The 68925-nt window shown below is 55.9% G+C and overlaps 3 protein-coding genes across 17 annotated transcripts; all 3 read right to left on the bottom strand.

Annotated features, from left to right (window-relative positions):
• Positions 1–5128: 5128 nt before the first annotated feature.
• IFI30 (IFI30 lysosomal thiol reductase) lies at positions 5129–8636 on the bottom strand. The gene is made up of 7 exons (XM_043467378.1): positions 8369–8636; positions 7180–7362; positions 7015–7089; positions 6678–6770; positions 5705–5857; positions 5525–5578; positions 5129–5435 (listed from the first exon to the last, which is right to left on the bottom strand). Exons 1-7 carry the CDS (start codon positions 8486–8488, stop codon positions 5373–5375), a joined length of 741 nt encoding a protein of 246 aa, XP_043323313.1. The 5' UTR covers positions 8489–8636; the 3' UTR covers positions 5129–5372.
• A 2393-nt stretch (positions 8637–11029) lies between these two features.
• Positions 11030–23691, bottom strand: PIK3R2 (phosphoinositide-3-kinase regulatory subunit 2). Its single transcript, XM_043467356.1, is given in 17 exon segments — positions 11030–12226; positions 12556–12726; positions 12898–12969; positions 13907–14083; positions 14317–14459; positions 15723–15848; positions 15953–16133; positions 16277–16375; positions 16456–16480; positions 16483–16563; positions 16712–16797; positions 17295–17508; positions 17600–17731; positions 17839–17880; positions 18202–18294; positions 20999–21743; positions 23555–23691. Coding segments are annotated over 16 exon segments (2172 nt in total). The 5' UTR covers positions 21321–21743; positions 23555–23691; the 3' UTR covers positions 11030–12018.
• Positions 23692–24783: 1092 nt separating this feature from the next.
• MAST3 (microtubule associated serine/threonine kinase 3) lies at positions 24784–66525 on the bottom strand. Of its 15 annotated transcripts, none has more exons than XM_043467334.1 (29): positions 66431–66484; positions 59913–59944; positions 56686–56775; positions 48427–48515; positions 48271–48343; positions 48064–48084; positions 47467–47545; positions 46845–47005; positions 46591–46666; positions 46092–46301; positions 45871–45972; positions 45462–45594; positions 43877–43944; positions 43375–43460; positions 42403–42611; positions 41602–41740; positions 36750–36882; positions 36429–36594; positions 35470–35571; positions 34661–34783; positions 33477–33586; positions 31570–31709; positions 30840–31084; positions 30186–30392; positions 29467–29693; positions 29120–29242; positions 28212–28348; positions 27871–28052; positions 24784–26853 (listed from the first exon to the last, which is right to left on the bottom strand). In XM_043467334.1, the coding sequence occupies exons 1-29, from the start codon at positions 66467–66469 to the stop codon at positions 26321–26323; spliced, it is 4035 nt and encodes a 1344-aa protein (XP_043323269.1). In that variant the 5' UTR covers positions 66470–66484; the 3' UTR covers positions 24784–26320. The 15 variants fall into 15 exon arrangements, with proteins under 15 accessions (XP_043323269.1, XP_043323270.1, XP_043323279.1 ...); XM_043467335.1 differs by having other exon boundaries at positions 48271–48340; XM_043467344.1 differs by lacking the exon at positions 56686–56775 and having other exon boundaries at positions 66431–66525.
• Between the last annotated feature and the right edge of the window lie 2400 nt (positions 66526–68925).

Genomic DNA, 68925 nt, shown 5'->3' with positions numbered 1-68925 from the left:
CCCGGTGATGGTTTAGTCACTCAGTCCTTATCTGACTCTTTCAGATTCCATGGACTGTTGCCCGCCAGGCTCCTCTGTCCATGGGATTCTCCAGGCAAGAATACTGGAGTGGGTTGCCAGGCCTGCCTCCAGGGGATCTTCTCCACCCATGGATTGAACTTTCATCTGCTTCCATCTCCTGCACTGCAGGCAGATTCTCTACCCACTGAGCCACCAGGGAAGCCCCTTTGTAGCACATTTTATACCTGAGAGTCTGTACCTCTTAATTCCTTACCTCTATATTGCCCCTCCACCCCTCTCCACTGGTAGTCACTATTTTGTTCTCTATATCTGGGAGTCTGCCTCTTTTTTGTTATATTCAGTAGCAGATTGTAGTTTTTAGCTCTGTGAAACATTTCTATGTGGCAGATTCCTGAAGGGGCATTTACTGATATTAGGGAACCACAGCACAGACTTCAGTCCAAATTCCAGTTATTTGTTCAAATGTAAACTTGGCCATGATCTCACCACATTGCGTTTAGCTATCCCTCTCCTTAGGCTCCTCTGGTCTGCGATCTTTCTGGTTTTTTTCCTTGTCTTTCAGGGTTTTTTCTTGTTTTTTATGACCATGACACCGGTGGGGCATTTGATAGAATGTCCCTCCATCTGGGTTCAGCTGTTGTTTTCTCGTGGTTAGATTGGGGTTCACAAAGGTGGTGTCCTTGTGAAAGCGCCTGATGCCGCACGGCTTACTCCTGAAGCACGTGGCCCTCACCTGGACCAGCGGCTCAGGGGCTGCCTGCTAGCTGCTTCCGCTTCACTGTTGAGTCACCATTTCTCACCTTCCTTTCCTTGGAATTGAATCCCCAGATCCAGCCCACTCTCAGGGTGGAATTAAGCTCCACTTTCTGGAAAAGAGACCATCCCCAGATAGGATTTCACCGACCAGTGTCAAGAGACCAAGTCGGACTTTGGGGAGCGAGCGCTACAAAACCCTCTCAGGAAAGTCCCTAGCTTGCAGGGTAAGCCTTACAGATCCAGCCAGGCCAACCAAGATCCTTGGCATGTTTCGGGGACGTCAGAGGAGAGCCAAATTCACCAAAAGGCATAGATACAGCTGGTGAAGCTCGGGCTCTTATCTTCAGTTAGCAAAGGATAGAGGCTTTTGGAAGTCCACTTTGAGATTCCTCACGGAAACTTCCAGTAAAGCAAGCTGAACTCTTGTTGTACCTCTGTAAAATAATCAGGGCAAATTCAATGAGACCTGGCAAGGAAGGTCTTTCTTTGAGATTATTCTTAACAAAAGGGACAGCTCAAATATTATGTAGTCATAAAAAAACAGAAGGAAATCCTGCTATTTGTGGCTCCGTGGATGAAGCTGGTAGGTGTTACACTAAGAGAAATTAGCCAGACAGAGAATGGTTAAAATCTGCATGATTTCACTTATGTGTGAAAGTTAAAAGAGCCAAATTCACAGAAACAGAAGAAGGTCAGTTTTCAGGAGATAGGGGATGGGGTGAGGAATGGGGCGATGTTGGTCAAATGGTACAAACTTTTACCAAAAGTCCTGAGGATCTAAGGTACAGCAAGGTGACTATAGTTAAGAATGCTGTATTGTTACGTATGAAAGTTGCTAAGCAGGTAAATTTTAACCATTCTAATCACACACACCAACTGCAGATCATGTCAGTTCAGTCAGTTCGGTTCAGTCGCTCAGTTGTGTCCGACTTTTTGTGACCCCATGAATCACAGCACGCCAGGCCTCCCTGTCCATGACCAATTCCTGGAGTTTACTCAAACCCATGTCCATCGAGTCGGTGATGCCACCCAGCCATCTGATCCTCTGTCGACCCTTTCTCCTCCTGCCCCAATCCTTCCCAGCATTAGGGTCTTCTCCAATGAGTCAACTCTTTGCATGAGGTGGCCAAAGTATTGGAGTTTCAGCTTCAGCATCACTCCTTCCAATGAATACTCAGGACTCATCTCCTTTGGGATGGACTGGTTGATCTCCTTGCAGTCCAAGGGACTCTCAAGAGTCTTCTCCAACACCACAGTTCAAAAGCATCAATTCTTCGGCACTCAGCTTTCTTCACTGTACAACTCTCACATTCATACATGACTACTGGAAAAACCATAGCCTTGACTAGACGGACTTTTGTTGGCAAAGTAATGTCTCGGCTTTTTAATATGCTGTCTAGATTGGTCATAACTTTCCTTCCAAGGAGCAAGCGTCTTTTAATGTCATGGCTGCAATCACCATCTGCAGTGATTTTGGACCCCCAAAAAATAAAGTCATCCACTGTTTCCACTGTTCTCCCATGAGGTGATGGGACCAGATGCCATGATCTTAGTTTTCTGAATGTTGAACTTTAAGCCAACTTTTTCACTCTCCTCTTTCACTTTCATCAAGAGGCTCTTTAGTTCCTCTTCACTTTCTGCCATAAGGGTGGTGTCATCTGCATATCCGAGGTTATTGATATTTCTCCCGGCAATCTTTATTCCAGCTTGTGCTTCGTCCAGCCCAGCATTTCTCATGATGTACTCTGCATCATGCACCCTGAAGTTAAATAAGCAGGGTGACAATATACAGCCTTGATGTACTCCTTTTCCTATTTGGAACCAGTCTGTTGTTCCATGTCCAGTTCTAACTGTTGCTTCCTGACCTGCATACAGGTTTCTCAAGAGGCAGGTCAGATGGTCTGGTATTCCCATCTCTTTAAGAATTTTCTGCAGTTTATTGTGATCCACACAGTCAAAGGCTTTGGCATAGTCAATAAAGCAGAAATAGATGTTTTTCTGGAACTCTCTTGCTTTTTCGATGGTCCAATGGATGTTGACAATTTGATCTCTGGTTCCTCTGCCTTTTCTAAAACCAGCTTGAACATCTAGAAGTTCACGGTTCACATATTGCTGAAGCCTGGCTTGGAGAATTTTGAGCATTACTTTACTAGCGTGTGAGATGAGTGCAATTGTGCAGTAGTTTGAGCATTTTTTGGGATTGCCTTTCTTTGGGATTGGAATGAAAACTGACCTTTTCCAGTCCTGTGGCCACTGCTGAGTTTTCCAAATTTGCTGGCATATTGAGTGCAGCACTTTCACAGCATCAGCTTTCAGGATTTGAAATAGCTCAACTGGAATTCCATCACCTCCACTAGCTTTGTTCGTAGTGGTGCTTCCTAAAGCCCACCTGACTTCACATTCCAGGATGCCTGGCTCTAGGTGAGTGATCACAACATCGTGATTATCTGGGTCATGAAGATCTTTGTTGTATCGTTCTTCTGTGTATTCTTACCACCCACTTCTTCTTAATATCTTCTGCTTCTCTTAGGTCCATACCATTTCTGTCCTTTATAGAACCCATCTTTGCATGATATGTTCCCTTGGTATCTCTAATTTTCTTGTAGAGATCTCTAGTCTTTCCCATTCTGTTGTTTCCCTCTATTTCTTGGCATTGATCGCTGAGGAAGGCTTTCTTATCTCTCCTTGCTATTCTTTGGAACTCGGCATTCAAATGGGAATATCTTTCCTTTTCTCCTTTGCTTTTTGCTTCTCTTCTTTTCACAGCTATTTGTAAGGCCTCCTCAGACAACCATTTTGCCTTTTGCATTTCTTTTCTATGGGGATGGTCTTGATCCCTGTCTCCTGTAAAATGTCACAAACCTCCATCCATAGTTCTTCAGGCACTCTCTCTATCAGACCTTGTCCCTTAAATCTATTTCTCACTTCCACTGTATAATCATAAAGGATTTGATTTAGGTCATACTTGAATGGTCTAGCGGTTTTCCTTGCTTCCTTCAATTTGTCTGAATTTGCCAACAAGGAGTTCATGATCTGAGCCACAGTCAGCTCCCGGTCTTGTTTTTCCTGACTGTATAGAGCTTCTTCATCTTTGGCTGCAAAGAATATAATCAATCTGATTTCAATGTTGACCATCTGGTGATGTCTACGTGTAGAGTCTTCTCTTGTATTGTTGGAAGAGGAAGCAGATCATGTAGGACTATATTTATTGGGGGGGGGGGAAATCTGTGTAGGGTGTTTCCCTGGTGGTCCAGTGGTTAAGAGTCCGCCTTGCAATGTATGGACACCGATTCCATCTCTGGCCTATAAGATCCCACATGCTGAGCAGCAGCTAAGCCCGTGCGCCACAGCGACAAGCCTGTGCTCTAGAGTCTGTGAGCCGTAATGAAGCCCAAACCCCTTCAAGCCTGTGCGTGGCAACAGGAGAAGCCACTGCAATGAGAGGCCCATGTACTGCAGTGAAGAGTAGACCCCAGCTCACCGCAACTAGAGAAAGCCTGCATGCAGCAATGAAGATCCAGCTCAGCCAAAAGTAAATAAAATTATTTTACAAAATCTGTGTAGAAGTGGACCCACGCAGTTCAATCCTGTGTTGTTCAAGGGTCAACTGTATTAAAATTATAAAAACATCATAAAACTGGGTGCAAAAAAAGGGAAAGCTGATTATTTCTCTGCCCCTGTGAGTCAGGTTTGCCCAATCATTTCAATATTCCTGATCTATAAACCTGTTGTTCTTTGAATATCTGACCAGTTGCCCCTTATAAATCATGAAATAAATAAAATCGTTAACATGTATTCATTTTACACCACCATGAGAGTTATGACTTTTTCCCCTTCTTTGAAACTTTTCCTATAACATGCCCTGTTGTTCTTAGATGCCTCAGCCTGGCACTCTAACTCCAGATCTTGTTGCTGTCTGGGTCTTTTCACACTTGTTCCCCTTCCCTGGAACTCCATGACTTCTCCCCAGTGAACATATTCTTTCAAACTCCCCAGGCAAGGTCACTGCCCCACCTCTGGCCTTGCATGACTCCAATTACCACCTTTTGGCTTAACCCATAACACCTAGTGTGGGGCAGCGAAAAAGAGTAGCTAGGGATGTGTGTTGATGTAACAGATATAGTTTCTGCCTAATGAACTCCTAGTCACCCTTCAAAACCCCAGCCCTAATGTCCCTCCTTCCTATGAAGAACCTTCACTTCTCCTGTGGGCTCCTCTAGTACTGGTGCCTCCCTCTCTGGCCCATCCCTGCCCCCATGGGACTAGGGATATCTGTCTGGCTCTTCATCCCCGGGACAGGGAGGTTCTCAGGGGTCCCAGCATTGTGCAGATCTGAAAAAAGGAGATTTGCTGAATCACAAAATCCAGAAGTGTTTATTAAGTGAGTTTTGATGTAGCACCATTCACAGTGAGGCAAGATTCTTTTTTTTTTTTTTTTTTTGAGGCAAGATTCTTGATCCTGGGGCAGAATTTTGAGTCTGGGCTTCATAGAATAGGTAGAAGTAGTGGCTTTAATGAGTCAGGGATCAAAAAACAAGGACAGGTGTGATTTCGTTCTTCTTGCACCAGCTCCCTCCCAGGACACTGACTGTCAGTCACTTGAAGTGGACTTGCTTGGACAGGTCAGCTGTGGTTTGGCAGACATCTGGCTTCTGGCCCTGGAGAAGGTGGCCGTGAGTTAGGGTGCTGAAAGGAGACCCTACCCTACCCCCACCAGCCAGATCCCTCCATTCCCTGCCTGGCTTACCTGGTATAACCGGCAGACAAGGTGTAGGAGATGTTCCTCTTCTTTCATATGTTCCTGAACAAGCAAGACAGGGGGTTAAAAGTTCCACTGGCTCCCAGTCTGGCCCTTGCTTCCTGCCTCCCAGATCAATGTACACGCCCATCAGCCTGGTTCCTGCCTGGGGGCCCCAAGAGTTCTTACCCCATTGACAACGACCCAGGGCACGTATGTGTGGGGTGGCCGCAGAGCATCCGTGAGCTGAGCATTGATGTGCAAGAGCTGCATGCCACGGTCCCCCAGAGCACACTCCATGATGGAATCCGGGGACACCTTTGGCGCATAGATCTGCAGGCACTGACGGCAGATGGGAGCTGGTCAGCAGGGGCATTGCCTCAGCTTCCTCCCTGTTATCTCCCCAACAGTCATCCTTCTAGCAACCCCCACTCCCCCAAGCCCAGTTTCTGCTTCCTCACTGACAGCAGGAGACAGTCTGGTTTCCAGGGATGCAGCAAGTGCTTAATACATGTCTGCGTGGAGGCCCCCAGGGCAGGGACTCAGGCTGCTTCTGCTCAGGCTGTCTCCCATAAGACCAGACCTGCAGCTCCAGCTCTGCAGGGTCTTATTTTCCCCAGAGCATCCGTACTTGCTGTTCCCTCTGCCGGGAACACTTTTCCTCCTCCTTCCTCTGAGTCTCCTGAGTGTTCCCTCCTCCTTTGCACACCCCCAGCCACACTATGACTCTGCAGGGCTTGGAGGTGTCTCAGGGAGGCTTCAGGTCTCTTGGGTGGCTCAGATGCTTGATGAATAAATAAACAATCAGGGTAGATGAGTCACCCTTTTGGGAGTTCTTTTTCATAATCCTCCAGGGAGGGAGGTGGGCCAGGTGTGTCATTTCCATACCCCAGAGAAGGATCACTGTCTGTGTCCCTGTATATTCCTGTTCAACCAAGCCCAACCCAGAGGCACCTCGTCCAGGAAGCCCTCCCTGATTTACCAGGCAGGCCCGCAGAAGATCTTGGTTCTCTCCATTCAGAGACTGAATCTTTGAGAAAGGACACTGTATTCCTGGGACTGCACAGAGAGTGGCAGCGGGGCCAGGACTTGAGCCTGGGTCTGTCTGGATGCAGGGAGGCCAAGGCCCCCCAACCCAGGCTGAATGAGGGGTGTTACTCACTGGCTTCAGATTTTGCTCCATGTCAGTCATTTCCTCTAGGCAGACAATGGTCAGGAAGGCTGTTTTCGGCTCCAGCTGGTCCAGCAGGCAGGCCTGGGGGTGGGGGCAGGCAGGCAAGGATGTGAGTGGCTCAGAGGACCCTCCACCCCAAGGACCACCCCAGGAATAACCACGAGGTGTCCACCAATCAAGTGGAGAACAAAAACATGATTAAAAGGAGGCTCACAGGCAAGGGGCAGAGCTGTTTGCAATCCCTTCTGAGTCATGATCTATCAGGGCAGTGGCCCCAGCCTCTGTGCCCCTCCCTTGGGAACTGGGGGAGAGGGGAGCTGCTCACCTCCACTTTGTTAAGCTTGCACTCCCGCTCACCATGCTGGCACGAGAACTCCCACTTGCCACTGACGTTTCTTTCCTGAAAAGCAACGAGGTAAGTGTTGGCTGCCCCCTCCCCCAGACCTCCTTCCCGTGGCCACGTGACTCCGTTTCCCCGGTCCCCAGGCACCTGAGCGTTCCCATAGGGCACCAAGGTGACGTTGAGGATTTCCCACACCATCAGCCACGTCGGGAAGAGCTCTCGGATCAGGAACATCTGGCAGCCAGGGCACAGCGCCTCATAGTAGAGGCTCACGTTGACCAGGGGAACTTCAGGTTTCTGGGGCGATGCCTGCAGGCACAGCTCACCGACCTGCACGGGAGGAAGGGGTGTGAGTCAAGTTAAACTGTCTCGCAGGAAGGAAGCTGCAGATAGCAGGTGCCCCATCTCACACTCTTTCCCCTCCTTGTCAGGTGGGAGTCTGATGCTGAGGCTTCACCCAAAGCCTAAATCTTCCTAAATATCAGGTTGCAAGATTGACGTGACACAGATTTGCAAACAGTAGGCAGTTAATGGAGGCACAGTTTGCTTTCCTCCAGGAGAAGTGAAACTTCTCACCCAGGGGGCGACAGGGTGGAAGAATTCCTGGCCTTCACCAGTCTGGGTCTCCGCGGCCAGCCCTGCCTTCCGGCGGTGCGCATCACCCCTGCGTGCTCCTCTGTGGTCCCTTCATCCCCTGGAGCTGTGGCCCCGGGCTGAGCAAGGCCGCACACCGCACTGACTCCTTATTTACTCTTCCTATCCACCAGTCCACTGAACTCCTCCCAAGGCTACTGCGGAGGCGGCGCCTAATAGGTGCTGACTTCCGTCTCCAGCTGAGGGGTGGCGGGCGCTCGTGTCTGTGAGCAAGTGGTTTAGCCTCCGGGGCATCTGCTTACTCCGGACCAGAAAAACGCGCGCTCTTCCCGGAACGAAACGCACCCTCGATGAGTGCCCGTGGCCAGGGGCCGGCAGCTCAGCTGGTCTGGGCTTCCTTCCCCTGGCCTAAAAGAGGAGACTCTGATTCTCGCTCCAGATGTACACAGCTGGTGCTCAATGCACCGAGAGGGGAGGAGGGGGTTGCGGGAGGATGGGGTGGGGGACAGCTGAGGGACTCGGACTCCAGATAGGAAAGCGAAAGGGAAAAGAAAGTATGGCCAAAGTGCCGGATTGAAGGGTGGGGTTGGGGAGGGGGTCGCCACCCCCTCCCCCCGGGTAAGATCCTCTCCGGACCCCGGTGGTCTCCGTCGAGGTGGAGGGCGGTGGGAGGAGAGGAGCGGCCGGCCCCCGCCCGGGGCGCGGGTCCCAGCTGGCCCGCCCGCTGCGCCGCCGACGCTACCTGGCAGGGGGCCGCCCCCTCGGGGAGTGCTTCCAGCGAGGACCACCGCGTTGCGGCGGGGACCTCCGGCGGCAACAGCAGCAGCAAGAGCGGCAGGAGCAGGAGCGGCGACGAGGCCATCACAGCGGCGGCGAAGGCGCGACGGCGGGGAGCAGTGGCCCCGGGAAGAAGCCGCCTTTAACTCGGCGGTGGCCCGGCCCCCAGACGGGACCCGCCTCCCGGTGCCCACGCCCCTCGGGGGCCCGGGCTGGCGCCTCTAGGTATCTCTACTTTTCTCTCCGGGCCTTTCTTCCCATCCCAGCCCCCCCCCCCCCCCCCCCCCCCCCCCCCCCCCCCCCCCCCCCGCCAGGCGCTGGGCCCCCAGTCACCTGAACAACGTGCTGCCCTTCCGTCTCCCCCAGGCCTTCCCCGCAACCAGCCCGGCCCAGTCCTGTGAAGCTGAGGCTGAGCACTTTGAGCAGAGGTGAGGTCGGGGCTTAGAGACAGAGAAACAGAGAGATCGAGAGATAGGAGGTCTCTAAGCGCCCACGGAGCCCTCTGGGGGCCGTTGGAGCAGTCCCGCCCCGCCCCCACCCCCTGGACCCGACTCTCCGACCTCCCTACCCTGTGTTCCCATGGGAGGTGACCCCTTGCCCCATGTGGGCAGCCAGGCCCCTCTCATTCCCAAGCTTCCCCCCTCCCCCTGTCAGGCTCCCCAACCCTGACGGCGTCCCGTGGAGCTGACTCAGGCTTGACCGCAGCAGGGCCAGAAAGCAGAAGCCAGTGCAGGGAGGGGCACCCCCATCCCTGGCTGGGGGGTGGGAAGAGAAAGCTGGTGTCCCTTCTTGCTGCTCCCCCGGGCTTGCGGAGGGGTGCACCCCTGCCCTCTGCCAGCCCCTTTGGTAGAAGAGAAGCCTGGGTTGGAGCAGTCATTACCTGGAGCCAGTACAATATATTGATACATGGGATGCGGGACTAGCCCTGTAGACCCCAAATCCAGGGGAATCAGGCAGACCCAGGTTTGCTCCAGGCCTGTGCTGGACACCTCAGGTGATGAAGCCCCAACTTCTTCTTCTATAAAGTAGGAGAAGCGAGGTTTAAGGACTAAAGCTATCATGAAGGGCTCAGAACGAAGGGAGCATTGCCCCAGGCTGGGGGCAGGGTGGAAGGTGTTCGCAGGACAGCTAGAATGGGCAGAGAGAATAACCCAGATAAAGGCTTGGAGGGTGGGAGTGTTGGGGAAGTAACCGACACATTCAGACCTTGCAAGGCAAAGATTTGGGCCCCACGGAAGGAAACGCTCCCCACTCTTGCCTGGAAATCAGTCCAGCCCCCAGCTCTACAGCCCATGTGCCCCTCCAGTTCTGGGGAAACCCCAGTCCACATAGCCACATTCAAATAGCAGCAGGTTCCGGAGCTGGGATTCCCCTGAAGTCCCCATAGCTGGACGATCCCACCTCATTCTTTTGAACCCTTCACAGAACCCCTTTCCTTTGTGAAACCTCTGCAAGGCTAAGCCACACGGCTTTGGGGAACTTAGTCTGTACTCCATCCTGTACTGGGCTGAAAAAATAGCAATAAATATAATTGCTACAATTTTTCCAGTGGGTGTTAAGCACCAGCCTTACTTGGAGAAATTCCTAAAGGTAACCTCACCCATTTGACCATGAAATCCTCAGAGATGCCCAGTGGCGGCAGCAGTAGAGACTGTTGGCCCTACTTCTAAGAGAAAATGGGATTGGAGACGGGAGGTGATGTTCCCAAGGAGACACAGTTGAGTGTGGAGACCAGCTAGAGGCTATGTGGGACGTTCTCTTCTGTGCTCAGGCTCCACCCGGTGGGGCTCACGGGACTGAGAAGGTGAGCTTTAACCTGCTTCGACTCGCGCCGTGGGTGCAGACCTCAGTGGGGGCAGAGTCTGGGCTGGAGTTATTTAGAGGGTGCTGCCTGACTGGTCAGTCACTCAGGTGGGGACAGTGCTTGGGGAGGGTGGCAGCTTTGAGGCCGAGGAAGCAACTCCTGTCCCTCTGAGGGCCCAGGGGAGAGATGGACCAGACAGCGGCTTCTTCATCCCCTGGGGGCTGTCTTAGCCACTTGGATCCTGACAGGTGTGGTGGGCTGGGGAGGAGAGAAGGTTCCAGCCCTGGGGGTGTGTGAGGGGAGGGTTGAGATACGGGGACCCTGAGGAGGGTGGCAGGGAATGGTGAATGTGAGTCCTGGTCAGTGACACCATGAGGACCCAGCTCTGTGTCTCTAGAGCCATGGCAGGCTTCACCGGGCAGGCGTGGAGAGAGGGGGTCAGTGGAAGAACAGCAGAGGGGCTGACACGGGGGATCCAGGACACGGGAGACCCCTCTGGGTGGCATGGGAGGGGGTATGACAGTCTTTTCTGCCTGGCTGTGAGGAAGCTGCACATTAGAGGGGTGGCGATTTTCTGGGGCCAGGGATGGTGGCTGAGAGTCAGAAGTCAAAATCAAACGCCATGGTCAAACCTGGCGTCCCTGCAGCAGAGGTTGGGGTATGAGCCTCTGCTGGGTAACCTCAGGCAGGTCTCTAAATTTCTCTGGATGTGAGCAATCTAAACTGCGATGGGGAGGGAGCTGGGGGAGGAGGCAGGGGTTGGCAGCCTTTATTTGGCAGCCCAGAGCTAAAGAAGCCTGTCACTGAAAACAGAAGCATCCATCGAGTTCAATGTTTTATATCCGTATCAGTATCAACGTACCATACAAAACCCGCCTGCCAGCCTAGCCAGACAGGCAGGAAAAGGGGGGGTGGGGTCCGTGGGTGGCATAGAAAATCAGGGCTCTTGTCCCAAAAGAGGAGAGAAAAGAGGGCTTTAGGTATACTTAAGGAAAAATAAAATCAGAGCCCAACATGATGGAGAAGAAGCCTTGAGTCTGTGTTGACTAGGGTGCTGTGGGCAGCGTTATGTGCTGGCTGCCCCAGAGGTGCTGGTGGCCTCAGTTCCTGGGAGGCCTGGGGTCAGCCTGTGAGTTTATTTTTAATTACTTTCTTTTTCAGGGGTACTTCTTGGCAGCAGCCCCATGGTGGGGACAACCCAGGGCCGGGTTTCACTTCAGGGTCTGAAGGGGAAGTTGGGGTCTATGGGGCAGGTCCCGCCTGGCCCCAGACGTCACGGCTGAGGTTTTTGGAAGTGGCCAAGCGAAGTTCCTTCCTGCCCTGACCCCAGGTCTATGGCTTAAAAATCGGGGCACCTGGCGGGGGCCACGCAGCCCAGGGGCCTCTGTAAACACGGCAGGTGCAGCCAGCTGGGGCTCTGGGGACCCCCAGAGGCCGGTGGGGGACAGGGCACAAGGCTGTGGGTGCCAGAGCCGTTGGAGGGCAGTGATTGTGGGGGCAGGGGGTGTGGAGGTGGGGAGGCGGGACCCCCAGCACGGATACACAGAGACGGGGAGGGGGAGAGAGAGCGAGGACGGACAGATGGAGCCAGAAAGAGACAGTGACGGGGAGACAGAAAGATGGAGAGAGAAGCAGACCCAGAGGAAGACAGAGACAGCACTGCAGAAAGAGAGAAACAGATACACCTGGAGAGATTCACAAAGGAGAGAGACGGATCAGAAAGACAGACTCGGACGCGGTGCCAGCCCAGCCTCCGGCCGGGTGGCGGCGTGGGGCGCGGCTCCGCTCCGGCCGGCGCTCCTGCTCCGCACTCAGCGCGCCGCGGGCGGCGGCCCAGGGCCGGGGGCTCGCACGGGATGAGCGAGCGTGACGGTGAGCGCGTCGTTGTGCTGCACCAGGGAGGCATGCTGGTAGTGCAGCACCAGCTCCTTCAGGGACCCGTACAGGTTGTAGGGCTCCGCGAAGCCGAAGCCCGTGGCCGTGCGGTAGATGACGCAGTGCTTCGTATCGCCGTCCACCCTGCGAGGCCGGGCCACAGGCTGGGTCAGAAGGGCTCCCGCCCTTGCAGGCTTTCCCAACTTCGCCCCAGGCTCCTCTCAGGGGACCCCGCCTGGAGCCCCTACTTCCCCATCTCCTGGGTGCTGGCTGCCGTCCTGGCCCCGGCCTTGCCGTCTCCTGCTTTGATCCGGCCCCAGCTTCCTCCCCTGTCCCCGAGAACCCAGGGCTTCTCCCTGGCTGTCTCCCAAGGCCGAACATACAGGTGGTGCTCAATGAGAGCCCTCAGAAGGAATGGGTAGATTCCCCCTCCCAACACTCAGCCGTTCTCGGTTCCCTGGCCAGGCACTCACACCACAGAACAGGCGTAGCAACCCCGCTGGCTGCTCTCACGGATGAGGAAGGTACCGTCCCGCTTGCCACTCAGCATTTCCTCAGCTTGGGTGCGGTTGATCTTGCCTACATACCATGTGCGTTCCTCGTGGTGGGGGAGGTCATCCTCGTCCTCCATCAGTGAGTACTGGCTGTGGGGGAGGCAGGGAGGAGCCCTGGTCACTTACTCACCAGCCTCCAAGGCCCCCGTCACCTGACAACGCTCCTTCCCTGGTGAACTCCTACTCACCCTGCAAAACCCACACAAAACGGCCCCTCCTCTAAGAACACCCCTCCACCCCCGGCCCGAAGCGGTCACTCACTCCTCAGTCTCGTTCTTGATCCCCAACCATTCGTTGATTTTCTTCTGCCGGGCACCTTTCTGAGTGAGCCACCTGGAGGGAAGAGGAAAAGGTGGGCTCCTGCTGCTTGGCTGGAAGGGGAACAGACGCTGCAGCGTAGGAAAGGCAAGCCCTCCGTGGTCCTGGGCAGCCAGGCTGGAGGAAACGGCTGACCAGAGTAGGTTCTGGGTGCAGTACCCCCGGCTGCCACAAGGGGTCAGCCTCGGCCAGGGCAAGGACAGCTTCAACCCAGGTGGACTCCCCAGGCTCTGCCAGGGGACCACCCCACCCATTTATGTTTGTTCACTTTTTGAGACCCCAGACTGCCAGGGTACAAGGTGTTATCAGCATCGCAGGCTCAGTCCAGGGGGCTGCACACTAGTGTGCCTTTGCACACGGCAGCTGTCCTGAACCTCAGTTTCCCCCACCTGCAAAAGGGAAAGGACGGTATTTCAGAGGACCAAGTGAGCTAATGAATGCACGGTGCTCAGCACACACGAGGTGCACGTAAGCGTCAGAGGCCCAGGTGGGAGGGGGAAGCCTCCGTAGGTCAGCAGGCAGAAGCGGGACCTTGGGCTCAGGCTGGGCACTGCATGCCGGGTCACGGAGTTGGCATTCATGGAGTGGATCCTGGCGGGGGCTCCCAGTGACTCAGCCGTGTAACAGCAATGCTCCCGTCCCACAGCTGAGGCTGAATGAAGCTGCTGCTCGGGAGCCCTTTTTTTGGCAGCACCAGGCTTAGTTCCTCGACCAGGGATCAAACCCGTGCCCCCTGCCATGGAAGCACAGGGTCTTAACCACTGGATCACCAGGGTAGTCCAAGAGCCCTTCTGAGTGGGCCAGGAGGGGCCTGATCGAGAGGGAAGGGGGCTGGTGGACAGATGAGGGGGTAGGGAGATAGATGGGATTACATGCAAAGGTCACCGCTCCAGAGGCCCCCGAATTAACAGGGCAGGGGGCCCCACAGGCACGCGCAGAGCCGGGCACTCACACCAGGTACTGGTCTCGGATCTTGCGCAGCTGCATGAGGTCTGGCTTGAGGCTGTTCATGCGCTTGTCGATCTCCCGGTTGTCAGAGGCCTGTGCTCGCAGCTCCTGCTCCAGCTTTGTGCGGCTCTCATGGATCTCGGCAATGCGGGACTTGAGCCGCTCTGAGTTTAGCAGGATCCTGTGGGGGGAGTGGCTCAGAGGCCTCAGACTGGCTCCCAGTCTCTAGGCCTCTGGACAGGCTGCTTCCCTTAGTTCTCTTTCTGGCAAACTCCTATTCATCCTTCAAACTCCATTTCAACTGACCCTCTCTGCCCCCTGGAACCCAGGCTGCCCACTCTGTTTCCTTTCTTTCCCCAGTTGTGCTGTGTTGGACCAGGGTGCAGTAGGGCAGAGAAGAGGAACTGGACTCACCTCTGCATTTCTTTCTCATTGCCCTCACGTCGGAAGCGCTCCAGATATTCCTTGCTGCACTTCTCCTGCGTCTGGCCCTGCTCTTCAAAGATCTTGATGGTCTCATTGAAGGCTTCGATGGCTGTGCGCTTCATCTGCAGTTCCTGGAAGAGGGGGTAAGTCTGAGCACCTCCTGGGACTCCCGGCAAGTCCCTCATGAGAGGTAAAGGCAGATCCCAACTCTGATATGGAGACATTGCTCAAGCTGGTCCCTCCACCAGGTGCACTGTTCCTCCAGCTCCAGCTGCACCAAACGAACTCCTATTCAGACTTCAAAGCCCACATACCCCAACCCACTCTTCTTTTAGATTCTCCTTTGGGCATCTTACAAAACAATGGGGTGCGTGAGCACTGCTGAGAATTAATGATAAATCTGGTTGCTACAATTTGTGTGGCTCCTTCTCAGGGTAGATGCTGCGCCAAGCCCCTTTCATGCATCCTCTCATCAAACCTCCCAACAGCCTATGTAAAGTCAGAATTGTTAATGGGGAAACTGAGGCTCAGGAGGCCTAAGCCATTTCCAAGGTCATGATGCTCCTAACTGATCCCAGACAGTTGTCCTGTCCACTCAGAACCTCAGGTGACCCATCTCTAGAAAGGAGACAAGAGAGATTGCTCAGAGACTACAGGGGAGACAGAGAAACTCCCTGATGGAGATGGGATTTCAGTCTGAATAAGTCGCATCTCAACTTACCAAAGAAGTTTAACATAGTCCTGGAGTGATAAAACCTTTCCCCACTTGCCGGTCTTTAAAAGATACTGCTCTTTTCCATGACCTCCTGACCCTCTGTCTTAGGCAACTCTTGGTGAGGCGGTTAACCACCATTTTGATAACATCCAGGTTGAAGGGGATGGGGAAGGAAAGGAACTGAAACTCATGGTTCCAGTTTCCAGGTGGGGAGACTGACCCAGAGACTCAACCAAGACTTCTCCTGTGGCTGAGCCACTCGCGAGGCTGCGTGGTACCTCCTCATCTGTGTTTTTGTTTGTTTTTTTAGAATCACATATATTGATTTCTGGGCTTCCCTCATAGCTCAGTTGGTAAAGAATCTGTCTGCAATGCAGGAGTCACAGATTCAATTCCTGGGTCAGGAAGATCTTCTGGAGAAGGAAATGGCAACCCATTCCAGTATTCTTGCCTGAAGAATCCCATGGACAGAGGAGCCTGGCAGACTATACAGTCCATGGGATCACAAGAGTCGGACACGACTTTGCAACTAAACCACCACCGTGTTGACTTCTATGTTTTCATGGCAGTGCCTGGTGCTAAGAGCCTGCTCTGTGACCTAGAAGTGGACGTCTGGCACTGTGACCTTAGCACTGCCCTCCGTGCCTAGGCCTCCTTGGGGCGTGTTTGCCCGTGGTACCTGGGAGGTGCGCGTATACTCCTCATAGAGTTGGTCATACTCGCGGCTCTTGTCCTGGTACTGCTGGTGGTAGACCTTGAGCTGGGCACCCACCGCCTCCACGCTATCCTCCTTGACGATCTGGTCCTGGGAATACCCGGGGCCGTCAGGCAAGCTACCTGGGAAACTGAGGCCCAGTGCCAGCCGGGCACCACCAACCCCCACCCCTAGCGCCCACCCCAGCCCCCGACCTGTTGGTACTTGGACACTGGGTAGAGAAGCCGTGTGTCCAGCTTGGCATTGTACTGGGCCAGGGACTCATGGCGGTAGTGGGTGATGAGGTCCACGACGGAGCAGAAGGTGAGCGGCTCTGAGAAGCCATAGTGCCCGTCTCGGTGGAAGACCTTGATCAGCTTATTGTTTCCGCCTTTCCTAGGGGTGGGTGAGAGAGGGTGTCAGTGCCCAGCAGCAGATCCAATATGTGTCCCACTGCCTGTGCGACCCCCAGTCCTCTGACCTGAGTGTCCTCCCTCCCACCCCTCACCCCTGGTCTCCCTGAAGGGACAGGCCCCCACCTGAGGGTCAGCGTGTACTCTCCCTGGATCTTGCTGGAGGCATCTCGAACCAGGAAGGTGCCATCAGGTGTGTCCCGCAGTTTTTCGTTTACCTCCTCCCTGTGGAGACAGCCGGGATGGGGGTGGCCCACTGGGAGACCCGGCCCCTGGGGTTCTGTGGCCCTGCCAAACAGTCCTACCTGGAGATGTCACCCCAGTACCATCGGCATCCTGCAGGGAGGGTGGGCTGCCCCCATTGGCCAGGCCTGTGGGGGCTGGCTTTGTCTTGGGGGGTTTTGGTGGCAGTGCTGGGGGACAGGAAAACAAATACGCATTGAGCACCAACTGTATACCAGGGTGAGCTCCCCTGTCAACCGAGCCTGCTGATACTGGCAGGGCCCCAAGTCGGCATTCTCATCCCCAACAATAAGAGCTAATCCAAGGGGGTGGGGTCACCTGGGGGGGCCACCTCCTGCTCCTCCAGATGTTCCTGAAGCAGCTTCTCCACCAGCAGCGCGGGAAAGTCGGGGGTGGGCTCGGTCCTGGGGGGAGGGGAGTGTGGTGAATGCTGGTGTGCACAGGGCCTGGTGTGTGCTTGCACACCTGGCAGGGGGTACGTGTAAAAGCACGCGAGTGGGAGAAGAGTAAATGCTGCGGGCAGGCATGGGAGACCCACCACTGTTTCTGTATATGCAGCAAGCGATGGGTAAGTGCTCATACAACAAACACCAGGAGTCCAGCACGTGCGGTGGGGACGCAGAGAGGTACAGACACAATCCACTTGATTGCTCTCTGGTCCAAGCCCCTTTGCCTTGTCCCAAGCCCTGATGGAGTCTTCTTGGAGCTCAAGTCTCACCCCCAGTTATCTTTCCTAGCCCGCCCATCACGACAGCTCTGGCCTCTTCCCCATGGGGCCCTCATCCACACTCCCCTCTCCTTTCTAGACCCCACCCTGGCTACGTCTCCAGCCACACCTTCCTTTGGAGCCCCACCCCTTTCTGCTCCGACTCAGCCCCGCCCCCCAGCATCGGCCTCTCACCCGTCGGGCGCGCCCCCTGGCGGCGGAGAGGGCGGCGGCGGCGCGCGCAGCAGCAGCGGCCCGAAGGTGGCGCCCAGGGCACGGACCGCGGGGCCCGGGGCTGGGGCGCGCCCGGCCACCCGGCCCAGGTGCTGGAGCAGGAAGCGCAGCGTGAGCGCATGGTGCAGTGGCAGCGTCGGGGGCTCCAGCGCCGGCCCCACGGGCCCCGCAGCCTCTGCGGACAGATGGCCAGGGGGAGGGTGAGCCAGGGCCTGCGCCCGCCTGCCCCAATGCCTTCCCCAGCCCGGGCTTCCCGCCAGATTTACCCCGCAGGGCTCGGTGTGCCTCGGCCGCGGCCTCGGGTGTCACGAGGGGCGCCGGCAGCGCCAGCAGGAAGCCTTTCACAGCATCTGACAGGGCTGCTGCATCCCACTGCTCCACATCACTCAGGGACCAGTCTGCAGGTGCAAGGGGAATACCTCGGTCCAAGGCGGGCGCAGAGAGGGGACACATCCGTCCAGGGCAGGCTCCTTTCCCACTCTCACCCACTGAAGCTTGCCCTCACCTGTGCGCACGGCGGGTGGCTCAGGCCTGTAGCTGTCCAGCCCTGGGAGGAAGGGATGGGGTAGGTCAGGGCCACCCTAGGTGCCAAGGCCAGCTCTTAAATGCTGCCTCAACCCCATGTGGGGTCTGGGGTGGCTACTCAACCTCCCAGAGGTAAGGGAGGGAAATGGTAGCAGGGGCATGGCACATGCTATGAAGGGGTCCACGTCCCCTAGGGAGTTACTCCTTCCCCAACTCAACATGGAGACCCAGAGCATCCAGACTCAGCCTCTCCATGCAACCTGAGCCCAGGGAAGAGGAGGAGTTGCCCATCCCCAGAGGTAAGCAAGCAGAATCCAGGGGCTGCAGCCAGGTCAAGGCTCACCTGTCCGTTCAATGGCCTCCACCAGCTTCACCAGGATAGGGGGAGCCACATCAGGGGGGGAGAACTGCTCGGGCAGGTCAGGGAGTGTAAGGCCTGGCAGGAGGGGACACAGTGTTGGCAGGGTCCCTAGAAGGACCCCAGCCCCATCTTTGCCTGCTGCATCTCAGCCCAAGGGCCTGGCATCTGGACCACCACCCTGGGGGAGACAGAAGGCCCAGCTGGTGGAGCTGGGAGGGCTGAGTTGGTGGGAAACAATGTTCTGGGTTAAAATATCAGTTCACACAACTTCAGACATGAGGTGGAGTGGGTTGACCAGTGTCAACCAAATGGGATGTCCACTTCCTAATCTCTCAGGTATAATTAAGATAAGGGTTTCACAATGAGACCATCTTGGATTAAGGGTCCTAAACCCAAGGACTGGTGTCTTTATAAGAGAAGGCCATCTGAAGAGAGAGGCAGAGATTGGGGTGATGTAGCAATAAACCAAGGTATGCCTGGAACCCCTAAAAGCTGGAAGAAGCAAGGAAAGCTGCTCCCTTAAGGTCTCTGGAGAGAGCGCAGTCCTGCCCACACCTTGGTCTTAGACTTCTGGTCTCTAGAACCATGAGAGAACACGCTCCCGTCGTTTGAACTACCACTGGTGTGTGGTAGTTCATCCCAGCAGCCACAGGAACTCATGCGGCAGGGTTAGGACTCTGCCATTGCCTGCTGGGCAACCTCCGGCACAGGACCTACCCTCTCTGTGCCTCAGATCCTGCAACTGAGCAACTGGTCAATGGCATCATCCCTCCTTTCTTAGCGGGAACAACAAAGCAGTTGAAAAGAATAAAAGGAAAATATCTCATGGGGGTCAGGACATCTCATCCCAAGAAAATTTCTCCTTTTTCTAAGTCATTTTGTTTTAAAAAAAAAAATGTCCCCCCTTTTAGAAATGCTCACCCCCTTCCCTGTCCCAGCCCCCTCCTGGCCCCACGTCTCACCCCACCCAACCTTTTGTGTTCAGGCGCTCTCTGCCGGCACAGCCACCATTTAATGCAGCTTTGGCCCTTGGCGGGGACGCCCTGGCACACAGCAGGGGCAAGCCAGGGCCTGTGGGGCCTCCCTGAGTGATGGGCCAGGTGGTGCTTGAGCTGCAGAAAGGCCCAGCTGTGTCAAAAATGCAAAAAAAAAAAAAAAAGAGCAAACAAGGGGAGGTGGGTGACATCCAGCTGGTAAGGGGGCCACAGTTCCGAAACGCCACTCTGAAATTTGCCTGTCTGCAACGCAGGGAGGGAGGTCCCATTAGAATAGGCATCACCCCCCATTTTACAGATGAGAAGCCGAGGTTCAGGAAAAGAGCAACCTCCCCTAGATGCACAGGCCGGCGGGGGCCCCAGTGACACTAAGGCTCAGCACACGGCTCCCCGTGCGGAGCCGCATGGAGGGAAGGCAGGCAGCTACAGCGTGGTGCCTAGTGGTCCTCGGAGGGTCTGGGCTTGAACAAAAGGACCAATGCCCCCCATTTCCAGATGAGGAGACCGAGGCCTGGAGAGGGCTGGCCCTAGCCCATGTCACGTGGCCCTGGGAGATTGGGAGGGCGGAGCTGGGTGGCCGCCTGGGAGTGGGGATGTGTGTGGTGGCTGGACCCAGGCCAAGCAGAGGAGGGAGGCGGCTGTTACCAGGGGGAGAGGCAGACTCTGGCGGGGAGCCCGGATGGGGCCGCCTCCTGCTCCTCCAGGCTGAGGCGGGACGCAGGCACAGGCCCTGGAGACACCAGATGCTGCAAAGCCCAAGCCTGCAGCATGCCACCCCGGCACCCCGGCATCCCACTCCACGCTGTGGGGGCTCTGGGCTGACCCTCTTTGGGCCTCAGAGTCCCTTGGGCACAGACCCGGGCGGGCCCGCGGTGCCCCTCAAGGCTTTGGCCTTCACTGGGCGACTCCCTGAGCGAGTGGTCTGACTCGCTGGCACCTTGCTCTCCCCATGTGTACACGGGGCCACGCTGGGCCACCGAGTGTCAAAGCAGACCATGCTGGGTGCTTAGCACTGGTCAGCCTCCTTCCTACAACTTGTGCCTCAGTTTCCCTGCCCAGCATATAGCCCGGCGTGCAGTCACAGCGTGTGTTCAGTGCCCTGGTTCTCCACTCCCAGCATGCTCTTTGGAGTGAGGGGTGGCCGAGGGTCTCTGAAAGGGATGGCGCATCCTCACATGCCACTGTGCCTCGACTGAGTAGCCCACCTTTGGGTTGTTTGGCTCCCATCATTCTGGAAATCAGAAAACCAGGGTTACAACAAAGGGGGGGGGCGGGTTTCTCAAGGGATTCCGTCTGCAAACCACAAAATGAAGTTACATTGAGCCTCTGAATCTTACTGGACACTCCCTATTGTCTTAAAAATCAATCCATGAAATCCAACCCGGCCCCTTCCTCACTCTGCTCCACTTGTCAGGGCTGGTTCCCTGAACCTGCTGTGACATTCCCTCAGGGCCTTTGTCTTTGCTCTGCCTGCTGCCTTCTCCCCCTACTCTCCGAGAGGCTTCTTTCTCTCGGCATCTGTCATCACTTAATCACCTTCTTCACACCTCTTGAACCAGAAGCCCCGTGAGAGCAGGGCGGGGCCAGTGTGTCCGCCTCTGGGTGCCCAGCCACGAACTGCACCCAGCCCTCCCTTGCAGTGTGATTGATACCTGCCAACCAATCAGATAGCCTTATTCCTCCTCTCCGGGGAGATGCACCTCACGGGAAGGAAGAGGAAGCTGAGGGTCTGAGGGCACTCCCGCTTTCCCTCGTCCCTGCCTGGGGCCCAATCTGTTGCTCACCTGGCTCAGGGGGCCCGTCTCGGGGTCTGGCGGGCAGTGGGCGGGGGCCTCGTGGGCGAGGGCCAGGCCGGGCCAGGGCCACAGGCCCCAGGAACTCCACATAGGTGCCAGGGAAGTCGCCGCGTTGCCGGGTACGCTCGTTGAGGCCAGGCATCCAGCCGACGCTCTGCGGGCAGCGCTCGTTGCCCTCGGCCACGCCCAGCGCCTGCAGGGCGGCCCTGCTCACCACCAGCACATCACCCGGAAGCAGCTCCAGGTCCTCCGGCCGCTCCCGGCGGAACGGGTACAACGCACGGTATTGGAAGCCCTCAGGGCCAGCCATGGCTGGCAGGGTGGGGTCTGGATGGTCAGGTGGCTGCTTGGGGCCCCAGTGGCCCCATCAGCCCGAGGTGGGGGGCCGGGAGGGTCCGCGGGGTGGGCTTGGGGACTCAGGCTTCGATTTCCGCCAAGGAGTTACAGGTGACCACTGGGGATGCTCACGCTTTGCTTCCCACCATTATTTCACGACCCTAACAAGGGTCCCTCGTTGCTTGTTCCACCATTCGTCAACTGGTGGGAGGGGGTCGGCAGCCTGATCTCAGGTCACTCAGCTGCTGCGTCCCCCCTCAATCCGTAGGGCGGGGCCAGGTCGCTCACTCCCTCACGTGGGGGGCCATTGGCTCCCGAGGCTGGCGGCTCTTCCAGCTGCGCCAGGCGAGGGGGCCGAGGGCACAGGCTGTCACCATGCTCGGCTCGGGACACCGACCTAGGGGGAGAGGGGCAGGGCAGCATGAGTCGGTTTGAACTCCTGCCACCCTCAACTCAGAGCTGAACCCAAATCCCAGGGTGGAATCCCCTGACTAACTGGGTACCCTTGGGTCAGTCCCTGCACCTCTCTGGGCCTCCGTTTCCCCAGCTGTAAAATGGGTGAATAGCCCTCCCTTGGGGCTGTTGGGGGCAGAGCTCCCAAGAATCTGCCCTGGGCATACTGCAAGTTCAGTAAACAAGCTCTTCTTCGCCGCTGTTAGAGATGGGGAAACTAAGGCTCAGAGTAGGCAGGTCTTTGTTGGACCATTCAATGGGCCAGGAAGCCAGGACTGAAAAGCTCAGAGCTGCCCAGTTTCACAAGGCCAAGGATGCATCCATCCTAAATGGCCAGTTAAACCCTGAATGCTCAGGGCGTAATGTGCAGGGTGTAATGGGTGATGATGCTCAGTGTGCTGTGGAGCCCTGAGCAGGGGCTGGGATGGCTGAGCACAGTAAGAGGCAGTAGGGGGCCAAAAGGGATAGGGAATGAAGTCCAAGCAGATGTCATAATCTGTGAGTCCAAGCAAATGGATCTCTGATCTCTGCAGGGGGAGGAGAGAACGGGGCAGGGGCGTCCCTGACATGTCTCAGCTTCAGGCCCACAGTAGGTACTTAAAACAGAAGAGGGTTGGTGGGAGGCCAAGAGGACCTTAGCCCCAGAATAGACATGGAGCTGGGAAAGGGTAGAAGGAAGGAGGGCACGGCAGCTGCCAAGGGGGTGGCTGCTCTATGCAGGGGCAATGATCACCCCCAAGGATCACCAATCTCGCGAGACACAGCCCAGCACAGACACATTCTCAATCATGGCCCTGCAGGCTGGATCTTCCTGAGAGACTTGGGGTGGGGTGGGGTGGGGGGACGGAGCTTTTCCAAAAGGCGGGTCCTCACAGAGGACAGGAGGGACACTGGTCAGAAGGACTAATACAGGCAAAGGCTTGACAGCAAGAAATGCTTGTCAAGAGTTCAGGGTGGCCTTAAGAAAGCCACAGGCCATGCAGGGCCTTGGGTGCCAGGTAGAGGATCAGGCTTTATCCGTTGACCACGGGGAACCGCAAGAGGTGTCCAAGTACTGGGCACAAGCTCCACATTACAGGACGCCCCAACTTGTCCGCTCCCTGGCCCCTGGGCCCCCATTCTACAGGTGGGGAAACTGAGGCCCAGCGACAGAGACGTCCAGAAAACCACCTGAATCCGCCTGCCTGCCCGCCTCCGCGCCCCGCCGTGCACACGTTTGCACACGCCCCGGTGTGAGCGCCTGGGAACCAGCGCTCCCCGAATCCAAGAGGCGGGGTGGAGGGGCCAGGCCTGGCTGGGGGCTTGGCGGGGGACGCAGGGCCTGCGCGCTCACGCGTGTGCAGACGCGCACTCGGGCCTGTGTGGACCCCGAAGCCCAGCTCGGGGGCTGGAAGCGCAGTCTACCCTCCACCGTCTTGCACCCCACCACCCCACTATGCCCCACACAATGCCTGGGCGCCCCCTCTTTACTGCTCGACGCCCCACTCCCGGCAGGGCCTCCCTCAATTCAGGGCCGCGGCTCCAACCCCTTATTTCTGCCTACAGTTCGCTGTTCCACCCTCATCTTCCAGGGCAGGCTGCACCAGAGCCAGGTCGAGCCCGAGGCCTCCCGCTCCCTGCGGCCCCCAGTTCCCGCGGGGCCCGATGCAGCCCTGCTCGCGTTCCGGCTTCCACCGCGGCCCCACACTCTGCCTGGGCGCCCCGCATCTGAGCGCACCCCCAACCTGGCCTGCCACGCGGACAGCTCGCACTTACCTGGTCGTGGCCGCCACCGCTGCCGCCGCGGCCACCGTCACGCCGAACCGAGCCAGACCCGTGGCTTCACCGCGGCCGCCGTCGCCGCAGCCGCGGGATCCCCGCCTCCGCCGCTGCCGCCGCGGTTCCGAATGGTCGGGCCCGCCCCCCGGCGGAAACGGCCGAGTGCATTCGGGTCGGGCGGGTGAACTGGAGCCGAGGTTGGGCTAGAGGACGCCCGAGTGCTTCCGGGAAGAGCCGAACGTACTCCCGCGGGACTGGAGGTTAACGTTGGGGGAACGTGCCCCGAGACAGCCGATCATTTCCGGAAACAGCCGAGCACATTCGGGTCAGATGAGTCAGTCGGAGGCTGGACTCGGCTAAGCTCGGCTGTACTGAGATGCCCGAGATTCCGGAAAAGGCCGAACGCTCTCCAGCCGGACCCGCAAAACAGGCTGGGCCCCGAAACTTCGGAAACTTACTGGAAAGAACCAAGTGTGCTTGGCCCCAAATGAGGCCCTGAGAACTTAGATCCAGAGGCGACTACCCAACTTCCGAAAACTGCCGAGGCAGGGACGGCTCCCGAGAGCAAGTGAGGTGGCCCTGAGCTCAAGGAACTGAAGGTGGCATTTAGGGGGCAGGGGCTCGCCACAGAAAGCTGAGCTTTTCAGGAAACAAGCTGAGGGCCGAGAAGGGATCAGGCTTCAAAGCCGGGGTTTCCATGGTAGCCCAGAGCGTCTAGAAACCACTGAACTAACTCAAGGGCGGGGAGAACAACCGGAATGCCGGCCCACAGGTGTACGACTGCTTCCGGAAATAGCCGAAGACACTCGGAAGCAAGGAGCGTGGCCAAAGCTTTCCGACCCTTCCGAATACTTTAGAAGTAACCCGAACGCGCTCAGGCTGGGTTCCGACGCGGTGCAGGGAGTTTTAGGGCACAGCCCAAGCGAAGACCAGTATAAAAAGGTCACAAAGATGGTTGGTTTGTTTATTATCACAGCTTCAAGGCCCAGACGGTGTCTGTATGAAGCTTTTAGGGACAGAGCCCATGACAGGTACTCAATCGGGAGAGGGTAGCAGGAGCTCTGGATCAGAGAAGGCATCAAGAAGGATCTCAATGGTGAACTCCCAGCTGCCTTCAAAACCCACTTCGGGCGACTTTGAGCCAAGGGTCTATTTTCATCCCACCCCCACCCCACTCTTCCCTTACCCTCTTCTCGGCCCCTCAGAAATCCAGACATCGGACCTCCTCTTTGTAAATGTGAGCTTTTATTCACTGTCAGCTCCAGGATGGAAGGCGGGAGCAAAAGTCATGCACAGCCTTGATCTAGCTCCAACACCAGACAGTGCTGTGTGGGTGTCTCCGGAAGGAACGCAGAGTGGGCTGCAGAGCCTGCAAAGTGCCCTCATCATGTGGGACACAGCCATCATGTCAGCCATCTCCCAATGAAAATGGAGGCTCTGAGATGCCCGGTGGACCACTCAGCATTTCAGGGGAGAGGGTTGGAGTTGGAGTCTGCTGTATCTGACAACAGATTCTCCACAGCTCCCTTGACAATGCCCAGGACAGGGGCTGGCTGCATGACTCTTACCAGAAAAAGCGTGGGGCATGTCTCCACCCCTTGCCAGGCCTTAGTTATGGGGAGGACAACACTACCTCCAGCCTTCTCAAGGCTGACTGAGGGAGAAGCCACAAGTAAAAGCGCTTGGCATACAGTAGGTGCTTAATAGTCATTAGTATTAGTTTTGTAAACACAAGGAAACTGAGGCACAGAGTGGGGAAGCCATTTTCCCAGAGCCAGTGAAGCCAAGATTTCAACTGGGGCCTCACTGCCCCCCAGTTGGATTTTCTTATTCAGATTTCATCCCAGCAAGGCTCTGACATATCGAGGGCACTTCCCAGGGGTGTTTCAGACACATCATGGTCAAGTTCTCACCCTGGCAGGCATCAGATACAAAAAGCCTTGTGTCCAGGGTGGACATTCTTCCCCTACTGGCACTGCCCTTTGAGGCCTCTGCCTCCCGGGGCACAGTGTCTGCCTGTGAGGTGGATGACTCCTCTGTCTATATTTGGTGAACTTCTACTCATACATCGAAGCCCCAGTTCCCACAACCCCTAAGCCTATAGGACTGGAGGCAGACTCTAGCAAGGCTGGCCGAGAGATGGAGGCCATGATGGTGGGAAGTAGCCTGCAGAATCCAGTCCATCATCAGAACTACTTTGTTTTGTGGTGGAGGGGAATTGTTTACAGACTCTCCAAGTCATCCAAACTGGGCCTGGACTGATAAGCTAGGCTGCATCCCTTCAAATGTATGGGTCTTGAGTCAGGGATGGGATCGAGTAACACACACACACAAAACTTTAAAAGAACAGAAAAACCATAAAACACGAACACGTGTTGACTTGTCCAAAGTGCTTCCTTCTCAGCCCAGGTGGGCAGGGTTTACAAATGGGTCCCAGGTGCCTGGGGCAAGACCCGGGCAGCCGCCTTAAGGCTGGCGACTCAGTCTGACTATCGCTTATAAAAAGTAATAAATTAGTTGCAGGGATTTGCCGCTATTTACAACGCTACCCTAGTCTCCCATTCCTGCCCCTACGGGCCCCTGATTGACCAGCTCCAAAACACGAAGGAGGCACTGTCTAGGCCTTCCGGCAAGAACCGCGATGGCTTCTCTTCTTTCAGGTGTCAAAGGCTGGTGGCTCACTCTCCATCCGGGTGTCAGTTTATGGAAAACACATTCCACAGAAAATGCATTGACTGCCAGGCCAGGGGGAGGCCAGGTAGATTAGTCTCTCCCAGAGGGTCCAGGGGCTCCGGACACAGCCTCAGCGCCCTCCACGGCAATTTGCGGCACCAAGGTGGGTGGCCCAGTGGCTTCTTCCAGTGGCTCGTCAAAGCTCACCTCCTGCACGGCCTCCTGCTTCTTGAAGGAGTCTCGGCGCTCAGACAGATGCAGCCGTCGCATGATCACCAGCTCAGAGTCCGGCCCGCGGCTGCGGCGCCCCAGATCCCCGTCCAGTCGCTCACCTGTACCCAGCTTGTCAGCTGACTGGCCTCGGCGCAGCCTTGGGGATCGGGCAGGCACGGGTGGGTGCCCTGGCAGGGGTGAGGGTGAGCGGGGTGGGGGCGCGGACACAGGTGGGCAGGCCAGCGGGGAGGGCGGGATGCTGCTGGTGGACTTGCGGCGGCCGGCTTTGGGGCGAGGTGGCCCGAGCTTGGCGGCCAGGCCGTGCAGGGAGCTGGGGCGGGTGTGGCCAGCGGCAGCTGGAGATGCAGGGCTGCTGGAGCTTGGGGATATGTTGGGTGGAGACGCTGTGTCTGTGGGTGACAGGGGAGGGTTAGGCCACCAGTCTCAATGTCCCAGCCTTGAGGTGGGGCCCTGGGACTGACTGCAAAGCCCATATCACTTCCAGGCATGTGGTCACCTATCAGGCCTGGTCTTCCCTTTGTTTGCACAGGTTCTGCCTTTGGCTTAGATCTGGTAAACTCCTATTCATTCATCAAAGCCCTAGCACCTTTTCACCTACTTCTTATCTAAATGTTCCACCAAATCATTTGGCCAAAGGTACCTGTCCACTGTCCATCCGTCCATCCCATGAGCCATCCACCCACTGGTTCAGGAAGTTATCCAATAAGGGCCCTGCCTCTGCCTGTACCCACTCTCCACCCCTAGGCCTCAGCCTCAGAGGATGTCTGGTCTAAGGAGGGCAAAGATGGCCCAGATACCCCCAGCCCCTTGAGGTCAGGGTAGGCTAGAGAGATAGCAGTGGGTTCCTCAGAAGGCAGGGCGGGCTTCCTGGGAGAGCAGCTCTGTGGCTCTCCTCTAGGATGCCTTCCTTCTCTGTGGATTGCCCCAGCCTGTCTCTCTCTCCCTCTAGACTGATGTTAACCCAGTGGAAATAGGGGTGTCCATCTCCGGCTGTCTCTCACAGACTGGGGAACCTCAGGGTTGGACGAAGTCACCATCCTTTCCTGCTCTAGAACTATCCTTCCATATCCTCTCTGGCTCACTCTCTGTGGCTCCCTATTCCACACCCCCACCCCCCACCAATTTAAGCCCAGCTCTTTGGCTTGATCCATCCCCCAATCCCCTCTCCCTAGCCTCCCTCTAGCTTTCACATCCCTCTTGTCTAGATCTCCTTTGCTTATGACGTTCCCTTCTGCCGGACACACCCTTCCCTGCCCTCACACCTGCCCGGCCCACCCCAGGCTGCCTTTGAGGCTGTCATTCATCATGTCACTCCATCCTTCCAACTCTGTTCGCCCCCCTCCCTGGGCCAACCACTGCAGCCCTGTGTGGCCTTCTTCCCAGGGTGGTCCTGGGGGTGCACCCACCTGCTGGGGCATCGGGAGCTGGGCTGCGGCAGGGTGTGGTGGGGCTGGGGGACAGGCTGTGGGTGGGAGAGCCTGGGAGGCTTTCGCTGGACGACAGGGACTGGTGGAGGCCGGAGGAGAAGCTGCGGCTGGTGTGCAGCACGGACGACTGTTTTGAGATCTTCTTGAAGAGCGATTTCCGCCTAGGGGTTAGAAACCCAGATTCTTCACAAGTCCCACCCCTGTGGCCAGGACTGCCCAAGCACGCGGTGCATCCCACGTCAGCCCCCCGCGGGGGCCGGCCCCTGCTCACCGGTCCTGCGTCCCGCATCAGCCCCCGCGGGGGCCGGCCCACTGCTCACCGGTCCTGCGTCTCCCGCCGGCGGCTCCGCTTGCTCCTGCGCGCCATGCGGCCCTTGGTCACGTTCTTCCGGGCGGGGCCCACCTTGATGGACGTGTTCTCCAGCGCTGTGGTCCGAAGGGCGATCTTGTTGCCGCTCTGCAGGAAGGATGGCGAAGGGTCGCCAGTGTGCCTCCTAGCCAGTGAGCCCTCCACCCACCTACTCGTCCATCAAAAGCCCTGGATCCTAACCACCCATTTTTCAACTAATGGCCTCCCCACTCACTGGGCCAAAGATGGATGTGTGCCATCTGTCGATCCATCCAGTGAGCCATCGACTCACCCACTGGTCCCAGGAGCTATCCAACCAGTGGCCTGCCTCCTCGCTTGTGCCTCACTCTGGGCCTCAGCCTTTGAGGAGGCCAGAGGCAAATATGGCACAGATACCACCCCCCCCCCCCCAGGGTCAAGTGGGCCAGAGGGAAGGTCAGGAGTGGGGCCCCCGGGGGGCTTCCTGGAGGAGTGGCTATGAGGGGTGATATAAGGGGGCTGAAGAAGGAAGCCGGGACTCTCCTGGCTGTCCAGTGATTAGGACTTGCAATTCCACTGCAGGGGGTGCGGGTGTGATCCCTGTTCAGGGAACTAAGATCCCGCATGCCACTTGGCCAAAAAAACATAAAAAAGAAGAAAGAAAAAGAGAAGGAAGCAGAAGGGAGGAGGAATGCAGGGCCCAAGTGGAATGCTGTGGTTGGAGCGGGAGAACCACACAGAATCTGCAGCTGAGACAAAGGGGAGGGGACGGGGGTTACAGGATCAGGGCAGGGAGATCAGGGTGCTCTGAGGATGGACCAGGGGTGGGGGCTCGGAGCCCCATGGGGAGGCCGGGGCGGGGGGCGGGGGGTGGGAGTGGTGGGGGGGAAAGGGTTGCACCTTCAGCAACAGCTCCACGACATCCATGTGCACCAATCCCAGGACGGACTCCCCGTTGATGTGGGTGATCAGGTCCCCAGCTCGCAGGCCTGCCTCCTGGGCGGGGCTTCCTTCCTCCACACTCTGGGGTGGGGGTAGCGGAAGGGGGTCAGTGGTCCGGGCCCCACAGAGACCCCAGCCCAGCTGAGTCAGCCTTGGGCCCCCAGCAAGCTGATGCTTCCACACTGCCTGGCTTCCCCGCTTTCCCAGACTAACAAACGCAGCTCCGCAAGGGAAGCCCCCGCACCAGGGCAGCGCCGGACTCCAACCAGGTCCGGCTGTCCCCGCCCATCCCAGGGCCAACTCACCCACACCACGTGGTGCACAGTGTAGACGTCACTGTCGCCCATGTAGACGCGGATCGCCCGCAGGTTGAAGCCGTACTTTTTGCCTGAGCTGTGGATGACGATGGGGGGCCGCAGGCTGCCACACACGGGGGAAGGGTCTCGGCTTGGAGAGGAGTCGCGGGACGATGGGTTAGAGGACAGTGAGCGTGGGGACAGGGGGCTCATGAGGGGGCCACCGCTGCCATCATCTGCAGGGACAAGGTTCAGGGAGGGGGGTCACTGCCTTGGGGGGCCCCTCACAAGGCCCCTTCCCCTCCCCCTCCACACTGATCGCTGTTTAATGTTTTTGGTTTTTGACCACACCACGTGGCCTGTAGGATCTTAGTTCCCTGACCTGACCAAGGATGGAACCATGCCCCCTCTAGTGGGAGCACAGAGTCTTAATCACCGGACCATCAGGGAAATTCCCATCCTGATCACTCCGGCAGCTTTGCTGCTGCTGCAATGCCCCCAGACACCTTCTCCCACCCCTTCGAGTCTTGGCACATGCAGTGCCCACTGCCGCGAATGCCAGCCCCTCCCCTGCTGCTTCCCCTCTCCTGGGCTCAGCCCTCAACAGCAGCCCCCACATCACCTGGAAGGACCCCTGCCAGCCGCCTCTGGCCAAAACTGCCTCCACCCTGTGGTTAAAAATGGACGTGGGCAGGCACGCCAAGACAAGGCTGGGCCATGGGTGTTACCTGCTGTGATGATGAGCGACAGGGCGGACACTGAGGCTGACTTGGGCACGCGGCCTCCGCTGGGGGAGGTCTTGGATTTCTCCGGGGCAGAGTCCCTCGGGCTCCCGAGGCGGCGGCCCCGGCCAGCATCCAGGGCCCGTGGCGTGGAGTGTCGTGCACCGGTGCTGTTGCTTCGTAGGCGCGCATGGCTGAGGGCGGCGGTGTCAGCTGTGAGGGACAACAGGGTCGGGGGTTAGTCTGCCCCACTCTCCAGCTTACCATGTGGCCCTTCTGCCCTCAGAAGGCAAAGCCCCTTCCTTCCTGGTCGGCGTGCACACAGTCCAGTCTCCTGGCTGTTACACAGGCCGTTCCCTTTTCTTGCACACCCTTCCTGCACTGCTCTCCCTGGGAAGCTCCATTCTTCAGGTCCCCTCCTTCACAAAGCCTTGCCCTCACTCCAGTTAGATCCCTACTCCCACTCTCAGAGCTCCCCAGTTCAACTCCTCTCTCCTGATCCACTGAAGCTGAGGGTATCATCCCTAGACTGAGGCCTTTGTTAGCCAATGAATGTTCTCTCTGGAGAACTCCTACTCATCCTTCAAAACCCATCTTAAATAGTCCCTCCTGTGGGAAATTTGCCATAAGACTACCCCTCCGATCCTGGATTCTACCTACCAGAAAGGCTGGAGGGCTTGGGTATCACTGGGGTGGCTTCTGGGGGAGCATCGGGCTCCCCCAGAATGAAGACGGGCCTTTTGGGGCCCACAGGACCGGGGCCAGCTCCCTCATCCTCTGATGAGAAGGCAAACTTGGGCATCGTGTCCAGGCTGATGGTGTTCAGGAGAGATGGGCTAGGGCCCCGCTCAGGCTGGGAGGAGGATGAGTGGCAAGATGAACCAGAAGAGGTGCAGGATCTCAGCCTGTAGTGGGGAAAAGCCTGCGTCACACTTGCCAGATGCCCTGACCCCAGAGCACCCAGTCTCCCCTAGTGGCTGCATCTTAACCCTCAGCCTAGAGTCAGAGGTAATCTGTAAAGACAAAGTGAGTGCCCTGTGCCTGCTCCATCCTCTGTGACTGCCCAGAAAACTCCTATTCGTCTTTTAAAACCCAGCTTCCGATGCCCCTCCTCAAGCAGACATTGATCATTCGTGTTGAGTCTGGACCCTGACAGATGAACGAGGCTTCGTGAGCAGGAGCAAAGGGCATTCTGGGCAGAGGAAGCAAGCAAAAGCCGACCAGCGTGATGGTGCGTGGCTGCCTTGACCTGCAGTGCGGTTAGGAACGCAAATCCACAGGGAGTGATAACAGAGGCCAGGCTGCCAATGTGTTTGACCCTTTTCTACTGGGCCACTGGGGAGCTCGTTCCAATGTCAGGCTTGGTGGTTCCACTCCCCAGCCCACCTACCGGACCTCGGTGGTGCTCAGCCGGCGCCCATAGTCCCCCTCGTTGCTGCGTTCCCACCCTTCCTCCCGGTCCTCACTGAAGCTCCGTTCAGCGAAGGTTGGGGTGGGCTGGGCGGCCAGGAACTCAGAGCTGCTATAGACCTGGGAAGCAATTAAAAATAACAGTCACAACAACCGCATCCCTGGGGGATGGCTTAGTTGAGTGCTTCCTACATGCCCGATGCTTCTGAGTCATTTCCTCAAATCCTTTCTCACCACTTCTTTAAAGACACAGTGTCTTTAGCCTACTCTACAGATGGAGAGACTGAGGCTTGACAGGCCTGGTTACCAAGGGGCCACAGCTGAAGTTTCCCGCCCGTGGGGCCCAGGCCCATAAGCAGTGCAGATTTTGGGGTTTTTTTTTGGTCATGCTGCACGGCATGCAGGCTCTTAGCTCCCCCACCAGGGACTGAACCCATGCCCTCTGCAGTGGAAGCTTGGAGTCTTAACCACTGCACCGCCAGGGAAGTCACTGTGGAGGTTTTTTGTTCCAATTATAAACAAAGGAAGGAACTTAAGTGAAGCTGATGACGCTATAAAATAACACCCAGCATAGCAGGTCTATTCACAATTGCCCCAAAGTGGAAAAAAACAAGATGGTTCGTCAACTGATGAGTGGATAAACAAAATTGTGATCCAGTCACAAAGTGGAATATTATTCAGCCATAGCAAGGACACGCTATCGCGTAGATCAGTCTTAAGAAGCCAGAAACAGGCAATTCCCTAGTGATTCAGTGGTTAGGACTCCGAGTTCTCATTGCTGCTGGGTTCAATCCCTGGTCGGAGATCTAAGATCCTACCAGCCATGCAGGGAAGCGAAAAAAAAAAAAAAAGCCAGGGACTTGGCTGGTGGTCCAGTGGCTAAGACTCTGAGCTCCCAACGCAGGGGGCGCAGATTTGGTCCTTGGTCAGGGAACTAGACCCCACGCACTGCAACTAAGAGCCCACACAGCCAAATAAATAAATATTAAAAATAAAAGCAGCAGCCAGACACAAAAGCCCACAGAATGTATGGAGTAGAAACATGTGGAAAGGGGCCGCGGAAGGAATCCCTCCTGAGGTGCCGGGGTTTCTCTTAAACAATGGCTGCTTTTCCCCTCCCATCTTTGTGGTTCTGCGCTGGCCAAGTTTGGGTTCATAACTGGCCCACGGGGTCATGGCAGGTGGGGACCAGCAGGGGTCAGCCAGCATCTGCAGGAGGCACCCATGAAGTCAAGCAGCACCCGTTCTTCTGGATGCTGGACTGGGCGACATGTGATGTGTGTCACATACACATATCATGTATGTGATATGTGCAGAGCAGGTAAATGCAGATGTTACAAATGCAAATGTTACCTGCAGAAACAGAAAGCAGATTACTGGTTGTGGGGGTGAGGGAGGGGGAAATAAGGAGTGACTGCAGACAGGTACAAAGTTGCCCTTTGGGCGTGATGGAAATGTTCTGGAACCAGATAAATGTTGTGATGGTTGCACAACACTCTGAATGTACTAAATGTCACTGGATTGTACAGTTTAAAACAGTTAAAATAGTTTATGTTATATGTATTTCACTGCAATGAAAACAAAAATTAAAAAAAAAAAAAAAGCCCAGGCAGGGACTCCCCTGATGGTCCAGTGGTTAAGAATCCGACTTGCAATGCAGGGGGCATGGGTTTGATTCCCAGGTCGGGGAACTAAGCTTCCACATGCCTCAGGGCAACTAAGCCTGTGAGCTGCTGCGCCTCAACTAGAGATAAAGCCCACAGGTTGCAATGAATATTCCACATGCCGCAACTCAGACCTGACGCAGCCAAAAGAATCAAAACAACTCCAAACAAACATCTTGCCCTGTTTCCTGAGTGCCAGCTAGACCCAGGATCCCAGGCTCACCTTGCTGAAGCGGTGGGAACAGGACGAGAACTGGGGGATCTCTGCAGATGACTCCTCATCGTTAGTCTCGTCATCTTCAGAGCCCAGGTGGCGGTAACGTTCCGAGCGGGCTGCAGAGGGGGAAGGCATCGCCCACCTGAGGCCTGGTGTGGACGCAGGGCTGTGGGGTGATGTGGGGGGGGGGCTCCCGGGAGGGGAGACACTGTCAGGGCACAGGCACTGAGGTGGGACGCTGCCCGGTACATTTAAAGACAGAGGAGGCTTGGGTGGCAGATTTAGTTGCTCATTCGTGTCCGACTCTTTACGACCCCTTGGACTGTAGCCTGCCAGGCTCCTCTGTTCATGGGATTTCCCAGGCAAGAATACAGGAGTGGGTTGTTGTGCCCTCCTCCAGGGGATCTTCCCCACCCAGGGATCAAACCCACATCTCCTGAATTGGCAGGCGGATTTTCTACCTGTGAGCCATCAGGGAAGCCCTGGCAGATTTAGTGTCTGGGAATAAATCCCAGGTGTGTCCCTAAAAGTGGTGGGGCCGTGGATGGGAATTCCTGTCTCAGTTTCCTCACTCTTGAGATGGGTCCCCTAGAGCTGGGTAACGCCGCACAGCTCAAACATAAAAGATGTTCCTCATTTTACAGAAAAGGAAACAGATGTTCAGAGAGGACCTCTGACATGCTCCAGGTCACACATCCAGTTCTGGAGGAGGCGCTGGAAGCCAAGGGCATTTACTCTGGGATTGGCCAGAGCCCCACGTAGGGAGAGGGAGATTTGTCTGAGCCCACCTGAAGTGCTTGAGGGGACCCCCTCCACCCAAGCTGAGCAAGGCAGCCCACCCTCCTGTGTGACAGGCAAGGTTCCATGCCTGGTCATGGCTGAGACTCAGGAGGCCGAACCGGCTGGGGGATCCCAGGAAACGGTCTGCCACCCTAAGTAGCTTGGTGTCCCCTCCCGCAACCCGAGGGGGTGCTGCAGTACCTGAGCTCAGGTGCAAAGGAAACCCTAGCAGGGGTGTCTTGGCGGGGGGGGGTGGGCAGCCAGCACACACATGCCCAGAGTCCTGGAAAGCTCAGGAAGTCAGCAGCTCCAGGCCCAGGGTGAGGCGTCGAGCTGGGATGGGGACCCCGGCAGAGACCCCTTACTGCCCTCGGAGAGAGTGGGACAGCAGAGCCTGGGTCCCCGCTTACTGTCGAAGTAGCTGGTATCGTCCTCTGCTTCAAGCTGCGGCACGAACTCGGCCTTGTGACGCAGAAGCCCGGCCCAGTCCAGCGTCCAGAAGAACGGGTGTTGCTTGACCTCATGGGTGCCTCCTGCAGACATGGCCGGCTGAGCCCTGCTGGTCCCCAACCCCCACGGCTCCCTGGGATGGTTATGAACCCAAACTTGGCCAGGGCAGAGCCACAAAGATGGGAGGGGAAAATAGCTGTCATTTAAGAGCCCAGAGGGGAACCAAGCTAAGGCTAGAACCTAGACCCTGATCTTCCCTCGGCTGGATCCTGAGATCCCGACACCCGGAGAAATGCCAGCACCTCAGGAGAGATTCCTTCTGGGGCCCCTTTCCACATGTTTCTACCCCAAGGAGCAGAGCTGACTGCACAAATGTATCCTGTTCCCCGACCTCAGCCCTCATGGTCCTCTCCAGTGGCCAAGTTTCATCCTGAAAGTGATCCGTAGTGGCCACATACTGGGTGGCTGCATCAGTATTAAATAATCCCTTTATCCCCATTTTGGTGGCTGGGGAAACCTGGACAGTGGGATCCACTGCGCTGGTCCTTGGGGAACTTAGGACACAGCCCATGGTGACCTGGCGGGCTCCCACACACAGCCTCAGTGCCCCAGTCTGCACTCGACCCAGCTGCTTTCAAAGTCTTATGCAAGTTCCTAGTGAGCTTGTACGCATCCTTCAAAACCCCAGCTTCAAGTCCCCGTCCTCTAAGCAGCCTCTCAAATAGAGCTCATGCTTCCTCCAGCCTCCAGCCCACCCACACCCACATACCAGTGCCCAGGCGGTCGAGTGGGCTCTGTCGGAGCAGCCTGGTGATAAGGTCCTGGGCATCGGCTGGGAGGGCCTCCTCTCCCTCTGGCCACATGATCTCGTCTGAAGTGAGAGGAGGGAGTGAGGAAGCGGGGCTAGTGCTTCCTAGCATCTCCTAGCACTTCTGCTTTCTGCGCTCCAAGCCGTCAGCCTGCTCTCCTCCTTCAGCATTCCAGCTTTGGTCCCTCACAGCCTTTGCTCTGGCCATGCTCTCTGCCTTGAGCACCTTCCTTTCCTCCATCTCTGTGGCTCCCTCTTGTTCCTTTAAAACTTTGCTCACATGTCACCCCAATGTTCTCTGTGACTCTTTTAATACAGCTCCTCTACCCTACACCTGGGGCTTCCCCTCACTGCAATGCAGGAGACCCAGGAGACCGAGGTTCAATCCCTGGCTTGGGAAGAGCCCCTGGAGGAGGAAACGGCAACCTACTCCAGTATTCTTGCCTGGGAAAATCCCATGGACAGAGGAACCCTACAATCCATAGGGTCGCAAAAGAGTCAGACATGACTGACTAACCACCCACACCTGCCACCCCGCTCCCTTCCTTCATCCTACTTCTTTTCCTCCTCTGCATGTTTGCCTCTGATTGTTCTATAGTTTTTTGGGGGGGCCACACCAGGGGGCATTCGGGATATTGGTTCCCCGAGAGGCATCGAACCCCCCACCCCCACCCCCGCACAGGAAAGTGGAGTCTTAACCACTGGACCACAAGGCGAGTCCCTCCATAGTTGGCTTATTTATCTCCCTTACTGTCCATCTTGCCCTTGGCTGTATCTCCAGTGCTCAGCCAGGGCCTGGCATGCCAAAGGTGCCCAATCCATCCACACATGGGGCTGCTCCCCTCCCCGACACAGGCAGAGGGCCCAGTGAGCAGAACCAGGGTGGGGATTAAACCTGGGCCACGGGGTGGGGAACGCACCACTGACCACCTGGCCAAAGAGTTCCTCGGGGGTATCGCCGAAGAAGGGCACGCAGCCCACCAGGAATTCATAGAGGACGACGCCCATGGCCCACCAGTCCACTGGCTTCCCGTAGCCCTGGCGGAAGATCACCTCAGGGGCGATGTACTCAGGCGTCCCGCAAACCTGGGCCGGGTGGGACAGGGAAACTGAGGATGGCTCCCAGCCGGGGAAGGAGGGGTGGGCAGAATTACGGGCATGGTTGATGTACTCCCTCATGCCGCAGAGTCTCCCCACGGCCCGGCGTTGGGCTTTGGGCAGGGGGAGGCAGCGCTGCCCACCTGCTTGTCCACGAACTCCCGGGTGTCTTTCTCGATGTGGCCTTCGTAGAGGTTGGTGGCCATACTCATGAGCCCAATCTTAGACAGGCCGAAGTCAGTGAGCTTGATGTGGCCAAGCGAGGTGATGAGCAGGCTGTGGGCAGGTGGGTGGGGCGCTCAGGGCTGGGGGGTACTTGGCTGCTCCTGCCGCCCCCCCATCACGAACTTCATCCCATCCAAGGTGGCCCAACCCCACCATGGATCAGAACGCACGTCCTATGCCTGATTACATTGTGGAAAGAAACAGAGGTTCTTGGGGAACATTACAAATTTGGCAAACATCTCTGTGCGCCTTCCCGGTGCATCGGGTATTACTGTTGAGCACCTACTGTATACTTTGCTGTGCAAAAATTAAGTTCCTAAGAATCATGGCATTTCCCCACTGGGCAATGAAATGTCTCCTGAACACCTCCTAGCAGGACAGCTACAGCATATTTTTGTACCTACAGCCATTATTTTTAACAAACTAGATATTGTGCAAGCACCTACTGTGAAGTGAACATGTCTTTAGCACCTCCTATATACAGAAATATTTGAGCCCCTCATGGGTGCACCAGTTGTTTAAAAATCACATACCAAGAATTCATTTGAATCAGTCCTAATGAGATGGATGAAACTGGACCCCCTTATACAGAGTGAAGTAAGCCAGAAAGATAAAGAACATTACAGCATACTAACACATATATATGGAATTTAGAAAGATGGTAACGATAACCCTATATGCAAAACAGAAAAAGAGACACAGAAATACAGAACAGACTTTTGAACTCTGTGGGAGAAGGTGAGGGTGGGATATTTCAAAAGAACAGCATGTATACTATCTATGGTGAAACAGATCACCAGCCCAGGTGGGATGCATGAGACAAGTGCTCGGGCCTGGTGCACTGGGAAGACCCAGAGGAATCGGGTGGAGAGGGAGGTGGGAGGGGGGATCGGGATGGGGAATACGTGTAAATCTATGGCTGATTCATATCAATGTATGACAAAACCCACTGAAATGTTGTGAAGTAATTAGCCTCCAACTAATAAAACAAAAAAAAATCACATACCTATCATGTACGCTGCTGTTCATGTTCTCTTGCAAGTTTAAATACATAAATATTTTAAGGGATAAAAATCACATGCATCAGCTTTATAAAGTCACGTTTTCATGCACCTCCTGGGTACACCTGCCCATTTAAAAATAAATATCTGCAGGACTTCCCCAGTGGCCCCAGTGGTTAAAACTCTGTGCTTGCAGGGCAAAGGGCATGGGTTCAATCCCTAGTCTGGGCGCTGAGATTGCGCATACCACATGGTACAACCAAAAATAAATAAATAAAATGACAAATAAATAAACAGGGGCTTCCCTGGTGGCTCAGCGGTAAAGAATCTGCCTGCCAGTGCAGGAGACACAGGTTTGATCCCTGGTCCAGGAAGATCCCACATGACGTGGAGCAGCTAAGCCCAGGAGCCGCAGCTGCTGCAGCCCGTGAGCCCTAGCACCTGTGCTCCGCAACGGGGAGCCGCCACAAGGACAAGCTTGAGCACCGCAGCTAGAGAGCAGCCTCCGCTCGCTGCAACCGGAGCAAAGCCCACGCAGCAACCAAGATCCAGCACAGCCAAAAATAAATAAATAAATAAATAAAATTATTTTAAAAAATATTTAATAAATTTCTGGAGAATTCACTGTCTGTATCCAAGTTGTCTCAGGAGAGAGTTGCGTACCTCAACTCTAGAAAGAAACAATTTTGTGTGCCCATTCCGTGCCTCTGCCGGTTTCTGTTTTTTTAAATGATGCTTCTTAAGCAACTACTGTGTATACCAGCTGTGGAAGAAACACTTTGGTGTAACTACCAGCTAAGCCAACTCCCTCCAAAAACCAAGGCCTCGTAGCAGACCTTTGGCCGCCCTCTGCTAAGACAAACCAATGTTTCCTGAGCTCCTATGGGCACGTCCCTGCCTCAAAAACGTTCATTTCCCGGGACTTCCCTGGTGGCCCGATGGGTAAGACTCCACGCTCCCAATGCAAGCTGCCTGGGTTTGATCCCTGGCTAAAGGAACCAGATCCCACAAGCTGCAACTAAGACCCAGTGCGGCCAAATAAATAAATTAAATAATAAATAAATAAGTCTTTTTTAAAGTTCATCTCTTGAATGTTGACTACATGTGTATTTAAGAATCTGTTTCCTCGTCACAGAGAAAATGAGACAATGCCTGGAGTTTGCTCCAGCTCACCCAGTGGGGAGGACTGGGGGGGCTGGGAGGAAGCGGGACTGGATGAACGGTGGGAGCTGTGGGGGAGGGGTGCTGCACCCCTCTTCCGTGATGGACTGAACTGTGTATCCCCCACTTTCACACACGGAGCTGCTAACCCCCAGAACTGTGGTGTGACCTTGTCTGGGGACGGGGTCACTGCGAGAGTCACTGGTTAAGATGAGGTCACTCAGGAGCACGCAGCTGCTGTGGGTGCTACGCTTAGTCGCTCAGCTGTGCCCAGCTCTTTCCGACCCCAGGGGCTGTAGCCCGCCAGGCTCCTCTGTCCACGGGGATCCTCCAGGCAAGAAGACTGGAGTGGTTGCCATGCCCTCCTCCAGGGGATCTTCCTGACCCAGGGACCGAACATGCGTCTCCTACGGCTCTTGCACTGCAGGGAGCCTCTTTACCTGCGGAGCCACCACGTGGCCACTAATCCAACAGGACTGGAGTCCTTATAAAAAGCGGGGATTTGGACACCGACGTGCACACAGTGGGGGACACCATGCGGAGGTCAGAATTATGCCGCCACAGCTTAGGCACTACCAGAAGCCAGGAGAGACCCCTGGAATACATCCTCCCCTGGTACCTTCGAAGGGAGCCGACCCTTTGATCTTGAACTTCTAGCCTCCAGAACTGAGAGAATAAATTTATTTTTTTTTAAAAATTTAAAGTAATTAATTTATTTTTGGCCACGCTGTGCAGCATGTGGGACCTTAGTTCACCAATGAGGGATCGAACCCACGCCCACTGTAGTGGAAGCACAGAGTCTTAACCGGTGGACAGCCAGGGAAATCCCAAGAATAAATTTCTTGTTGTTTAAGCCCTCAGTTAGGGCAGCCCTAGCAAATGAATGGACCTTCTCTTGACTTGGGGTGTACTTGAAATTTTCTGAACTGCAAAGAAAAAATTATTTTTCTCTGGCACCAATTGTGGGGGCCTATCCCTCCCTGAACCCTCTGGGGCTGGACCCCTTCCCATCCCGTTTTGCAGATAAGGGTAGTGAGCACAGGAGGGGCCGGTTCTGCCTCGGGAATGCTTGGAAGACCCCAGTCCAGGATGAGCGCAAAGAGGCCTGACGGGCACACAGCAAGCAGCGATAGCATATGCAGCACGGAGGCCCAGGCATACAACAGGTGCCAACTACACGTCTGCTTATTTCCTAAGCCAGGGGTCCCCAACCTCTGGAATCTAATGCCTGATGATCTGATGTGGAGCTGATATAGTAATAGAAATAAAGTGTACAATATATGCAATCATCCCAGAAGCATCCCGTGCCACCCTGGTCCGTGGGAAAATTATTTTCCATGAAACGGTTCCCTGGTGCCAAAAACGCTGGGGACCGCTGTTCTAAGCCTCTGGCAAACTACAAGATGCCCTGAAAACATGCGGGGCTCTTAAGGCTCCGGTTCACAACTCCACGCGGCAAGTACCTTCATTGGAGAAAAGGACCCCTGTCCTACAGCAGGTGTTCACTCCATGCCGACCTCAACATAAAAACTTCATATAAAAGGACAGTTGCAGTGTTCAGGGCCTGACACACAGTCCTTGCTTCATAACACAGTCATTAAGCAGAGGCGCTCTGATCACCTCTACACAGCTGGTGTCCAATAAATACACACCAGCAAAAAATGTGCTTTATAAACTCAGAAGTCATCAGTGTGTGAGGAGTCAGTTATACTGCCATCTGGGCTCCTTAAAATCACAGCACAGGCCCAAGGTAGACAGCAAGTGCCAAACACATGTGCTTTGTTTTATAAGCCACTCTTAAAATAAAAGATGGCCTGAAAACATGCAGACTCTCTTAATTAATTAATTATTGGCCACACCGAGCAGCATAGCACGTGGGATCTTAGCTCCCCGGCCAGGGATTGAACCTGTGTAACCTGCACTGAAAGCGCCGTGTCTTAACCACTGGGCCACCAGGAAAGTAAGTCCTAAAACATGCAGACTCTTGATGCTTATGTTCACATCTCCACACACAAGTACCTGAGCGCTCACATGTCCTGCCTGATGTCCAGAGGCTACTTGATATAAGAGCAGCCCTCTCCTCTGCACACATAAGGTGCTCAATTAATGCAGGAAGCGAGTGCTTTGAAAATTATGGAGGGGTTACAAAGCCTAAGGGGTTATTCACACTCACACTCGTGTTTTCCAGTCACTCACAGAGGACCTGGCACTCAATAGATGCTTACTAGGTGCTAGAATAAAATAAACAGCCTGAGAGTCTCTTCCCTACACTAACACACAGCAGGTGTTCAAGACGCCCACAGACCCTTTCTTCACACATGAGGTTTTGCAAAGTGCATGGCCCTGCTCTTTGTAAACAGCTGGTGCCTCAGACAATCAAGTTCACTTCCGTTACACTGTAGCAGCGCTCTGAGCACCCGGTCCCTTCCTCTGTCTGGTCTGGGCACCCTCTTTGCCAGAGCGCCTCCATAAGTGCACACAGCAGGCGTCTATTAATTATCTGCTCACCGCTGGGGCCCCATGATGCTGGCTGGATGCAGATAAAGGTGCTTCAGAGCAGCCCCAGACCCACTCTGAGGCCCCGCCCCCAGAGGCCCCCGTCACTCACTTGTCAGGCTTGAGGTCACGGTGGACGATGCCATAGTTGTGCAGGTATTCCAGGGCCAGCACCGTCTCGGCGAAGTACATGCGGGCCATGTCCACAGGCAGCGGGCCCATGTTCTTCAGGAGCGTGGCGCAGTCACCACCTGCAGAAGCGTGGACATGCTCGCAGAGATGCCTGGCTCTGCAGCTGTGCCTAGACTTGTGGCTCCCTGCCCTCCCCGCCTCCTGCAGTGTCCCTAGTCGGTCCTGAGTTGGGGTGGGGAGCTGGTAGGGGCGGGCGGGTGTGCAGAACCGACTTTCTGATCTGCCCTGGGCAGGGCAGCAGCTTTGCCAAGTGCACGGTCCGGTCCCTTCCCTCAGACAGAGCTGGTGCCTCCTAAGTGCACGCTCCTTCTCCTTGCCTGGCAGCTACCTTGGTAAATGCTTGTTCCTGCCATTACCTGAAGACACTATTCTTTCCTGAGCTGGAAACCTGATCCTACAGCTCCTCAGCCTGGCCTCCAACCATCCCAGTCCTTCCAACCCACACTTGCTTTTATTCTAGCCTCCAAGCTTCTGCCCACCAGTCCCCTCTGCCTAGGCTGTCCATCCTACCCCTACCCTATACCCTAGGGTTCTGCCTTCACACTCGTCTTTGGGCTTCCCCATCTCCAACCCCACTGCTGGGTCTCCCACTGCAGACTGAGCCCTTCCTCTCACCAAGGCAGGCTGGGACCCCATGGAGGACAGAGCAGACTCTAGACTGTCTCCTGGATAACGGGTGAGCTCCCCATTGCTGGAGGCATGCAAGCCCTCGTGACCACACCTTCCACATACTCCATGACCATGCACAGGTGGCGCCGGGTCTCGAACGAGCAGAACATGCTGACCACGAACGGGTTCTCGGCGAAGGTGAGGATGTCGCGCTCCACGAAGACCTGCTGGATCTGGTTGCGCAGCATCAGGTTCTGCTTGTTGATCTTCTTGATGGCAAAACGCTGCCTCGTTTCCCGGTGCCGCACCAGGTAGACGGCCCTGGGGTGGGGTTGGAGCGGGGGTGGGGGTTGTCGGAGCCCCGGCAGGCACCGGGACGTGACCTGCATCCAGAACCCCAAATGCCGTGCCTCGGACTGTGCCCTCCCCCCAGGCAGCCACTCCGAGGGTTTAAGCCACACTCCCTGGTGTCATATCAAGAGTCAAAGATGGCTCCTAGGTTGTTTCTTTCTTCACAGCTAACTGAGACCCGTTAGTTCAGAAGCCTCGCTGGCACAAATTCAAATTGTGTTCATTATAACTCAAGCAGATTTGTAGCCATTTAGAGCCTGTTGGTTTTGCATACCCTCAGATAAGGTAAATGCTGGGGCTATGAAAACCCCAAGCTGCTTCCACCCGATGGAGCTCTCTGACTCAGAGACTCCCCACCGCGGTGCTGACACTTAAGCCTGGACACGTAAGCCCCCTCTGTAATTCCCCCCTCTGCCTCCCCCACATGACAGTCTTGTGCTATGAGGGATTCCTCCCTACCACCTCCACCGAAGCAAATCTTTCAAAGTGGCATTTAAATAATGCTCGCTGCACACGACTGCCATCACTTGCTCAGCCCCCAAACTCCCGAACCCTACTCTCGGGGCGAGTAAGGACCAAGATCATGGATGACCCCGGCCAAGCCATGTCCCTGCTGGGCTGTGCCTTTACTTCCCTCTGCCTATTTCTCTGTCTACATACTCAGGGCTGTGTGGGCTTCAGTCATCCCCAAGGGCATCTGAGAAATGGGTCTACGGGGGGCCCGAGGACTCACCCATAGGCCCCATTGCTAATGAGTTTGATAGTCTCGAAGTCGCTCTCACATGGCTTCCTCCGTGAAGGGCCGACCAGGGCACGACTCTGGGGTCGGGGGAGGGCAACAGGGGTCAGGGTCCTGCCCCAGCTCAGAGCAGGCTGTGTTCTTCCTGCCCCCAAGTCCTAACTGGCACCTAATGCCACTTCTCCTGTACATACTTCTCAAACTCACCCTTCAAGTTTGAGATTTTAGCTGAAGCCATGCATGCCCTCCTACCAGAAAACTCCTACACAGCCAGCAAAGCCCCACTTTCCAGGGCCCCCTCCAACCCTGCCCTGCCCAACCTCCCCAGCAGGGCAATCTCACCTGCCCCCACCTTCCCCCAAGGTCACAGGCATTCATTAAGCACCTACTATATACAAAACCTCGGCAAATGGCAAACCTAGCCCCTCTCAGGGCCACCGGGTCTACCATCAAAAGAACAAAACAGGTGGGGGCGCCAAGCTCTGTGCTGTCCTACCTCGGGGGCGTCCTCGGGCGCTGGTGGCTGTCCTCCACTGTCATCAAGGTGACTCAGAGGCACCATCTCTGTAAAATGTGGGAGGAGCCTCAAACGGGGTTTCTGGGCCCAGCCCCTTCACCAGTCAGAGACTTCCTGAGGCCTCCAGGGCTCATCTTGGGCTGGGGAGAGAGTGCCTCCCCTGACCAGCTCCCATGACCCTGTTGTTGAGTCCCTACTATGCCCAGGTTTTGGTCAAATCCAGGAGGCTGGACTGAGCAATGACTGAGGAACCTTCTAGAAGGGCCAGTGGGAAGCCCAGGTTCTGATTGCTCCAGCTGTCTTGAATCCTGGCTCCAAGTCTCGGGGCCGTGAACACCCGCTGTGACGCAGGCCCTCTAGGTGGTGGCTGACATGCTCCTCAGCTCAGGGCAGAGCCCGGGGGAGCCCCCTTAGTTTCCAGCCTCAGCTGGGGTTTAGCAGGGGCAGTCTTGAGTGAGAGTGAGTGGCTGGTGAACATCAGTGGTGACGGTGACCATGAAGACAGTGTCTTGTGGTCACAGAGCAAGGCTGAGACGGGGCAGCAGAGCCTCGGGTGAGCGAGGCCCGGGTCTGGACGCAGCCCCTCCCGCTCTCAGAGGGCCCCCTGCAGCGCTGGGCAGGTGATCTGCACTCAGCCTCAGCTGCCACCTGCCTGCCTGGCCACTTCCCGTTTCCTCTGACACCGGGGGCCCCGCCCCTGCCACAGCACCGCCTGGGGAGCATTCTCGGCCAGACGGCTAGTCTGAGCGTGATCTGGCCTCGGACATACCTGGACCTGAACCCAGCTCAAAGGCATAGAGCCTCAGTCTCTCCAACTTTAAATGGGACAATGGCAGCCTGGTCCCCGTGGACGCCGGCCACTGCGGCCGGGTCCTGCTGACCCCGTCACCCCTTCTTCCTCAGCCACACCCCTTCCTCGCTGCTCTTCCAAAAGGCCGGACACACGCCCATCTCACGACCTCTGCCTTCACCGTTCCCACTGCCTGGTGCACTTGCTCTCTACCCCAAATCTGCATCTGGTCACCGCATCCTCCAGGCCCCAGTTTGAATACAATCTTTCCCCAGAGCTCCCCTGATCACCCCGAGACCAGGCCAGGTTCAAGTTCAATGCGTCCCCCAGCACCATGTCTTTTTCCCTGTCCTGACTGTTTGGGGGGGGTTCCTGACCATTTCAGCTGTGCCCATGGATTGCCCTGTCTGACTCCATGCCCCACTTCCCGGGCCACAGTCAGAAGAAACTGGGAAAGTGCTTTGGAATTCACACGACAAGAGAATGCCACTGCTCAGGGTGGTTCCCTGGCTCCCTGGCCCAACTTGATTTAGCATTTGAGGATGCTAAGGCTTCAAGGCAGCTGGCAGGTCAGGGGGTCCAACTTGTGGCCACCTTACCCTGGAATCCTGAGCACTTTACCCAAAATGTGCCCTGCAGGGGCTGAGGACAGGGCCAAACAGAGGGGAAGGACAGTGTGGCACTCTGGAGTCACATGGACATAGGCTGGAACCCTGGCTCCTCCCCATTTTCACCCCAGTTTCCTCTTTCGGCCCCACCCCCACTCCAGCTCACCCTGGAGCGGATCCTTAGCCAGGCCCAGCTGCCCAATGATGTACTGTGGCAGGTCAGTCTTGATGCCCTGGCCCTCTCGGGCCTGGCCCTCGGCAGCCTCCAGCAGGTGGTAAAACTCCTCGGGGTCAAACTCCTGCGGATGCAGGGGGATTGGTCAGTCGGGGCCTGGTCCCACCTTCAGGCCTTTGCACACCCCCCTCCCTCCGTCTGAAGCCTTCTCATCAGTAGCTCCAACTCATCCCCGGGATCCTAGCTCCTGGTCCCTCTTCTGGGAAGCCCCCCCGAGTCTGGCGGCCCCCAGTGTTCCTCTCAAAGCCCTACATGATGGGGACTGTCTCTTTTTCATCTCGGCAGCACTGCTGAGGGCCTGGTCTGAGCCTTGCACCCGGCCATGTGCCAAGACACTCACCAGGCACTCAAGGAGCCTTGCTGGCCGCGAAATGATGATCAGCAGCTTCCGGACGAGCTGGACAATGAAGCCAACTTCCTCACTGTCTGAGCGCTCGTGGGCCTGGGAGCAGAGGGGTGCTAGCATCACACAGCAGCCCCTGGTCCCGCCCTGTCCTGCCTGGGGACCCCAACACCCTGTGCCCACTCCCCCCGCCCCGCCCCACCCCCCCCACCACGCACATCCTGCAGAAGCCGCTCCAGCTTCTCCTGCATCTCCAGGAAGTAGCGGGAGGTGACAAGCGCCTCTCCAGACTTGGCCAGGCAGTCGCGGGCCAGCTCGATGATTTGGTGGTGGATGAAACCCAGGACGCCGTCAGCCAGTGCCAGCCGGGCGCCAGGCGAGAAGGCGGCCAGGAACTCCTGCAGACGGCCCTCCATCTGTGCTGTGGCCTGGGCAGAAGTGGGGGGCGGGGGGGGAGATGGGGTGACTTGGTCATTGGACGGGGCCTGGGAGCAACGTGTGCAGATGGGGGCGGGAGAGAGAGAAGATGTGACGATGGGGTCCAAGGATCGGAGGGGAAGAAGCGATGTGTACAGATGCGAGAGGGGGCGGGGGGGTGCAGGGAGAAACAGAAACGCACAGATGGGGGCGGGACACAACCACGAAGACAGCGCGTGCCATGGAGGGACAGCAACAAGGAGCGGAGCTGGGGCTGGTCCGGCCACCGGTGCTGCCCACCTTGGGGAATCTCTCCCGGTACACATGATTCATCATTACGATCTCATTGTCGAAGGTCCCTGTGGTGCGTCCAGGGCTGAAGGAGGTGACAACTGGCTTAAGACATGGGACCCAAAACAGCCCAGGGAAGGGTGGCTGAGCCAGGACTGAGGGCCCAGGGCCAGAGGCCAGGCTCGGGCAGGGTCAGGACCGGAGGTGGAGGAGGGGCCAGCCCGGGGGAAGGGCTGGGGCCGGGGTTAGAGGTGGAGGCCCACCTGAGGCTGCGGGAGCGGGGGCGGAGGCGAGGTGAGCGGTGGCCGCCCTCCTCATCAGCCACACTGTCTGAGCTGCGGAAATGCTTGGACAGGAAGCAGAGTTCATCCGGTGTTGGCTGGAAAGGAAGCTGGTGGAGGCGCTCCCGAGAGGATGAGCTCGACTGGCAGGAGGGGGTATCAGGGCCATGGGTTCACGGTCAGCACCACAGCCAGGACCCCAGCATTATCCTAACTCTCAAGGCCCAGTCTATTGGTCATCATGGAAACTTTCCTGCCTCTCTCCTGTGCATCCTTCAAAACTCCAGCTTTGATGTCCCTTCTTCCAGGAAGCCCTCGCTGCTCCCTTGGCAACTCCAAGACCCCCTCTGACCAGACCTTCCCTGACCACACAAGGATACAGATATCTATGTATACCCGACCAGGAGCCCTTTGGGCCAAGGCTGGGTCCTTTCAGGGACCCCCACATTGCTCAAAATGGAGCACAGAGTGGGGAAGCCAGGATGTTTCGTTGACTAGACAACTATTCAACACCTTAAAATAACCAAAACAAAACAAAGATGCGTCTCCCCCACCCCCAACCTGGCACTCCCTGGTCTGCCTGCCAAGGTAGGACTTTGGGTACCGAGACAGTGGAGCTGGGCGTGTTGGTTCCATAGCCAGAAGATGGGAGCGACGCGAGGGACCATCTTCTGCCGTCGGCCCTGGGGAGGAGAATGAGACGTTGGAAGGGAGGCATGGCCCCTGCGGTTTGTGGGGACCAAGGGCAGGCACTATGGCTGGTAGGCCCAGGCCCCGCTGGAGCAAGAACCTTCTGCAAAGGCCAAGAACAGGAATACAGGGTGAGCAAGTCCACTGTGTTTTTCTCCTTGTTCTCCAGACACCTCCTCCAGGAAGTCCTCCCTGATGCCAGCTGCCATCAAAGCTGCTCTCTGAGTTGCAGCGGGTAGGGTACATGCTGGCTACTCCCACCAGCCTGAGGATGCCCTGAGGGCCAAAGTCCAGCCGCCCATTCCTCAGTCCCCCAGCGGAGGGCATGGCACCCAGCAGGAACGCAATAAACATTGTTGAATGAATAAGCGACATTTAAATGCCTGGCACACAACAGCTCCTCCGCCAGCTCTTGTTAGGTGAATTAGTAACTTTCAGTGAGTGAGAGATTCCTGGACAGGGCCATGCCACCCCCACCCCCACCCCCTCCCCAAGGGCTCCTAGAAATTACCTGTCTGTGCGTGCGATGTGGCTGTAGGAGGTCATGCATGCATGTGTTTGCCAGGGGCGGGAGCCAGGGGGGACCACCGCAGGGCAGAGGCCAGGGGAGGGGGGAAAAGGCTGATGAGGAGGCAGGTCCAGCCACCAAGTGCAGGCCCCTGCCTGGCCCCTTGCCCATGGTATCAGCCACCATCCCCCAAGAGTGGCAACCACTCACCTCCGTGCAAAAGGGAAGTTGATGGCAGAGGCAGCTGAGAAATTCCGAGGACTATCTAAGGGGCTGCTGCCTGCTGAGGAGGAGGTGGGGAAACTGAGTCAGCGGGAGTGGAGACAGGACACCTCCAACCCCACCCCGCTTGCCCCCCGCACACACCTGTTGGGATGGACAGTGGCGACAGGGGCCGGGAAAGGGTGGGTGAGGGCGTTCCTACCACCAGGCTCTTGCGGTTCCCGCTGCGGCAGCTATTGGGGGAGGTGGGGATAAGGTCAGACCCGGGCCTCCTGGCTCAGAGAACCACATGCCCAACCGGGAGCCCATGGGCGGCAGCTTCGGGGGCATGACCATGCCCTCTCTGCTCCCCAGGTGGACTCCCCCATGGCCCTGAGTTCGGCCTGGGAGCCCCTGGCCCTGCTTCTCCAGCTTCTGTGTTCACAATCCCACTCCCAGAGCTTTGCCAGGAACACTGGCAAACAAGACAGAGGGTGGACAGGACCCTGGAACCCACAGGGGGTGGAGGCAGACCCCCTCCTCCACATTCAGCATCTCTTCCCAGGACCACTGCTCCAATCTCCTGGCCAATCCCCTCGCCCGAGGTCCCACTAAAACGCCAATTTGACCCTTGGGAACCCTAAAGCCGGCATCATGCACAGTTGCATCTGGTTCTGCCAAGCTTTGGCCCACATGTTTTCCTCCCTTTTCATCCCAGCTCCTTCCTGGCCACCAGATCCCTGGCTCAGGCCCCTCCCTCCTGCCCTTGCCCAGTTTCTCCCACCTGGGCCCTGGCCCCAGCCCCCACCCTGGCAAAGGGAAGTTGGGAGCAACATGGTTCCCCCCCACAACCCTGGCAGTCGCCTGGCAACGGCTCTGCTCGCCCGACAAGTGCATCAGCCCACGCAGCCAGAGCTGCCAACGCAGCCCGGCCTCGCGGAACTGCGTAGAGAGGGAGAGATGAAACGCTGGGGCCTCACGGGGCCAGGAACGGTGTCCCAGGCAGAAGGCACAACGCAGGCCACGGAAGGGGAGGTCAGCAACCCACTCAGGAGACTGAATGCACAGGCAGGAGGGGTTCAGCCTACCCACTGCTGTACACGCCACTGCCCCTCGGAGCCTCAGCATCCCCGTCTGTATACCTTGCAAGGTGCATACACAGTATTCAGCTCTGGGCGGGGCACAGGGTAAACTGTGGCGGATACGTACACTGTCATCTTTCTCCCGACATTGCTCACAGGGCTTGGTGCATGGTGGGAGAGAAGGCAATGACTCGCCAGAGAAATCACCAACATTCACCAATACCAATAAGCCCAGAGGAGGGAGAGACTGGCTACATCCATTTCCCAGCCCAGAAAATTGAGGCCACGGATGTCACCAGCCACAGAGATTGTCCTCTAGTCTGAGGTACAGAAGCAAAAGTGAAACCCACAGGTTCCTGCAAAACTTCCTGTCAACCCCCCACCCCAACACACACACACACACACACACTCCACAGCCCACATCCTCTTCCAACGCCTCACCGGACTCTTCATCCCGACGCATCATTTTTCACTTCCAACAGCATTTGGGAAAAACACTTGGCCTCCTCCCTCTTGCTCTCAGGCAGGGCCTTCTCAAAAACAGCTACATCTGAGCTCTCAAAAGGGAACTGGGCATCCTCTGTTCAATTCCTGAGCATCTGTTGAACACCAACTGTTTGCTCAGTCCTTCCTGGAGAAGGCGCAGGACCCCAAGAAGCTGCCTAGTTTTCCAATAATCACCCTTGTGGTTCAGTAGAGTGAGAAATAGGTCAGAAAAGAGGCGCCTGAGGTCAGTTTCCGGCACCAGGTGCCCATGAGCCTTCTGCATCCCTGGGTTCTGGAAGAAGAGCCTGAACCCTGAACTGGGCATTCAAGATCCTTCAGCAGCTGGTCCCATTACTCAGCCTTTGCCTGTGTTCCCTCTGGAAATGCCTAGACCAAGCAATGGTGAGACACAAGCAGAGAGGTCAAGGAACTGCCTGAGGCCACATACCCTGACATTGGCTGAGCTGGAATTTCCACGCAGGTCCAGCAGGGCTCACAGCCCTCACTTAGCTTCTCTGCTTTTCAGAAGGAGAAACGGAGACTCCACTTTGCTCTGTATAGAACAAAGTGATTTTTTCCTCCCTGATAACCGACATGCACACCAGCCTCTTGCAGCAAATATTTACTTCTGAACCAACGTTTCCGCTGACTGGGCCCCAAGGACCAAAGAGCCTCAGTTTTTCCAAGAAGCTCCTCCCCAGGTCTGGCCAGAGGACTGACCCAGGTTCGAATCCTGATTCAGTCCCAAATCCCTACAGCCTCTGTCACCACCTGAGCTGATCCTGGTGGACAGACACTCCAGTCTGGGTAAGGAGCGGTGAGAGGAGGGTACCTGGGACCCCAGGGGATACCTAGATCCCAAAGCATCCTCCCACTTCCCCCTACCGCCGCACACTGGGGCCCTCGCCACGCTGCCGAGACGCACTTTCGGCAACTCGTGTCTGCTCGGTCGGCCGCCGCGCCACTCGGTAGGTCCGCGCGAAGCCCCTACCTCTTGGAGCGCTGCAGCAATGCGCCCTTGGCCAGGCGGCTCCGGTGGCCGGGCGCCGCCACCGCCGTCCAGTAGCTGGGGTCGGACATGCTTCTTCCCTTTGTGCCGCCGCCGCCGCTAGAGGCCCGAGAGGCCCGGGGGCGCAACCAGCGGCGGCGGGGCGCGAACCTTCACCGTGTAAACTGCTCCCGGAGCCCCACGGTGAGGGGCGGGGGGCGCGCCCGCGGGGCTGGGGGTATGGGGAGAGGAGGAAGCGCGCGCCGAGGAGCGAGGCCGGGAACCCCGCCCAGGACCGCGCGGGGGCGGGGCCTGGCCTGGCTGGGAGGGGTGAGCGACGCGGAAGCAAGGCCGGCGGACTCGCGTGCTGGCGAGTGGGCGTGGTGTTGCCATGGCCGCGGGCGGAGGGGCGGGACGTTGCCAGGGCCGCGGGCGGAGGGGCGGGTCGTTGCCAGGGTTGCAGGCGGCGGGGGCGGGGCGTTGGCGGTACCTGGATGCAGGGCTTTGGAACTTGGCTCTCTTCCAGTAAAATGTAAATACGACCGCTTCTCCCTCTACCCACTCTTTAGGCGTTAAACCCTTCAAGAGTGTGGCACTCAGACCCATCCAGTGGCCTGGCTCAGCTCATGCTACCGCGCCCACGCTGGCTTTCCTCTGGAATGCCTTTCCTGTCTGGCAAAATCCAGGGTCCCCCTCCAACGGGAAGACTTCTCTTGTGTCTGTCCGGCTGTCTTCCCCTGGCTGGGGCTTTGTCCCAGCATCTTCCAGTAGCGGGCGTGTTTAGCAAACTGAGTCAGAGCACCTGATAGACGCTTCCCGTCTGTATGACAGGAAAGGCCATCAGCCTGGCTACTATCGGGAATCAGACACCTGATTTAACTTCTCAAGCCTCAGTGTTCTCAACTGTAAAATGGGAGGAATGTGGGGCTGACACGAAGATTACTCTGTGTCTCCAAGAGTGCTTGGTAAACATTTGATAAATGTTAGCATTAGGTAAACTTCCAGGCCTCTGTTTCCCCATCTACACATGTCCGTTTGTGAAAATGCAATAAAAGAGCTGACTCATTGGAAAAGACCCTGATACTGGGAAAGACTGAAGGCCAAAGGAGAAGGGGCCGGCAGAGTATGAGATGGTTAGATACCATCACCAACTCAATTGGACATGAATTTGAGCAAACTCTGGGAGACAGTGGAGGACAGAGGAGCCTGGTGGACTACAGTCCATGAGGTCCCAAAGAGTCAGACAGGACCTAGCGACTGAATAACAATGAAATCAGAGGCACAGAAAGTGCCTGGTACAGAGCTGGGGGTACAGATCATCTTCATTATGTAATGTGTCACACAGTAGACTGTGAGTTAATGCTTCCTCCTTTCATGACAGCTCCCCCCTAAGGAAATCAGGGACAGTGTCACTCTGAAGGTGAACCCTCCACAGGCCATACAACACTTTGGGAACTAGCCCAGCCAGGACTGACCTGGAGCCTGACTCCACATCTGAGAAAACCGAGGCATACAGAGGGCGCTGCTGCCTGATGCCTAGCCCTAACCCTGCGCATCCATCATGCCACTGATTTTGCTTCTCAAGTCTCTCTCAGACTCCCCACCTTGCTCCCTCCAAGCCCAGGGTCACCTTCAGGTGGCCCAAATATTGCTGAGTGTCTCCCCAGGCCCTCTAGACTGAGGCTCAAACAACCCATACCTAGCCACTCGTTCACTCAAAAAAACACTGAACACCTACCCTTTGTACTGAACACTGGGGATGCAGGACACAAATAATCCCTGCAGCCAGGGTCCCCAGTCTGGTAGGGGAGGCAGAGAGTATACAGGAAACAATTACGTGAACAAGTTAATTTCTGAGTCAAGGAAGGCAAAACACAGGGGTAGCACTGGCAAAGGACAACTTTAGCCTCTCTGAGGTGACACTGCAGTCAGCCACACACGGAGAAGGCAGCGGGGCCAGCCATGGAGAAGAAGCATCTCAGGCTGAGAGCACAGCTTGTGCAAAGGCCCTGGGGCAGGGCTGAGAGGAAGATACCAGCAAGACTCTCCATACAGGCCTTGTGGCTGCAGGGAGGATGGCAGTTTTACTGCAGGGCAATAGGGAGCCATGGAGGATGTGTGAGCAGAGGAAGGGTGTGATGTAAAACATCCTCCCTCATGTCTGCCATGGGGAACAGGAGCTGCTGGGGCAGGAGTGGAAAGTGGCAGCAGGCTAGTGAGGAGCTGTAACAGGGCCTGGGAGGGGGATACTGAGGGTTGGACCAGGGTGGGGCCATAGAGTGAAGTGGGTAAATTCTGGATGTATTCTGAGGCTGAAGAAGAGGTGCTGTTAAGGGGTCAGATGAAGAGATGAGGATAAGAGAGGTCACCCAGGATCCTCAGGTATTTAGCCAGAGCCACGTACAGGGAACAGAGCCTCCTACCTGGGAGGAATTCGGGTCCCATAGGTCTAGGAACTTAAGTGGGGATGAAGTCATGGTCTCATGCACCATACACTAGCACACTGTATCCACAAGCTCCTCCCCCTCCCCCCACCACATGTGCCAGGGACACTTCTGCACACAGTTAGGAAAGGAGCTACCCATCATTCCCAGCCTGCACCGCCTGTCTGCCTCCCATTACGCCCACGACGCTGGCATCCCCGGCAGCTGCTTCTCCCACGCCCATCTGGCCTCAGTTTCCTCCTCTGCAGACCAGGCTACAGCTGGTCTGTAGCCCATGGGGACCCATGGCCATGGCAAAGACCTCCTGTGAAAGGCTAGCTGAACCAGCAATCTCCAGCACCAGCCCACTGCCCACCAGAGCAAGGTCCTCCCCTGCTCACACACCCTCCACGGCTCCTCATTTTACAGCAAATCCGCACTCCTGGGTTAATCCCTTTCCTAGAGCTCGGATCCTAGCTTTGTGCCTAGGGCTTTGCCTCTCTCTGCCTGTGCCAGTAACTGTGTAAACAGGAAAGCCCTCGGTGGACATACATACCCCCATTCCTGACCCCACATTGGTCGGACCATCGCAGCCCCTTCCACCTGCCCATGAGCTGTCCACACCCCTCCAAGCCCTGTACCTTGTGGGGTTCCCAGTACCCTCAGTAGAAAATCCAAAATCTTCCTGTCCTTAGTATCCAAGGCCAGAGGGAACCCTCCTCTGACAATGCTGTTCCTGCTTGCAACAGCCTTTTTGTTGTCCCCTTGGCCATAAGGACCCAACTCAAGACCTTCCCTTCAATCTGTTCCCTGCACCCCAAAACAGGTGGGGCCCTCCCAGCCGCTTCCTATTTGTGCCCCAAGCATTAACTGAGCACCTGCTGTCTACCAGGCTGTGCCTGAGGCTATAGGATGACCAGGACAGATGAAGTCAGGCCCTCAAGGGGCTCCCAAACCTTTGGGTGAAAAAAAACAACTCAATAATCACACAAGAAAACATAGAGGGACTTGCCTGGTGGTCCAGTGGTTGAGAATCTGCCATCTAATGTAGGGGACACGGCTTCAATCCCTGGTTGGGGAACTGGGATCCCACATGTCACGGGGCAACTGACCCTGCCCCAACTACTGAGCTCACATCCTGAGCCCAAGTGCCACAGCTAGAGAGAAACCTGTGCACTGCAGTGAAAGATCCTGCATGCATCAACCAGGAGCCTGAGTGTTGTAACTAAGGCCCACCACATCGCACTCACGGTGGGGTCAGGATGCACAACATGAATGTAAGTGGGGCTTGGGGCCCTTATGGTGGGGCAGGGGCGGGGAGGGTTGGTCAGGAAAGACTTCCTATCTGAGATGAATAAAGGAGTAAATAGAGAAAATGGAGCTCTAGGTGGGAGGTGGGGGCAGCAAATGCAAAGGCCCTGAGGCTGGACCAGCTTATACTCTGGCAGTCCAAGAAGCCACATGAGGTGAGCTCCAGAGAGAGAGGGATGGGCGGGGGTGGAGGGGTGCATCACTGTGTCCACCTAACACCTTCCTATTTACACAGTTACTGGCACACTGTGGGCTGGACCCATAGGGCTTTGGAGGCTGAGGGGACAAGTGTGGGCTTATTCCTAAACTGCTCAGAGCAGAGGAGACCAGGACCCAGTTTTTTGCCTGGCCCAAGGCAATGTGGCTCTGCTGCCCCCTAGTGGCGAGAAAGGGGAACAGCGGACTCAGCTTGGGCCCCAAACTCTCTGCCTCCATTTCCTCCTGGTAAAACTGGCTTATCGGCTTTCAACAGGTCCCTCCCCTCATCCGGTCCTCAGCTGGGGTTGAGGCCAAAGACTCAAGAGTCAGATCTGGCCTGATACTCTCTCCCAAGGTGCCCCTGGACAACACACCCGGAGGTCCTAAGCTGTAATCTCCTCCTCTGCTAAACAGGGGGCGACACCATCTCTGCCTTCCGTTGAGGCACCCCAGCCTGGTCCAGACCACACCATCTCCTACCTGGATGTTGCCCTAGCCACTTCCTTGCCTCCGTCACCTCCATTCCTATCTCCCGTCCCCAGCCAACCTTTCTTCCCCCAAGGTGGCCACAGAGGCTATAAAAATCTTGGTCCTGAGACTTCCCTAGTGGTCCAGTTGTTAAGACTGTGTGCTTCTACTGCAGGGAGTGTGGGTTAGATCCCTGGTTGGGGAACTAAGATCCCACATAGTGTGGGGAGCGTGGCCATAAATAAATAAGTAATAAAATAAAAAATCTTGGTCCTGCCTCAGGACCTCTGCATGTGCAGTTCTGTTTGGTGCCTTCCTTCCCCCAGCCCTGCTCAGGCCTTGGCTCAAAGACCACATTAAGAGGTCTCCCTCTGAATGTGTCTTGTTTGCCCACCCCCTTGTTCATTGCCTACTGCCTGAGAAGTGCCTGAGAGCCCCATGAGGAAGAAACTGTGTTCCTCTTGTTCACAGCTATGCCCTTAGCACCTGGCACACAGTCGATGCCTACTTAATGAAGGTGTCCGCCTGTTGCCCAGCACCTTGCGTGGGCTCCAAAGTGTTCTCTCTTCTCTCCATTGAAGGCCCAGGAAAGAGTCTGAGCAGCTCATTCCTACTAAGGTGTAAATGGTTGATAGGCCATCAAATTCTAGACATCACTGACCTGTACCTCTGTCACCTCCCTAAATTTTGCCCAAGCCGTGCGAGGAGCCCACTGTAACCTTGATGTTCTTTCCTGCACAGGGGCAAGACCCTGAGATGCCCACTTCTCCAGTTACAGAGGGTAGTTCAGAGTCTTAAGAGACTCTGATGGCAAAGCTGATCCTGACACTTAGCCCCCAGACATAATGAACCAGGAGAACTGATGTCTGCTCTCTGAACCTCAGTCTCCTCTGGATCAGAAAGGGCTCTTCTCCCCCGAGGTTGTGGAGGGAAAGCAGGCGTTTGGTGGGGAGCCGGTGCTCAGTCAAGCCGGTTCTTTTCTCCCTATGCCACTCTGCCTGGTTACGTTCAGTGCCAGGGCTCCAGTGGCGGACTCTCAGTCTTAGGGGTGGGTGAGTGAGTGAGTGAGTGAGTGAGTGAGTGTGTGTGTCCATTCAGAGGGAGGAGTTTTCAGGCCAGCTTCTGCTGGGTCACAGCCCAGGAGGCCAGGCCAATTCATCAAGGCCCTGAATAGGCTGGGAACCCAGCACCTGTCTTGAGGAAGTCCTTGGGCAACAGCTCAAGTTCTGGCCTCGCCCTGGCCATCTGCCAGAAGGGGGACCTGCTGGCTCTGACTGAATATGGAATTTTCCCATCATGGTCCTAGTGTGGCTCACAGTGTCATTTTATGGAGGGGTAAACTGAGGCCCAGAGAGTCCATGTCACCGGCCCACAGTACCTTGGGGGAGGGAGCTGGATCTGGGCGGCCTCCAAGTCTCTGGGGTGCCAGGGCAATGTCCGCGCCCCGCCCGCGGGCGCTGTCACTTACCTCCAGGGGTGCAGGCCCAGCGAGGGGCTGCAAGGGCTGCAGGGGCTGCTGGGACTCAGCAAGGACGGGCTCTGGCTGCTTGGAGACAGACTGCAAAGAAAGAGGCCGGGGACGGTGAACCTGGCAACGGCCCCTGCGTGTGGCTGGAGACGGGACCAGGGTGTGGTTCCCTCAGGGAGAAGGGACCTGAGGCTGGGGGTACTGGGTCTACCGTAGGCCACGAGGGCGGGGCCAGACCGATGACCCGGGAGGGCTCCCCGGAGGCGGTGGTGCGATTCGGGGCGACTTGAACAGAGACGCGGAGGAAGGGTGGTTGTCAGCCTGCCCCTCTTCCCCTCCCTCTCCCCTTCCAGGGTCAAGCACTCACTCGAGGGTCAACGCCGGGATGTGCAGCTTGTCCCTGCGGGACTTCATGCCGAGGCCGCGTCTATGCGACCGCGACCGAGTACTGACGCCCCCTTCGTGGCCGCCCTGATCGTGTCGCAATCGGACGGACAGACGGGACGCCAGGACAGCACGCCTAGCAGGCGAGGCGGACGCGGAGTGGGGGCTGGGCTGCGGGGGGCGGGGAGGGCGGGCTCTCTCCGCCCAGGGGCGGGGCTCCGAGCCCTGCACCTACGCGCAGGCCCAGCCTGGCAGGAAAGATCGGATTGCGGGAGGCAGGAGGCACCGGTGCCACCTTCTCCCAGGAAGGGCCGGCGAGGGTGCCGGGCCTCGAGTCACTGAGCTGCACGTTGTAAAGGAAGGGCGGTCACTGCCTTCTCAAGCGGGTTCATTGCTCCATCAACTGGCCACGCCCCTTCCCGGCTGAGACCCGGCGCTCGCCCAGCCCCGCGCTCGGGGGTTGGAGGGCGGGGGGAGGGGGGGGCGGGGGATGTCTCTCCACCCGGGATTGAGCGTGTCTCGCCCCTATCCCCCCACTGGCCACCGGCGCGGGGGCTCAGCCCCACGTCCCTAGCCACCCGCAGCCGGTGTCAGCATCTCCCGGCACACCGGAGGCCCCAACCACGCCTCCGGGCCTTTGCTTCCCTGGGTTCCCTCTGCCAGGACCGTCATCGCCCTCATTCATATCCGAATTCAGCCCCACCAGCCTCCCTAATACAAGTGGGCCCCCGGCGCTCCGAGCCCCACCCTCCCTCCTGCCCAGCCCAGACTCCCGAAAGTCTGGGGTTGTCTGTGTCCGGTCGCAGCCCCCTAGAAATCCTGGTTAGAACGAGTCAGGCACACCGCAGGTGGCTACGAGTAGACAGCCTTCACGGAGTGTTTGTCCTGGTCCTACGCCGTGGTCCCGGACTTTGCCCTCTGCAGTTTGGACTGATTCACCGCCCACCACCCTGCCCCCAGCCTGGGCAAAGGCTGGGGACAGTGCCGGCCTTCCCGGCGGCGTCCAAGCCCCGCCCCTACCGGGGCCCGCAGGTCCCTCCCCACCCGCTGCACTGCCCTCCGTCCAACCAGAGAGGGTCTGGACTTGGAGGCCACTCTGACACCAGCCCCACCACCAGACTTCAAACTCTCATCCAGCCCCCAGGATCTACCCCTTTTCCTCTCTCCACTCCTATCTCCATGCTGTTTCTCAGGACCTTCGACCAGGCAGTTCTCTCTACCTGGAATGCTCTTCCCCCTACCCTTTTCTCTTCCAGGTCTAGTCTCAAATGTCACTTCCTCTAAAGCCGCCCTCCAGCCCCTTCCTGTGTGCCTCTGATCTCTCCCCCTGTATAACATCCCTTCCCAGCTGGCACAGTGGTAAAGTATCTGCCTGCCAATGCAAGAGACCAAGAGACAAGGGGTTCAATCGCTGGGTCAGGAAGATACCCTGGAGGAGGAAATGGCAACGCGCTCCAGTATTCTTGCCTGAAAAATCCCATGGACAGAGGAAGCTGGGAGGCTATAGTCCACGGGGTTACAAAGAATCAGACATGACCAAGCGCGCGCGCGCGCACACACACACACACACACACACACACACACACACACACACACGCTTTAGAACATCACTTCATCATTTTGCCCAAGAGAGTGCAAGCTGCATGACAGGATCCAGCATTGACTTCTCACCCTGTCGCCTGTGTCTGGAACAGAACCTAGTACACAGTAGATACTCAAAAGAAGTTTGCTGAGGGAGTGATTTCACTGAGGCGCAAGGGAATTCCCACCCTCAGCTCAGGCAAACACAGCTTCCAAGCCTCCGAAGAGGGAGTGTTTGCCATCACACTTCCCCAGACCACCAGCTCAAGGCAAACGCCTCCCCTTCCTGGGCTTTGCTTTTTCCACCGGTGCTGCTGAGTGCCCTAAGTGGCTTCACTTGTGTCCAACTCTTTGTGACCCCATGGACTGTAGCCCACCAGGCTTTCTGACCATGGGATTTCCCAAGCAAGAATACTGGAGTGGGTAGCCATTCCCTTCTCCAGGGGATCTTCCTGACCCAGGGATCAATCCTGCGTCTCCTCTATTGCAGGCAGTCTTCTGCATTGCATGCGAATTCTTTACCAACTGAGCTACCAGAGAAGCCCCCATAAACCTGTGTAAAACCTGGGGGCTCCCCAGGTGGCCCAGTGATAAAGAATCTGCCTGCCAATGCAAGAGACCCAAGAGATGCAGATTCAGTCCCTGGGTCAGGAAGATCCCCTGGAGAAGGGCATGGCCACCCACTCCAGTATTCTTGTCTGAGAAACCCTATGGACAGAGGAGCCTGGTGGGCTACTGTCCAGGTGGTCACAGAGAGTGGAACATGACTTGGCGACTAAACATCAACAAACCAGTGAAGACACTTAACAAATCTTGGAGTTTGAGGGACCTCACAATGCCAGCCACCAGGAACATTAATGTGACCCCGAATTGTATGATTTTCCACCGATGTTCCCTGAAATAGAGTGAGCTTTGTCATGGGAGGCATGCAAGCCAATTCCAAGACACCAGGTTGGAATTCTATAGTCTGGACCCTGGATACCACCCTTTCAAGTTGGGTGCTTTTGAGCCAGTGATGCAACCCTTACGCACTTCAGGTTCCCGTTTGCAAACTGACATGATTTGCACTTCACCTCCCAGCCTGTGGTGAGGTGCCTGTGAAGTACTTTGCAAACACCAGGGCGGAAAGGGGACAGGGCAGGATCAAGGTGAGAGCTTTGTAGTAATTATTAAATAAATTCACAATTCAGATGCTGCCGCTGAAATATCTGTGCCCAGGATCATAGGGCTCCACCCAGCCAACTGGCCCCAGGTGAACTCACCCACGTCCCCGGCGTGGTAGGCTCAGCTCCTTCTGAAAAGAAAACAGGAGTCATTCCCAGGGAGACAAACCCCTCACTTCCCCTAGCCTTCCACTCACCTCATCTCCCAGCTGGCCCCTCGTTCACCCTGTTCCAACCAATGCCTCTTTTCTGCTCACCCCATACACTGAACTCAGCCCTGCCTCAGGGCCTTTGCACCAGCTGTATCCTCTGTTAGGACCACTTTCCCTCCCTTCTGGTGCTAGTTAATTGAAGTTCATCCCTCAGGTCTCAGCTCAAACACCCTTTCCTCCAGGAAGCCCTCTCAGACTCCTTACATTAAAAATAACTTCATTATTTAAAATAAATTAGTTGATTTTACCAAGAACTATATCAGTAGTGGCTAAATATTAATACTAATATTCTATTGAGGAAAGCAGACTGAGAGCCGAAGAACTGATGCTTTCAAATTGTGGTGCTGGAAAAGACTCTTGAGAGTCTCTTGGACTTCAAGGAGATCAAATCAGTCAGTCCTAAAGGAAATCAACCTGTGAATATTCATTGGTAGGACTGATGAGGAAGCTGAAGCTCCAGTACTCTGGCCACCTGATGCGAAGAGCTGACTCACTGGAAAAGACCCTGATGCTGGGAAAGACTGAGGGCAAGAGGAGACGAGAGTGGCAGAGGATGATGAGATAATTAGATAGCGTCACTGTCTCAATGGACATAAATTTAAGCAAACTCCAGGGGATAGCAAAGGACAGGGAAGCCTGGTGTGCCGCAGCCCACGGGGTCGCAAAGAGTCAGACACAACTTAGCGACTAAACAACAATTGAAGAAAGGGAGATTCCTGCATCATCCTTACCCTGTGCCCTCTCAGATCTGAAAGCCATTTCTGCTCACCCTCTGCAAAATCCAGGCAGGTTTGGGTCCCGGTCATCAATGGGGGCTGGGGGCACAAACCCTATTGAAGGGCCAGAGCTCAGCAAGCCGATCTGCACCAATCCTGGGTGTCCTTACCATATACAAGAAACCCCTATGCTTGGGGTCCATTGTGATCTGAGTCCACCCTCAAATGTGGTTTGCCCAGGAGGACTTTTTAATTCTCAAAAGGCTGTGTAGCACGAGTTTAGAATCCGAGGACACTCAGACCTGGGTCCAGATCTGTTCTCTCTTCTCTGCTGTCCGTGGGACCCTGAGCCAAGTGGTTGGTACCCCCTGGGCTTTGGTTTCCCCATGTGTAATGTGGAGATGATGTAAAGCGAGGTCTGGGGTAAAAGTGATCAGAGATTATTACCGTCGCATGTTATTGTTGTGTTATTTTTGAACTCAGCGAGGGCCTTCGCAGACTATCGCAATACTAGCTAAATTTTACTCACATTCACCGAGTCGCTACTACGCACCAGGAGCAGAGGCCTTTTTACAGGCAGGGTAACTGAGGCGCGGAGGGCAGCAGCTGCCCACATTTCTTGACTGAGGTAGGGTCGGGAATCCAGGTCTCTGGACACCACACACAAACACACACGCTGGGGCGGTAGCGTCGAGGATGCACAACTATTTTTATCTTGGTGGGTTCAGGGCTGCCCACATCTAGAGTTGGGCGTTCGTCATGGCAACAATGACGTCATCAGCCCCCGCAGCCAATTGGAGGGGGCCGGAAGCTGCTGGGCGCGGAGATGACAAGGCCGGGAGGGATTGACAGGGTCTCCAGGCAGAGGAAGAGATGGATCTGCGGGGGTGGGGCGAAGCCCAGAGGCTGGACCCCAACTACCTTGAGCTCAGAAAATCAAGTCAGAGCCCTTCAAGATGGGAGGAGGCTCACCTGCCAACCTGAGGTCTCCTTGTTTGCTTGAATACCTCCGGGGATGGAGAGCTCAGTACCGTGCAGGGCAGCCGGCCCCAGACCCACCACCGTTAGGGGCTCCACTGGCCCCCTCCAGTTGTGAGTTCTTACGCCAGCTTCCTCCTTCCCCTACTAACCCAAAAAACAGAGAGGAGCTGGGATCCGAGCTCAGGGACTTTTGCTGTGCCCACACGGGTACACACACGCACGCACACACACACACACACACACACACACACACACACACACACCCATCCCAGCCATTTCCTTCTAAAATCCTGACAGTCCTTGGTTCCCAGTCTGGCTCCCCAGTCTGGGCTGTATGATCTCTGACAAACAACTTCATCCCTCTGAGCCTCAGTTTCCTTGTTTGGAAATGGTCCAGTTACATGGGGCCCTGAAGGAGTCAAGCAGCAGGCTCAGGGCCTGATGCTGGGGGAGGCTTTGATAAAAGGAAGCCAAGACAATTATTTTGTGAGGTTGATAACTCACAATTTATCCACAAATTTTAATTTACTTCCAAAATACAAAAAGATGTAAAGTGGCAAAGAGAGATGAGGGAAGGTCAGTAGCCCCCTGCAAAGGCTCAGTGGAACGCTGGGCCCACATGGAACTCTCCCGGAACCACCCCCGGACCCTCTGCTCCCTGCACCATCTGCTTCCGCCTTCAGCCTCCTCTTTGCCAGCTGTTCCTCAGGGAGTGGTTCTCGCCTAGAAAGGGGGTGGAGGCGGGGGGAGGTCCAACCCCCTGGAACCGCCCTTTAAAGATAATATTTATGGTATCCTGTTCTGGGCTGGGTGATGCTGCCTCTTCACCAGAAGCCTCAGCTCCACCTGGAGGAATCCCCAGTCTGAAGGAGACAGGGGAAGGCATGGACACCCCCATACTGGAGGCACTAGCAAGGACCCAGAGGAAGAGAAAGGGCTGGAGGGAGTGGGGAGCCAAAAGACTTCCTGGAGCGGTCTTCAAGTTGGACCAGCAGGCTGGTGGGAAACAGTAGGGTGGAGGTGGGACTCAGCCTAGTGGGTACCAAGTCCCATGGGAAGATAGCAGCTGGAGTAGAGAGAGAGCGATCAGAAGAGACCACATGGCATCAGCCAGAGGACTTCCTGGAGGAGGAGAATAGTTGGAACTGGGCCAGGAGAATGCCAGATGGTCCTTCCAGGGAGCTTCCCCAGCAGCAGCAGAGACAAAGTCCAGACACAGACTGGCCAATTTCTCTGTCCCCGCATGCTCTGTTTGGGGATCTGGTGTTATAAAATTCTGTCATTTGTGAAGCAAAGGGCCAAATGGGAAATGAAAATAATGATAGAATAATAGTGGTAGTAATCCTAGTAATAACAGCTTATGTTAACTGGCGCCGACAATCGCTACACAGAAGGCTGAGCTTAACCCAAACCAGAAAGGGCCAGTCTCCTCTTCCCTTTACCCACAGCCAAGGCAAACTGGTGGCCTGCGGGCCAAGCCCAGGTCCTATTTATGACCTCCTAGTATTCAGTCAGGCTTCCCTGCTGGCTTAGCGAGGAAGAATCTGCCCTCCAATGCAGGAGACAAAGGCTTGATCCCTGGGTGGGGAAGATCCCCTGGAGAAGGAAAGAGCAACCCACTCCAGTATTCTTATCTGGGAAATCTCACGGACAGAGGAGGCTGCAAGTCCATGGACTTGCAAAGAGCTGGACACACTTATCAACTAAACAACAACAAAACCACTCAGCCAACAGCATACCCTGCATTGCCACAGTCAGATTAGCCAGGACACCTCCATGTATTGTCTGGACTGGCCAATCAGCTCATGACTTTCTCAGACTTTTATGAATTGACCTGTGGCAAAGATTAGCCTTAGGATAAATGATTGACTCTGATCAGCAGGCTGCCCCCTGATTGGGGTGGGGTGGGGGGGACAAGGCGCTCAGGGCTCCAGTTAAAGGAGTGTGTGACTGATGCCCCAAATTGAAGCCCTCAACATCTTTGCACTCTCAAGTGCCAGACCAGTTAGAATTTCGATTCTGGCTTTCTGGCTGTTACTTTCCCTCTCTGAGCCTCAGTTTCCCCCTCTGATAAATAAAGCTAATAATCCCCGGGCTGTTGGAGACTTAAATGCATGCTTGCTGCTGCTGCTGCTAAGTCCCTTCAGTCATGTCCGACCCTGTGCAACCCCATAGATGGCAGCCCACCAGGCTCCACCGTCCCTGGGATTCTCCAGGCAAGAACACTGGAGTGGGTTGCCATTTCCCTCTCCAATGCATGAAAGCGGAAAGTGAGAGTGAAGTCGCTCAGTCATGTCCGACTCTTAGCGACCCCATGGACTGCAGCCTACCAGGCTCCTCCATCCATGGGATTTGCCAGGCAAGAGTACTGGAGTGGGTTGCCATTGCCTTCTTAGCATTTAGCATTTGTAGATGCCCCATAATGTGAGCAGTTATTTACACTTCTACTGTTATTTTTTAAAAAATATTTTCATTGTATCTCCTACTTTGTCCTTTACTGTAGATGCTTTCCTCGTTTCTGGCTCTTTTTTAGACCCCCACCTGCTCCAGAGGAATCTTTCAAAGCTCTCAGATCTGACATGACCTGCCCTGCTCCAGCACCTTCCACAGCTCCTAATCACCCTGGGGAGAAAGTCTAACCTCTTCAACATCAGCGCTAGAAGCCCTGGCAGTAGATGAGTCCATCTCACACGCCCAGGTCCAGTGCTAAGAAACGGCCTCTGGCTGCCCCATAAACACACGTCTGCACACCTCTGAGCATTTCCGCATGCTGTTCCCTCCACTCAGGTTGGCCTCACTCATCTGGGCAATCCCTACTTGTCCCTCCTCCTCCTTGGATGGAGTCCTGCCAATGCGGGGTTGGTCTGGATGGACAGCCAGGTCTGTGTGGGTTCAGATCCTGACTCTGTTACCCACTGGGACAGCTGGACAGAGCCTATGATTCTGTGAGCCTTAGTTTCCCCGTTTGTAACATGGGATTCGTCCTCAGAGAATGGGTACCTCCTCCCCATGGAACAGGCCCCCTCTTTCTGACGTCAGTTGCACCCCCAATCGCCTACCCAAAGGCAGTTTCTCTATTTTAAGAGGCTGCGGGCGGGGCTGAAATCTATCTGGGGCTGCGGGAGGGGCCTGGTTCCCCAGTGCTGCTCACTAGTCCAGATGCACCCCTTCATCTATGCTCAGGCCCCCCACCCCGCCCTGCTCTTGCCTCAGCCATGACCCCTGCCCTTCTCCTGCCCCTCCTTCCCCATGCCATCAGGATCTCTGCCTTGCAGCTCAACCCACACCCTCCCTGATCCCCAGCCCAAATCCAGGTGACCGCACCCCCCTTCACCTTCAGACAAGTTCACGGTCTGGCAGCCAGGTTCAAGGCCTGCCTTTCCCCATTCTCCTCGGCTTCAGTGCCCATTTCCCCACCCCTGTCCTTTCTGGCTTCTCTCAGCCTCATTCATTCCCCAAACACCAACCCAGCCTCATTCATTCCCCAAACACCAACCCAGCCTCATTCATTCCCCAAACACCAACCCCCTGCCCTTCCACCAGGGGCTGCCTTCTCTGTCCCAAAGCCACTGGCAACCATCAGTTCAGGTACCTTCTCCAGGAGTGCCTGAGGGTGCCCCATGGCACCTGACCCCTCGGCGGGATCCCTGCTGCTCAGGTATTCATCTCCCCCCACAGGCTGGGAGATCCAGGAGGGCAGTTCCAGGGGTGAACACCCCTCACCACCACCACTGCCTCTTGGAGCCAGAAGACTACAGGGGGCACTCAATAAAGGTTTGTTGGGTCAATGATGAATCCCGGTTTCCCCACTTGGCTTCTACATGTGTGGTCTAAGCTCGAGGGAAAGGGCTAGATTGTCTAAATTCCCATTGAACAGACGGGTAAACTGAGGTCCAGACAGATCAAAGGAGTTGCCATCCGAGGTCACCCTTTGCTAGCTATGATGCCTTTTTTTCTTATCTCCTCGTGGCGCTGCCTCCCCAGCACAAATCCGAACCCAGGGGTCAGAACAGGAGGGCCCTTATAGTGATTGGGAAAACTGAAGTCCAGAAACGCAAGAGTGCCTCCCACCGCCCCTGCCCCCACTCCCCAGGCCACACAGTCAGTTGGCAGTGGCTGGTGCACCAGAGAGCTGGTTAAGGGTGGGTAAATTACATGCCGCTGGGCGACCTCGGGATTGTGAGTTTCTTAGACTGGAGCCTCAGTTTCCTTGTCTGATGAAAGGGCTGCCTGACAGTCCCAGCCTCCCCATCTTGCCTTATGGGTGAGCTGAGACAGGGGTGCGATGGCGCTGCGAAGGCACGAAGCACGTATTAATACACATTAATTAATAACATTGATTAATATTACTCCATCCCTAGTAAAAAGATTAATACAACACATCACTAGTAAAAGGATTAACACCAACGACATGAACATAGATGAGCGCTCAAAGGCTGTCGTTGCTCGTATTATTAGAGCTCCTGGTGGAGAAGGCGAAACCCTCAGCCCCTTTCCCCCAAGGAGCCTCAGTTTCTCCATATGGCAAATGGGCATACCCTCCTCTCACCTAGCGAAAAGCGCTTGGAGATGTGAGTGCAGAAGCGGGAGCCCCCGGAGCGCGCCCCTCCCTCTGCCTCGGCTTCCCCTCGGTCCGTCCAAGCCCCGATCCCGCACCCAGGCAGGTTCACTCCACCAGCGACCTCTGCCCGCTCTCACGGGGCCTCACCTGGAGCCCACGGCGCCGCAGGAGGCTCGGCTCGTCCATCGCGGGCTAGTCCGCACTGCCGGCCGGCTCCCGGCCCCGCCTCGGCCAGCCCGGCCCCGCCACCCCGCGCCATTGGCCAAACAGGTCAGCTGACGAGGCCTGACCCCGCCCCTCTCGAGGAGCCGGTTACGAAAGGCCCGCCCCTTTCGGGAGAGCCTGCCCCGCCCTTCCAGGCCCCGCCCCGCCCCTAGAGCCTAGAAGTAAACACTTTTCAACACATCTTCCTAGAAGAGAGAATTATCCCCATTTTGCAAGTGAGGAAACTGAGGCTCAGGATCCGTGTTCCTGGGGCACACAACAAGGGTGAGGCGGGTGCGGTATTCACTGCTGTGCAAAATTTAACAAGGGCTCACACATACAAGAAAATCCTTAAGATACACAACATTTTAAAAACAATAGTGTAAAGAATCAAAGCTAACACAAAAATGCATGATGAACTAGACATCAACATTTTAAATACAGGATCAGACTCTGCCCTTCCATGACCCTGACTGCTTGCCTCACTCCAATTTTGGCCCTTGTCCCAATAAAACTTTATTTAGAAGAATAAGCAGCCACTGTAGTTATCAGTTTCTTTTTTGATGATGACTGCCTTTGCTGAGTGTCAACTGAACACCCAACTAAATGCTTCATGAGGACCTCCCCTCATAGGTATGTGATGGTAACTGTTCAGCCTGACTTTGCAGAAGGGAAAGGGAGGCTGGAAAAAGCCTAAAGTCCCAAGGTGGCATCTACATTGTCTCTTTCCCTGGAACTCCCACTGTCTCTGCAGCTGCAGGTTCCTTCTTTTACCTTAATGTTCCGCCTGACATGACCGTACATTCTCAGGTTGGAGGCGACCTGGCTAATCGCCTGTGAAGTACTGTAAGATCCCACCAAGTTATGGTAGCCAGACTGAGTGCATAAAAATATAGGCTGTTGTTTAGTAGCTAAGCTGTGTCCGACAATTTGCAACCCTATGGACTATAGTCTGCCAGGCTCCTCTGTCCATGGAATTTCCCGGACAAGAATACAGGAGTGGGTTCCCGTTTCCTTCTCCAGCGGATCTTCCTGACACAGGGATCAAACCCAAGTCTCCTGCATTGCCAGGTGGATTCTTTACCGCTGAGCCACTAGGGAAGTCTGTTAAAGAAAAAAATACAGGACTCCAAGACAAAATTTGTTTTTCTCATACATGTGTTGAAATTGGCATGTAATTTGCCTACCCTAAAATTTATCTTTTTAAAGTGTACAGTTCTGTGGGTTTTAGACATATTCACAGAGTTGTGCAATCAGCACCACTATCTAACTCCACAACACTTTCATCAACCCCAAAAGAACCCCTATACTAGTGAGCTGTCACCTCCTACTCTCCCTCCCCTCAGCCCCTGGTAAACACCAATCTGCTTTCTTTCTCTGTGAATTTGCCTTTCCGGACATTTCACCTAAATAGAGTCATACAATGTGTGGTCTCTTGTGTCTGACTTCTTTCACTCAGCACGTTGTTGTCAAGATTCATTCACATTGCAGCAAATGCCACTTCTTTCCTTTTTAGGGATGAATAATATTCCATTGCATGGATAGTGCTTTGTTTATTCATTTATCCATTAATGGGTATTTGAGTTATTCTACTTTTTGCTTCTTCTGAAGAGTGCTGCTGTGAACACTCATGTATTACCTGTGTTACCAGTTTTTGTGTGGACATGGATATGCTTTCAGTTCTCTTGGGCATATACCTAGGAGTGGAATTCCTGGGTCCTATAGTCACTTGTGCTTCCAAGGTGGTGCTAGTGGTAAAGAACCTGTCTGCCAGTGCAGGAGATGTAAGAGACGCAGATTTGATCCCCAGGTCAGGAAGATCCCCTGGAGGAGGGCATGGCAACCCACTCCAGTATTCTTGCCTGGAGAATCCTATGGACAGAGGAGACTAGTGGGCTATGGTCCATAGAGTCGCAAAGAGTCAGGCACAACTAAAGGGACTCAGCACGCATGCTTGGAAACCCTGCTTTTAAATATTAAAAAAAACTACCAAACTGTTTTCCGAAGCAGTCACTGTTAGGGGTTAATCTGTGTTCTCCCCAAATTCGTAAGTTGAAATCCTCATCCCCCAGTACCTCTGAATGTATTTGGAGACAAGGCCTTTGAAGAAGTAATTAAAGTAAAATGAGGTCATATGGGTGGATCCTAATCCAATATGGCTGATATTTTTATAAGAAGAGGAGGTTGGGGCTTCCCTGGGGGCTCAGACAGAAGAGGAGATTAGTATACAAATACTATGAGGGAAGACAATGTGAAGACAGGAGGAAAAGATGCCATTTTCAAGCTGTGGAAAGAGACCCTGGAAGAAATCAAACGTGCCAACACCTTGATCATAGACTTCTATCCTCTAGAACTATAAGGAAGAAAATTTCTGTTGTTGGAATCACTCAGACTGTGATACTTTGTTATGGCGGTTCTACCAAACTCATACAGACACC

Source organism: Cervus canadensis, chromosome 4, assembly GCF_019320065.1.
Source record: "Cervus canadensis isolate Bull #8, Minnesota chromosome 4, ASM1932006v1, whole genome shotgun sequence".
In the NCBI taxonomy this organism is placed as follows: Eukaryota; Metazoa; Chordata; class Mammalia; order Artiodactyla; family Cervidae; genus Cervus; species Cervus canadensis.
Note: the sequence above shows the minus strand (reverse complement) of the source record. Positions and strands in the feature narration are given on the sequence as shown.

Bases quoted from the DNA above. Each gene is read 5' to 3' on its own strand.
- IFI30 (XM_043467378.1), bottom strand. From the start codon at position 8,488: ATGGCCTCGTCGCCGCTCCTGCTCCTGCCGCTCTTGCTGCTGCTGTTG. The intron at 5,579-5,704 runs GTAAGAACTCTT...TTGCTTGTTCAG, and splicing joins CCTGGGTCGTTGTCAATGGG to GAACATATGAAAGAAGAGGA. The intron at 5,436-5,524 runs GTAAGCCAGGCA...CACCTTCTCCAG, and splicing joins TTGTCTGCCGGTTATACCAG to GGCCAGAAGCCAGATGTCTG.
- MAST3 (XM_043467334.1), bottom strand. From the start codon at position 66,469: ATGGACGAGCCGAGCCTCCTGCGGCGCCGTGGGCTCCAG. The intron at 56,776-59,912 runs GTGAGTTCACCT...CTTTCTTTGCAG, and splicing joins CTACCACGCCGGGGACGTGG to TCTGTCTCCAAGCAGCCAGA. The intron at 48,516-56,685 runs GTAAGTGACAGC...CTCCCCCAATAG, and splicing joins CTGGGCCTGCACCCCTGGAG to CTGCCGCAGCGGGAACCGCA.